This window comes from Emys orbicularis, chromosome 19 (assembly GCF_028017835.1).
Source record: "Emys orbicularis isolate rEmyOrb1 chromosome 19, rEmyOrb1.hap1, whole genome shotgun sequence".
Taxonomy (NCBI): Eukaryota; Metazoa; Chordata; order Testudines; family Emydidae; genus Emys; species Emys orbicularis.
The window spans coordinates 20,576,218-20,648,306 of NC_088701.1; the positions used below are offsets into that span (position 1 = coordinate 20,576,218).

The 72,089-nt window shown below is 45.5% G+C and overlaps 1 protein-coding gene across 1 annotated transcript; it reads right to left on the minus strand.

The window, feature by feature from the left end:
• Positions 1 to 6,900: 6,900 nt before the first annotated feature.
• Positions 6,901 to 59,506, minus strand: SLC4A8 (solute carrier family 4 member 8). Its single transcript, XM_065419429.1, has 23 exons — positions 59,437 to 59,506; positions 47,583 to 47,720; positions 45,061 to 45,196; positions 43,860 to 44,020; positions 40,609 to 40,797; positions 39,339 to 39,430; positions 37,737 to 37,894; positions 36,967 to 37,054; positions 35,715 to 35,861; positions 32,902 to 32,993; positions 30,604 to 30,778; positions 28,935 to 29,068; positions 27,604 to 27,849; positions 24,607 to 24,712; positions 19,344 to 19,505; positions 17,362 to 17,475; positions 16,429 to 16,590; positions 15,018 to 15,269; positions 13,220 to 13,288; positions 12,563 to 12,736; positions 11,148 to 11,285; positions 9,349 to 9,449; positions 6,901 to 6,988 (listed from the first exon to the last, which is right to left on the minus strand). Exons 2-23 carry the CDS (start codon positions 47,689 to 47,691, stop codon positions 6,901 to 6,903), a joined length of 3,093 nt encoding a protein of 1,030 aa, XP_065275501.1. The 5' UTR covers positions 47,692 to 47,720; positions 59,437 to 59,506.
• Positions 59,507 to 72,089: the final 12,583 nt, after the last annotated feature.

Here is a 72,089-nt window from a genome sequence, read left to right on the forward strand (position 1 = left end):
AAGCACCCGTTGGGTTGGCCATTTAAAATGGGTTTGCAATGTAAAAGGAGGGGCTGCGGTTTCAGGGTTAACATGCAGCACAAACCCATCTAAGTCCCCTCCCCCACACACCCAATTCTCTGGGGTGGTCACTTCACCCCTCCCCCCCACCGCGTGGCTAACAGCGGGGAATATTTCTGTTCAGCAGAGCAGGAACGGGCACCTCTGAATGTCCCCTTAATAAAATTGCCCCATTTCAACCAGGTGACCGTGAATGATATCACTCTCCTGAGGATAACAAAGAGCAATAAGGAATGGATGTTGTCTGCATGCCAGCAAACACCGGAACCATACGCTGCCATGCTTTGTTATGCAATGATTCCAGACTACGTGCTACTGGCCTGGCTTGGTAAAGTGTCCTACCATGGCGGACGGGATAAGGCAGCCCTCCCCAGAAACCTTTTGCAAAGGCTTTGGGAGTACATCCAGGAGAGTTTTCTGGAGATGTCCCTGGAGGATTTCCGCTCCATCCCCATACACGTTAACAGACTTTTCCAGTAGCTGTACTGGCCGCGATTGCCAGGGCAAATTAATCATTAATCATTAAACACGCTTGCTTTTAAACCATGTGTAATATTTACAAAGGTACACTCACCAGAGGTCCCCTGTGTGCCCTCAGGGTCTGGGAGCACGCCTTGGGTGAGTTCGGGGGTTACTGGTTCCAGGTCCAGGGTGATAAACATATCCTGGCTGTTGGGGAAACCAGTTTCTCCGCTTCCTTGCGGCTGTGAGCTATCTACATTTTCTCCATCCTCATCTTCCTCGTACCCCGAACCCGCTTCCCTGTGTGTTTCTCCAGTGAAGGAGTCATTGCACACGTTTGGGGTAGTGGTGGCTGCACCCCCTAGAATGGCATGCAGCTCCGCGTAGAAGCGGCATGTTTGCGGCTCTGCCCCGGACCTTCCGTTTGCTTCTCTGGCTTTGTGGTAGGCTTGCCGTAGCTCCTTAATTTTCACGCGGCACTGCTGTTATGGCCTCTGTCCTTCATGGCCTTGGAGACCTTTTCTAATATTTTGCCATTTCGTTTACTGCTTCGGAGTTCAGCCAGCAGTGATTCGTCTCCCCATATGGCGAGCAGATCCCGTACCTCCCGTTCTGTCCATGCTGGAGCTCTTTTGCGATCCTGGGACTCCATCACGGTTACCTGTGCTGATGAGCTCTGCGTGGTCACCTGTGCTCTCCACACTGAGCAAACAGGAAATGAAATTCAAACGTTCGCGGGGCTTTTCCTGTCTACCTGGCCAGTGCATCTGAGTTGAGAGTGCTGTCCAGAGCGGTCACAATGAAGCACTGTGGGATAGCTCCCGGAGGCCAATAACGTCGAATTCCGTCCACACTACCCCAATTCCGACCCCCTAAGGCCGATTTTATCGCTAATCCCCTCGTCGGAGGTGGAGTAAAGAAACCGGTTTAAAGGGCCCTTTAAGTCGAAAGAAAGGGCTTCGTCGTGTGAACGTGTCCAGGCTTAATTCGATTTAACGCGGCTAAAGTCGACCTAAACTCGTAGTGTAGACCAGGCCTAAAACCCAAGCTGTCTGTTATTATCAGGGAAGCGAAAGCAGAGCTGGAACAAGAGGCCTGACCTTTTCCTTCCTCAAGCTGACACATTTTCAGCTCCCAGGGCTGTTGACCTGAAGGTCCCTCCCCACCAGTGGTCATTAGCAGAGAAGATGACTGGAAATTCCACTATGCTTCAGTGGGCCCTTGGTGGATGACAGGGTCAAGAACCCCACCCCACCCCACCTCTGCATCAGCCTGTGTTATGCAGGTCAGGCTGGGGATCAAAATGGACCCTTCTTCTGGTCTATCAATCTATGGATTCTGGGCTGGGGGAGATTCCCAGCTTTTGACAAGAGGCCTTAGATCTCTCAGACCCTAGTCCTTACTGCGGTAGCCCTATAGTTTGCGGGACTAAGTCAACCCTATTAGCATCTTTATCATTCAACAGCTGAAGGGAGGGTATTATGCAAGTGCACGAGGGAAACCAGGCAGCCCTTGCCGATGGGGGCAGCCGGTAAATATGTGGCCGACATCTTCTTATTGGTCACAGTAGCAAAGGCGGGAGTCACGAAGGGTGTGATGCAGCCACGTTCCCAACGTAGACCCTGGAAGGACCCTGCTTCAGCAGGGGAAAGCAAAGCTGCAACCAGCAGGCCAACTTTTAGATCCTGGCCAGCATGGACTTTCAAGCTGCAGCCAGGCATAAGAGCCATTGCAGGTTCCTAGCTGTAATTGCTATAGGTAGCGTGTGAGAACAGGGATGAGTAAACGGTATTCTAAGTCAGTTTGCCACCCCAGTTCTCAGTTTGCCACCCCAGTTCTCACTCCTGCTCAGGGAACTTCCTTTCCTGCCCAGCCTCCCCCATGCATGTATCACATCTACCATCTGCAGAAGTTTTCTGGGTTCCCTCACCGTCTTTTCTCAAGATCCGTTTGTATTTTCATGCTTCCCCCCTCACCCGCCAAACTTACTGGCTGCAAGGTAGGAACTTTTTTTCAAATTTTTCTATTCGTAGGTCATTGGGCTACTCTGAATTGATCATGCAAGCCTTGGAGAAAATCAATTTTCGCAGAAACAGTAGTCCTAGAAAAAAGTCCTTTCCAAAACTTTCGCGCTACCAGCTGTGGACAGTCTGATATAAACCAGAGGCGGGTAAAAGACCGTTCTAAAGTTTCCATCTCACAAGGATAGGTGTAAAGATCAAGGGGTTACAACAAAGCTCTACTGTGATGCAAGAAAACAATAGAAAGCGCTGGCCCCAAAATACTACCCAACGTATTCCTCTTCAACCAAATCTGTTGGGGTAGCAAAAATAATTCAATCATTCTCCCCTACCACCCTCCGTTCTTATGTTCAATTTAGAAGGCCTGATTCTGATCTCACTTCCACCATTCAGATGCCAGCATAATGTTGGCATTACACCCAATTTACACCAGTGAGGCTGGAATGAGGCTCGGCCCCTCTGTAACGCTTTCCACAGGCGCTTAGTAATATAGTAAATCAGGCAACTGTATTCAAAGAAGAAACTTCCACTGAGACTATTCCTTTAAGAGAATGAGCGATGTACACTACATAATGGATGCTGAGAAAGCAATTTACAAAGCAAATAAATCAAAGTACATTCATTTTATAATTCGGGCCTCCACATTCAGCCCTCTGGATGATCATAATCAGTCAGATCAATAATTCTGGAAGGAATAAATGAATGCATTTTAAAAGAAAGGAGATCTATGTTTGGAGTGAGTTTCACTGCAGGCATTAGCATTTACAGTAAACATTCAAGTACTGTTCGGGTGAGTAAGTGCTACCATAACACCTATCCACGCTGCAGGACAGTCAGTAAACTTGGAAAGCTCCTGATCGTAGACTAGTCAGATTTGCTTGCCATAAGCATAAAAGATTCCACCCATCGAGAAACCCATGTGCTTTTTAAAAACATAGGCCCTGATCTTGAAAATCTAACCTTTGGGGACTCTCTTCTTGAATTCGATGGGAACTGAGTTTTGGCTGAGTAAGAAAAGCAGAATGAAGCCCTGATTCAGCAAGGTATGTAAGCACCTGATTGAAGGATAAGCATCTGAGTAGGCCCGTGAGCAGGGCCGGCTCCAGGTTTTTTGCCACCCCAAGCATTCCGCCCCTTGAGAAGTGCCGCCCCAAGCACATGCTTGGAACGCTGGTGCCTAGAGCCGGCCCTGCCCGTGAGAGTCAACAGGTGAGATTCTGAGTTGTGCCTCTAAGAGGCACAGCACAGAGGAGGGTGGTGCCTTTCTGATCCCGGGCTGCACCGGGGACTACAGTGGCCCTTGCTGTAATTTAGAAACCCCCGTGGGCCAGTCAAAGTTACAGCAGCCTCCCGGGGCTGACCTATGAGCCACGGCCCTGCCTGGAATCGCTGCACCCTCTGACGCAGCTTTCCCAGCTCTGGCATGGCCTCTACCGCAGAGATGTACGGAGGGTTGCTCAGAGGGCAGCCTTATGGCGCTGCTGGTGGAATCCATCCCAACTGGATCGGTGGCTTGTAGAGCCCCTCTACTCCAGCTGACCGGGAGGGAGAGTTCTGCCCCAGACTAGGATGAAGGACTGGATGACCCCTCGAGACCCCTTCCAGCCATCCAACTTTATGATTCCCTTATGCACAGAACTAGATGTATTTAAAGTTACGTGCCTAAGTGCTTTGCTGAACGCGGACCTCAGATGAACACTGATTTCTAAAAGGGATTCGATAGCTGATCTGATTGTGATACTCTGCCAAGCGGAATAACAAAGAGAAAGCCCCCAGACTATGCTACAGCTAGACAATGTGACAGTCGTCTGACAGCTCTTGTTTTCAGATGACGTATTAATTAGTTTTGCCTCTTTCCGCCCAAGAAGCGAGCACCACGAGGTTGCAGTTTTCTCCAAATCGTGCATGGTTAGAACCTATTCGCTGAAGAGCTGGTGTGAATAAATCTTGGGCTGACATTCGCACAGGAGCGCGTCATTGCAGCATCCAAGCTATTCTGATTGGCCTCTGAGGTCGCAACTAATGTTTCTGTCCCATTATGGGATGAGGGTGACTCTTCAGAGCCGGCTTATGCCGTGAATACTCACCATTATGAATCATCTGCAATATTCCCTGTTCTCATGCGCAGCGTGAGTTAACATAGGCCCCGATTCAGCAAAGCACTCAGGCACATGCTCAGGCAAAGCAGGTGAACAAGCAAGAAAGAAGCATTGTCTAATGGACAGAACACAGGACTGGGCCATAGGTCCGGCCGTCCTTTCCAATCTGGGAGGGGAAAGAAAGGTACTTTGGAGTAGGGGGGAAGGAGACACCCAAAGCCCCTGACATGGAGCAGGAAGAATGGGGGACCCTGGCATAGGGGGAGGGAAAAAGGGGGGTACACAGAGCCCCAGGCATAGAGGAGAGGAGGAAATGGGGGTACACAGAGCGCCAGGCATAGGGGGTTTAATGGAGGACCCTGGTCTGGAGGGGGAAGGGGCTATGTGGGTACACAAAACTCCTAGCATGAGGGAGGTGGGGGTTCCAGGGACTCCCTAAAACAGAGAGGGTTGGGAGGGGGTACTCAGGGAGCTTGTGGGGGAGGAATGGAGAGATGCAAGGAGCCCGGGTGTGCGCATGGAGCTCGGCCGACAGAAGCAACAATGTCTGCATGACCCTCCTGTCTAGACAGTCTGCAAGCTCTTTGGGACAGGGACACACTTTCAGCACAATGGAGCCCCGATCTTAGTCAGCGCCACTTAGGGGCTACCATAACACACAGGATTAATTTACATAATCAGCAGAGCTTTTCATTTTAAGCAAGTTTCATTAACTTCAGCGGGACTTGGAATCATAGAATATCAGGGTTGGAAGAGACCTCAGGAGGTCATCTAGTCCCTGCTCAAAGCAGGACCAACACCAACTCAATCAAGAATGTGCTTAAGGCCCAGATTTTTAAAGGTATTTAGAGACGTTGCTGTGCTCAGCCGTGCAATGCCAAACTGATTTAGAAGCTTAAGTATCATTGCCAAAAGGGATTTAGGCACTTAGAAACCTCAATCCCGCCGACTGTCCACCCTAAATTAGGCACTGCACGGCTGAGCACAGACGGTCCAGGCCTCAGGTGCCAGAATGTGTGCAAAATTGCAAAAACTAGAATGAGCGTGTACTGAAAAGCCAGTTTGCAGCTTTGGTCCAGATCTGCTGAAGATATTCCCATTACACTGGCCCGCCGTGGACTGTCGCTAGATGGACCTGTGACAACTATTAAAATACACGCAAAATCACTGCAGAAACTTAACTGAGAACCCAACCAACCCAATAGCCAGCTAGGGAAGAACAGTAAACGGACAGTGGCCCAGAAAGACCAGAAAAATGAATTTTGTACATTCAGAGTTTACATTTTTAAAAGAAAATCAGATGGAAAATCTATCCCGCTCAATGGCTGTGCGGTAGCAATCTCTCTACCACGAAGAGAACAGAACACACGCACGCACACACGGAGAGAGGCTTAATAACACTGAATTGTCATCGATTGCAATGGCCACCTCAGCTTGCTGGTCTGAAGAGAATAAACGCCCACCGAAGCACACCAAAGATCATTGAAAATGTCTGAATGGCTTTAATGTGAATCCAGTTACTTGAATGAAAAAAGTACCAGAGGAGAGCGGTGGGTTTTTCCCCCCCCTTTCTCCGTTTTTAAGAGTATTTTCTCCCCGTGTCTGTACATCTTGGCTCATCCCTGAGTCATCTTCAGGGTCTCCTCCCCCGCCGCCAAAGTCAAGGTCCCTAAATGGAAAAACTAAGCATAGAGAGACAGCCTCATTGGCAAGAGAAGGTAACATCTGCTGTCGGATGCTGAATCAGTCCTGCCCATAGGAAAACCACAGGGGCAGGGGGTGGATTTCTGCCAGGGGCGACTTGTGGGAGGGGCACAAAGGGTCGTGACCCTCGCCAGGGTGAAGTGCCCCCAGCAGCCAGCCTGGGCGGGGAGAGGAAGGGGGGGGCAGAGATGGAAGGGAAGGGGCAGAGCCAGAACCTCTCCTGGGACACTGCCCGGTGCAGTGAAGCAGCTGCCTGGGATAGCACCGGACTGCAGTAGGCTGCCCCCAACCCAGGCTCAGCTTCTTGGGACAGTGGCCGAGCGAGCCGGAGCCGCCCCCCCTCCCCGTAGGCTCAGAGTTGGCTCCTGTCTCCAGAAGCTGAGCCTGGGCAGATCAGGTCTCAGCGAGAACCCCCAAGCTAGCTCTGTGTCTGACACACACACACACACACACACACACACGCATCCAGCTCGCATGCACACGGACACGTGCAGAGGAGGACCGTGGCTCAGTTAACTCAGATCATGCCACGGTTTTACCTCTTCTCCTGGGATTTAGAGATTTTCTGTATTCATGCTGAGAGCTTTCCATACAGTCGTCTTAGGCATTTCGTCTGAGATGTTTATCTCTGAAGGATCATCCCTGCAACAAATATTATAGGTGTTGATTGGCTCTGGTCCAGCAAAGCACTTAAGCACGTGCTTATCTTTAAGCAGGTGAAGAGTCTGAAGTCAACGAGACTGCCCGTGTGGTTAAAGTGAACCTTGGGCTTAATGCCTTGCTGGATCATTGACCTTAGGAACCAACCCACACAAGTGCTGAGCATCTACTGGGTGCACTGGGAGTTGCAAGCTCCTAAACCATTCGTGGTGATAAAAACACTTCTGCAAATCCTTCTAAATGGGCTGGTGTCAATATGCCAGAACTGCAGCCAGCTGTTGGCTGAGAAAGCTTCTGTGCAAAAACGTGCGGTCCCGCACACTGTTTGCTCACAGTTTCGTTGCCCATTTAGCTAACTTGGGAGTCCTCAACACAAAGGACAAATGGATTGCTTCTTCGGACTGCGTTTGTCTGATAGTCCCAGTCTGGGAGCACCAGAGAGAGGGCTGGTCTCGACAGTGTTTGAAACAGCCTCTTAAAACCAGCACGAAGGAATGTCGGTTACGCTCGGAAGAAGCCGAGTCTGGAGTTTTGAATCCCATATAATGAGTTTCCAGTAAGTGGTGAAGTGATGGCAACATCCTTTAAAGCAGAGGACCATGTCTTGGCTGCTGATGCTGCTAGTGCTGTTCATAACACCTGGGCTGACAGAGCCCAGGGGAGTAGTAGGTAGGAGCCACAATAACGTTACCTAGCTCACACATCACGCTTTCCCTCTGCAGATCTCCCAGCACTTGACAAAAGGAGATCATCACCATTACCCCATTTCCCAGATGGGGAATGGAATCAGTTGACCCAAGGTCAACCAGCAGGCCACTGGCAGAGCCAGGCGTAGAATTCAGGGCTCCCACATCCCAGTTCAGTGCCCTAACCATGGGCAGCACTTCCTCACAAAATGTAAAGGTACCGTAGTTTTCACATCCACCACCAGGTCTTGGCTTCCATAGGTTTTCCCATGAGGAAGGGGCAGGAGCGGTGCCAGGGTTTTTGGCGCCCTAGGTGGGGGTCCTTCCGCACTCCCGGTCGTCGTTGGCAATTCTGCGGCGCGGGGGTCCTTCCGCGCTCCCGGTCTTCGGGGCACTTCGGCGGCGGGTCCCGGAGCAAGTGAAGGACCCACCACAGAATTGCCGCCGAAGACCCGGAGCGCAGAAGGACCCCCCCGCCGCCGAATTGCCGCCAAGGGCAGCAAAATGCCCCCCCCCCAAATCCTTGCACCCTAGGCAACTGCCTAGGTCGCCTAAATGGAAGCACCGGCCTTGGGAAGGGGTGAGACACCTCACCTCACTTTCATTTCAGGACATGTCAGCCACTTGATTCTGCCTAACGGGGGTTGCCAACAAGGAGCAATGGGAAGTCTGGCTATTAAGACTCATGAAAATCCCCTTTCACACCCTTATCATTCTCCTTATGAATAGAGCTGGTCGGAAAAAAGTCGGCAACACAGTTTTCTGTCGGAAAATGCCGTTTCGGCGAAACTGAACTTTTTCGCAAAATCGTATAGATTTTTAGGGGGGGAAAAGCGGGTTGGAAATGTTGAAAGTTCCCATTTTGACATTTTCAGAACACAAAGTTGCCATTTTCATTTCAAAATTACTTTTTGTTTTGAAATTGACTTTATTTTAAAAACCTTTTAAAAAATAAAAAGCATCAAAATTGAAACAAAACATTTTGACTGATCCAACACTATTATTTTTAAATTTTCATTTCACAAGTTTGGCATTTCGTCCCAATAAGGGCTGAAAAAAAATGTGAAATCTTGAAATTTTTCACAGGATGAAAAATCTGTTTTCCAACCAACTCTATTTTATTAACACATCGCTCTCATGAGCGGTTATGAGGGAAGGGAGTGGAATCAGTTCATGTTAGGAACACCACCACAGATGTCTGGAGATTTCTCTTTACACGCTCGATCTGCCTGGGGAGCGCAAAGCTGTGTAACAGCCTTTGTATTTATTGGAATATGAAGGACATTTAAATATGTGGCTGTAGTGGGGCGGCTGCCCCACTCCCTGAGATTATGGGCTGTGGCAGGCCAGTGGGCCTGCGCAGACGCACAGCCAATCAGAGAAGGGCTTACTAGGAGCCAATCAGTGGCATTAGAAGAAAGTCAACCTATTTTTTTTTTTAGTTTAGATTATAATGACTAGGGCTTGGATGTTCAAAGTGCCCAAATCTCATTGAAATTCAACTCCCTTAGCCTGCTGTGAAAATGCCAGCCTAGATCACTAATGCTGAGAAAAGCCTGGGTTGATGGAAATACAGCACATCCATGAAGATACTAGTGGAGCAAAGAATGTGGCAACAAAATATTCATGCTGGGGGATTTCCTTAGTGAATTGTACCTGAAATTGTTATTTCGTCCTGGAACAGTCAAATATTTCGTTTTCCCCAATGGTAACTGCATGACAGTTGCTTCAGCAGCTTCAATCATTTTCTGAGACTCCTGTTTTAAAAAAAAAAAAACAAGTTCTCTCTCTGTTGAGGAAGAAATTAAGGGCGGTCTCACTTGGTTATTTCTGCTGGCCAGGGTACAGATGAAGTAGAACTGTGAGAGCAAAAGCTGTTGGATCTTCCGCTCCAAGTGCAAGTGGCTGTTTTTTACCTTGCCTTCTCTGACATAAATAAATAGCAACATGTATATTTTAAAAAAAACAACCCTACCCAAACAAAACACTCCACGGAACACACAGGATGAGAGAATGAACCACACGTTGTTATGTAAAGCCTCCGTTCAATCTAGTAGAATGCGATTGTAAGATTTGTAACTTTTCAGTCATTGCTAGTATGATCATTAAGTTCTGTAACCTTTTGCAAACTTTGTAACTTTAGTTATTGTTAGCATAGCCTTTTAAGTTCTGTAACTTTTGCAAGCTTTGTAACCTTTTCAGTTACCACTTGTATAAACCTCCAAGCTTTGCAATATTCCATCATGCAATCAGAGAGTGTGAACAAGGGAGTGTGTGTGGGAGATAAGGGAGTGTGAACAAAGGAGTGTATGTGAGTCTGGGCGGAGAGGAACTGCAAGGAAAATAGAGACAGGAGACAGGAGACAAGTGTGTCTGATGTAATCTGCTCTGAGAAGGCAATCATGGGGTGCTGTAAAGAGAAGAAGAACTTGGTATGCATGAAAGGAAGGAGGGCTGGAAATACTTCTCAGGGATGGACACAGAAGGGAAACTCAGTGTACGTGACAGGAGCCGCCCAGTTCCATAAAAGGAAAAAGGCATGCACACAAGCCCGCTGCTTCTTGACCTGCTCGCCGGCCCGGATCCGTGACCGCAGGCAGACACACCAGATCTACTATGCTTCGGCTTCTTGGCTTCCTCTGCTGTCTCCGGTAACTCTCCGGCTGTGTGAGTGTGTGGGTGCATGAGGGTATGAATGTGATGAATGTGTGCATGCATGAATAAGCCCCATCCCTTTTCTGTTTGATCCAACAGCGGCATTTAATAAAAACAATGTAACCCTGGGTTGGTTTCTAGGGAAACTGAGGTAACACATGTGCCCAGATGTTAGCCACATCGCTTAATGCCCGACTGGAAGGCACTGAGATACGACAGTGATGTGTGTGGTATAAGAACTCGTATAGTTTAGTACAGTCATACTCAGACTGAGATTCAGGAGACGCAAGTAGCTCTTCATTGTGTCTCCTGCGGCTCTTTGCAGCACATGATATTAAAACACGGCGTGATTTAACTATTATCCAATCTAAGTTATTCAAGAATCAGGATCCTTTTGCTAGGTCATTAACCAATTGTACTTGGTCAGTCATTTTGCTGATATATATGAATTCATACTACTGTGGCTCTTCTGGGTAATGTTGATCATTAATTTGTGTTCCTGAACCCCTGAGGTCTGGCTATAACTGCTATAGTATATAGTATAGCATAGTTCTGGCCCACCTAGTGTGTTGTATATCCTGCAAAACATTTCAATTTCAATGTAACTGCATTTTCCAAAGGAAAACTGTTCCATTGAAAATTACCAGCCCCTAACCCTCCTGCTTCCAAATACATTACATTGCTCTTTATTTATGATCCTCCAGCCAGGTTTCAATCCATAAACAAAGGGTTATACTGGCAAGTGGAAGTGTTATGAATTCACAGGCGCTGTCTAGCCCGGGACACTCAATGGATATTACCTCTTCTTCCTTGGCTTTATTTTTGGCATCATCCAGTTTTTTCTTCTTGCTTTCTGGCATGAGGTCATCGAGCCAACTGAGCTCCCGCTTCGAGAAGCAGAAATCCATGACTTGCCGGACAAAGACCAGAGCCAAGACCTACATGGATACAAATGAACAGCTAATCAGTTCAAAGAGCCACTTTTCATACTAGAGTTCACCAGTGAAGTCGATTCGGGTATAAACGGGTGAAATGGACCAAGTTGATTATGGTTTCACTCAATTTTCAGATTCAGAACATCTTTTGTTTTCAGGTATTATTGTATCAACCAGGCAAGGTACTAACAAGCTTCAACAGGACTTTATTTTTACAGTGGAAACCTCTTTACCAAGCTGCAGCTGCACCCTCTGTAACTCTCACTCAGCCTCCTCAACTCCTCCCCCCTCCTTCCTGTTTCCTGTCCTTTCAGATTCCCAACAGCCAGTGCTCCCAGTTCTAATAATTACAGCAGCATCTAAACATCACAGGTCTGCATTAATCAACATTCTGCAAACACATTGGGCCCGATCCTCATGTAAAGTGAGGCCCCTTAACAGTGCTCAGGTGATGCACAGGGGCCTTGTCTTCATTAGGGAAAGGTGTGTTTTTAAAATGTGGTGAAATCCTAGTGTAGACAAGGCAAACGATCATTTTAGCAGGCGTTAGCTGGTCGAGTTCAACCCTGGACTCCTGCTCTGGGTTGTCCTCAATCAGCTAACTACAACTGCCTCGTCTACACGGGGATTTTGACATGGTTAGTTCACACGTGTTAAAAAATACATCTTTTTTCCCAGTTTGGACATGGACCCGGAAGCAGGCCCAATACCTGTCCAGTTAACCTAGCAAGCATAACAAAAATGCTGCCCCAGCTCATTCCTAATGGCAGGCGTCAATGAGACCGCTCATGTGAGCAGGGGCGGCTCCAGCACCAGCACACGAAGCGCATGCCTGGGGCGGCAAGCCGCAGGGGGCAGCCTTCAGCGGCATGCCTGCAGGAGGTCCGCCGGTCCCGTGGCTTTGGCGGCAATTCGGCGGTGGGTACCTCCCGCAGGCATGCCGCCGAATCCGCGTTACCAGCGGACCTCCCGCAGGCATGCCGCCGAAGGATGCCTGGCTGCCGTGCTTGGGGCGGCAAAAAACATAGAGCCGCCCCTGCGTGTGAGTAAGGGATATAGACGAGGCCTTTAGGGATCTCTTCTCGTTTGCACCGCACAAAAGAGCCTGAATAGGGAATTATATTGACACTCATTTTACTTTGGCATTGGAGGCCGTAGGGGAAATGAGACTCAGTAAGACCCTTACTAATTCTTGAACAAAACCGCCAATCACACCCTAAAGCAGACGACTGGTGTCTATCGATACAAACCATCCAGCTAGAAAAGAGCAAGAGCTTTACCATCATGGGAAAGACGATGGCAGCAGGAGAAACTTTGATGGCCCAGAGTGAAACGAGGCACGTCAGCTGGATCACGGTGAAGAGATGTACTTTTCGCAAGGGGACGTGCCGTAAGTAGATAAAGTCGGGCTGGTGTTTTGCCGGCATTCCAAACAGCTTCAGGCGATCGAAGAACTGAAAAGACCATGTACAGAAGAGGTTCTGATTACACAGAATTTCAAATGCTGGCCGAGATTTGCATTCAGTAGTTTAAGTTATTAACAGGAAGAGAAATAAAAGAGTCTCCTTTAAAATAACAATCTAGTAGGATGTTGAAAATTACCATATGCAAACCAGCGTGAGTCTTTGTCCCCCCCCAGTGGCTAGATCACGTGTAGAGGTTTGTGATTCTACTACTGCCTGTAAGCTAATGGACGAGGTCCTTTAGCTCAAGGAGTAATAACACCACCATATAACTCTTATACAGCACTTTCCATCAGCAGATCTCAGAACACTTTACACATGGGGAAACTGAGGCACGGGGTGGGCAATGGCTTGCCTAACATCATCCAGAAGGCCAGCGCCAGGAATAGAACCTAGGTCTTGGGAGTCCTAATTCAGTGCGCTATCCACTGCCACACTATCTGGCACACAGCCTTGCGTTACAAAATTACATACCTGAATTCCTCTGAGTGAAGAAACGCCCATGTAAAGGAACACACCATAAAGCACTGGCATCGGGATAAACTGCAAAGAGAACGTAAGTATTGAATATAAACCCGTCTACAGTCAATAACAGCCATTTATCTAAGGCTCGCCCATCATTAAGGCTGACATTTTCCATGCTTCAGCTCTGTTTCGGAATGACTTTTTGGGGAAAGTTACATCAAAAACGATTCGGTCGTTTCTGAGAACGAGGTTAGAGAAAAGTAGGTTCTTTCGCCAATGTTCAAAAGTACTTATCTCAACGCTGCTGAACTCCGTGACATTAAAGAAAAGCCATCCCCATAGTTCACTGTGACTAGCATGCTTCATCTTAGCCCACCGATGACGTTTTGAGGTGAAAACTTGTAAGAAAGTCTGTGCAGCCACTATGGAAGGGTTAGCCTTTATGAAAGCAGTGCATTCTGGGAACCACAGTCAATTGTAACTGGAAGACCAGCAACTGGATGTGGTACTGGTCTGAATATGCTTGATTTCATCCAGTTTTAAAAATTAAAAAAGGGATGAGCCTGGCCCTGGCTGGAAGAAAAAAGGAGTTTGTGGCACATGCTCATGTGCTCCAGGATGATGGCCTAGACATGACCCGAGTCCAGACTCTGGCTCCATGTCTTCATTCAGTTTTAAATCAGTTCCACAGAGGGGAATCCATCCAGGCAGGCTTTCCCCTCCTCAGCACTCTGGGTCTTATGGCTTGCACACACATCCCCATCATCGACACATGCAAATGAGAGGGCTCCTGTGTGCAAAACCCACAGCCAGGCACATGAATCATAGAATCATAGAATAGCAGGCTTGGAAGGGACATCAGGAGGTCATCTAGTCCAAGCCCCTGCTCAAAGCAGGACCAATCCCCAGACAAATAAATTCACATTCACATGGCGCAGGCATGAAAAACACAGGCATAGAAATATACACGCACAAACAGAAGGCCCATTTGGACAACCTGGCTGTATGGGTCTGCCACTTTGTCCATTAACCCTCTTTAAGGGCATGTTTTCACTGCATAAAGCGATGTGTTCTTAACTCGGGTTAAAGGGTAAAGGTTCTTAACTCGGGCTCGCTCAGGTTAAAATAGCAGCGAAGACGCAGCAACTCGGCTTTTAACTCAGGTTAGTAGCTCGAGATAAAGTCTATGGGGAGACTGAGGTTGAACACAAGCTGCTAACGTGAATGAACAGCTGAGTAGACATGTCTTCACTGCTGTTTTAACCAGGGTTAGCTAACCTGAAAACATACCTTTTTTTTTTTTTGCTTCAGTGAAGACATACTCTAAGATGGAAGCCAGTTCTGAGGAAGTGAGTAGGGTGAGCTGCCACTTCTTATGGTAATGCTCCTTGTAATATTTCTTATCACATTATCCCTGGAAATAGGAACCTGGGAGTTGCCAGACTAAATCAGACCTGAGGTCCATCTAATCGGTACCAGATGCACCAGAGGAAGTGCAAGAACCCAGCAATAGGCAAATGTGGGATAATCTGCCCTTCCCTGAAGTCTCACCTTAATAATTAATAGTTAGAGATTGGCTTAAACCCTGCAGCACAAGATTCTTTATCTCTTTTTTCCCTTGAATTATCTGTTATAACTATGGATATTATTGTTATCCATATAAATGTCCAATCCCGCTTTGAATCTTATTAAATTCTTGACCTCAGCAACATCATGTGGCAGTGAGTTCCACAGTCCAATCACAAACACAATATTTCTCCATATATTTATTGTCCCAATGAACTTTGGGTACTTTGTGTCCTGTTACCTTTAACACAGCAGTCATGAAGACGGAACAGCCCATAAGCACAAAGATCATGAGGCCAGTGACCCTTTGCTCTCGTATCCCGAGAAATTTCGGTTGTTCTCCCGGAGCTGAGCAGCCAGACTCTAGTTTAAGGCTGTTCACATGGGTGATGGATAGAACAGTCGCAGCGACAAACCAGGGCAGCCCCATCACGGAGCACACCCCAAGCATTATTGCCACCATCAGAAGGTCCAGGTGGTAGCCACATCCTTTCTGCAAGAAAACAGAATCCAGTGAGACAGGACACAAGCTTCACCCAAAGGGATGATCTTTGAAAACAGATTCATGGGTTGAAATCCTGGTTCACGTTAATGGCCGTTTTGCCATTGACTTCAATAGAGCCAGGATTTCACCCAAAGATATTAAGGCCGGAAGTGACTGTTATGATTAGCTAGTGTAATCTCCTGCACAACACAGGCCATTCACAGAATTTCACTCAGTTATTCCATATCTTGAAGTTGAGCTGGAGCACAGTTTTCAGAAATACAAACTAAACCTTGATGTACGATGCACAAGTTATGTTTTGTAATTAAATGCCATGTAACGATCTGAAAAACACCAATATTAATACAAGAAATAAAGAAGCGCTGAGTTATTTGTGCTCATAAGAATTCTTTCAGAAACAGAGAATTCATCATTTTTATCCAGAAAAGTTCCAGCAGGAAGATTTTATGGTTTAATAAAGTGCCTTGGAAAACGAACATCCTTCAAGTCTATAACTGTCCAGTCGTGTAGAAATTAACTTTTAAGTAGAGTTTGGTGGGAAAACATTTTAATTCTTTGATAAAAATGAAAAACACTCAAGTTTGTTGACATTGTTCTTGAAAAATTGTCCAAAAAAATCTCTTTAGCTTTTGGAAACTGAAAACCAATAACAAAAATTAGGCTTTTTTAATATGAAAACCTGGAAATTATCAACAAAACCAGATTTTTTTTTTTGGTAGAAATTTCCATTTAATCAGAAAGCTATTTTTCATCAGAAAAATTTCAACCGGTTTTATTTTTAATCAACTAAGAGAAAGCTATAGTATGAGTTGCTTTGTGGTGTGTCAAACTAATTAATTCCCCAGTCACTGATGGTAATACAAACCTCTCCTCAATATTTTGGTTTTAGGCTAATTTATTTGTTAGGAAGATCATTGGCCGAATTCTCTGTTGCTCTGCTCCATGTGTAGTCATTTAGGGCCTAATTCAGGAAAGCAATTAAGCAATTGTTTAAAGTTAAGCATGTGCTTAAGTCAGGGCCTTGCAAAGTGAGTGCAAAGCTCCGATGTGGAAGCATGTCACGCTCACTTTGCACAGGGGGTAAATGACGCAAGGTTCAGAGTAATGGAGAATCAGGTCTCTTCATCCACTCCTAAAACACTGTTACCTTGAGTTTATGCTCCTTTCTGTTTATGATAACAGCAGTGATTTGCTGGTCCATGAATATCAAGATGGTGCAGAGGAGAGCTGGGATGAGAGCTGCTAACACCGTCCACCAGGGATTGGGTCCTATCGGGCTAATAATCCACCCACGGTCATCTCTTGTCGGCTACGGCAAAATACACACACACAGCATAATAAAAGCCATTTATTGAAGCAATTGTACCATCCATTCTCAGTCATCTTTCTATCTATGTACTTATCTGGCTCCCATCTCCACAGTACCTGAGGGCCTCAGTCTTGAATGTATTTATCCTCACAACACCCCTGCAAGTTAGGGCAGTGCTACTGTCCTCATTTTACAGATGAGGAACATGTTACTAAAGAGAACATTTTCTAAAGCTTCCAAAGGATTTAGGAGCCTATGTCCCATTTTTTCCCAAAGTAAAATATCCCATTGATTTAGGCTCCTAAGATCCTTGAAGGGGTATGCCTTACTCTCATTGATTTCAATGGGAGTTAAGTGCTTAAGTATCTTTAAGGATCTAGGCCTAAGTGCCTAAGTCACTTCTAAAAACAGAACAACCCCCAAGCCACTCGGGGGCTTTTGAAAATTCCACCCTGAGAGTTGAAGAGGCTTTCCAAGGTCACCCAGGGATACAGTGACAAAATCAGGACAGAGCTCGCATCTCCTGAGTCCCACTCCTCACTGTTCCAAGCACGAGATCCCACAGCTAGGAATTGGATCCAGGAGTCCTGTCTCTCGCTGCTTTAATCACTAATCCACACTCCCCATCCAGAAATGGGAATAGAACCCAGGAGTCCTGACTTCTAGTCTGCCATCCTCCATCCACTAAAGCATGCTGCCTTTCACAACATACAATGTCATTACAAATGTGGATTGTTCAGTGAACCCAAATCTGTTACACCATTTGCTTACCTTGAAGACACCGGGAACCTGTAGCTTTGGTGATGGGACTCCAATTAAGAAATCAAAAGTCACCATAGTGACGATAGTTAAGAAAACAGCAAAGTCACTTATCATGGCTCGTACCTGGTATGAGAAATTAAAGAAGCATTTGGCATTAGTAAGGCTGCGAGTTTGTCACAGAGGTCATGGAAATCCGATTCCGTGACATTCTGGGACCTCCGTGGCTGCTGCTGGGGTAGAATCATAGAGTCATCGAATATCAGGGTTGGAAGGGACCTCAGGAGGTCATCTAGTCCAACCCCCTACTCAAAGGTAGTCTCGGACCACAGGCCCCCCCAGCAGCAGCAGGAGTTTGGGTGCATGTGGGAGGGGGCTAAGGGTTGGGGCACAGGACGGGGTGAGGGCTCTGGGCGGCACTTACCTTGGGGGGCTCTCCAGAAGCGGCGACATGTCCCTCCCTCAGCTCCTACCTCCACGTGCTGCCTCTGCCCACAGGCAGTGCCCCCACAGCTCCCATTGGCTGTGGTTCCTGGCCAATGGGAGCTGCGGAGCCAGCACTAGGGGCAGTGCGCGGAGCTAGGAACTGAGGGAAGGACATGTCACCACTTCCGAGGAGCCGGGTGGGAAGCCTAGGGTGACCAGATGAGAGGAAGAAAATATCGGGACACATGGGGGGCGGGGAAGGGTCGGCAGCGGAGCAAAAAAAAGCATGAAGCGGAGTGCTGCGAAATATTGGGACAGAGACGCGGGACAAACGCCTAAATATCGGGACAGTCCCGATTTTATCGGGACGTCTGGTCACCCTAGGGAAGCCTGCCAGCCCTGCCAACCCCCAGCCCAGCTCCAGTGGGGGTCCTGGGCTGCTCTCCCCCGAGCACCTGTGGCGCCCCCGGGCCGACCCCCCATTAAGATTTAGTCAGGGGTATACAGTACAAGTCATGGACAGGTCATGGGCTGTGAATTTTTGTTTACTGCCCATGACCAGTTCATTACTTTTACTAAAAATACCCATGACTAAAATGTAGCCTTAGGCATTAGTAAACTGTCAAAACAAAACAATGGACAGTCCAGTCAAAGGCAAATGATCTTCCCATTGAAATTCTTTCCCTTTTTATTGTTCAACGTAATGTTAATTTTTAGCAAACAGCCAGATTCAAACATACTTTTTCATACAAGATTCTACCATTCAGAATTGTTTTTAAATCCCTGGATTCTTCCCTTTAGAAACATATCAATATCTACAGTCAATTCCAATAGTTCTATTACTTTATCCATATTACTGCATTCTCAATTTAGCAATATTGGTATTAGTCCAAATTGTTCAGGTGCCTGGGAGTGCATGCAATGGGGTTTGTGGGCACTGGCTAGATTCCACATTGTGGGCACTGGCTAGATCTCATTAGACAAGGATCATTATAAATATATCACATATATATCCTGATATGCCGGAATCATGCCATGACATCTGCTTCAGTACATGGAGAATTTGATGAGATTTCCACTACAGCTGTTTAAAAAATGTTTCCGCCCCCCTCCCCCGGGGAAAATGTTGGTGGTCAGACAAAATATTTCAGGCAAAATCCAAAATATTTGAATTTTGAAATGCTGCCATGATGCTTCATGGGAGATGTAGTTCAGGTGCCTCAAGCTCTCATTCTCCTCTATAGTCTGGGCTCCCACCTCAAACTACATCTCCCAGGATGCACTCTGATCTTCCCTCTTGTAAGGGGAGGCAGTGTATCATGGGAGTCCTTGGCCGTGGTGCATCATGGGTGATGTAGCCTACCTGGGAAACCCAGACCATAGTGGAGGATGGGGACATGAGAGCAATGAACTATAGTTCTCATGAAGGACCATGGCAAAATTTCTGACCAGTCCTAATTTCCTCTCAGCCTTGGAATTTATAGCAATATACACTAATAAGAGCTACCATGAAATACTGGTCTTTCAGGAAAGAGAGGGTTGGCAGTTAGCCACCATCTTCTACCTACTTTTGTTGGGAAATAGTGGCTGGTTTTAAACATCTTCAGTGCGCCAGACATGATGAAGGTGGTGAAGAAGAGAATGCAAGACCAGAAGAGGACATCTGGCGTGTAGGGGCCATGGTGCCCACAGGCGGGTCCAGTAAATTCTCCATGCATTTTCCGACATTCCTGGAGAAACAGGTAATCAAGACACCACCATAAACACACACAATGCCCGTGATACACCACAAATGTGATGTGACATCTCAAAAAAGAGGCTCTTTAAAGGCCTTAGTATCTGCATAGTCTGAAGACAGCATTCAGAGCTAAATCCTGCTATTCTTACATAGGCCAAACTCCCACTGACTACGATGCGCCTTTGGCTGACAGCGTATGGCTTTAATATGCATTAGGTAGCAACGTGTAGGAATGATCAGAAGGGCTGTGATGATTCATGGATATTAACACCCTCTTGTTACAAGTGTTGGTTGCTAACTTTTTTCATTCATAGATTTGAAGCCCTGAAGGGACATTTAGATCATCTAGTAAGACCTCTGATCCTCTAACTCTGAACTTGACAGGAGTAAACTATTAGTTACTTAAACTGCAATCACTTAACAGATGAGAGTCGTCGCTTGGGGTCATGTTTTCAAAAGTGTTCATTACGCTACGGTTCCTGTCATGACACGTAGGCAGGGCCGGTGCAAGGAAGTTTCGCGCCCTAGGCGAAACTTCCACCTTGCGCCCCCCCAGCCCTGCGGCAGCTCCCTGCCCCCCCCCTCCGCCCTGAGGCACCCCCCCCAGGGAGCCGTGCAGCAGCTCCCCACCCCAGCTCACCTCTGCTCCGCCTCCTCCCCGAGCACACCGCCCCCGCTCTAATTCTCCTCCCAGGCTTGCGGCCCAACAGCTGATTGGCGCTGCAAGCCTGGGAGGTGGGAGAAGTGGAGCTGCGACCGCGCGCTCAGGGAGGAACGCTGTAAAAAAAAAATTGGGGGCACCGCTTTTTGGCGCCCCCAAATCTTGGCGCCCTAGGCAACCGCCTAGTTCACCTTAATGGTAGCACCGGCCCTGCACGTAGGGCCAGATTTTCAAAACAGCTCAGCACCCAATCTGCTGACTAAAGCTGGTCAGAAAATAGATTTTCTGTCCTGTGAAACATTTTTGAATGTTGAAAAAAAAAATTGTTCCAAATCATGACAAGAAGCCAAAAATTTCAAAATTTTTGGCAAAAGGAGATTCTTAAAAAAAATTATTTTGTGGGGGGTCATTCGAAACGTTCAATAAATTTGAAATGTTTTGTTTCGATTTTGAGCACTTTTTAAAATGTATTTTTATTTTTTATACAAAATAAAGTATGTTTCAAAATGAAAAATAAATTTGAAACAAACAAACAAAAAAACCTTTTTGTTCCAAATATATCAAAATGGGACATTTCAATGTGTTCTAAATGTTTTTTTCTTTTTTCTTTTTAAGTGAAATTTTACTGCCAATATAATTTCGCAGAAAATTTAAGTTGCATCAAAGTGGAATTTTCAGATAGAAAACTGTTTGGACAAAATTTTTCCGACCAGCTGTAGTGTTCACCTCTTTTGACAATCTCTTCCTAATCATTGGCATGCTTATGCTTTGTCACTTATTAACATTGGGTAACCAAGAACTCATCTAACACGACACTTACCTGAATCGTTGCACTAATGACATAATTTGTGCAAACATTGTAAGACAAGCTGTTTACTAATGGAAAAACAGTAATGGAAATGTAATGGAAAAACAGCTGAGAGCATTACAGCCCTGCCAACGTGCATGTGATCTTAACAGAGTGGAAACGACACCGGCTTTATTTAAAAACTACCCCCTACCAAAAAATGCACTAATGCTTTACATCACAAATGGCTAGCAGAATACGGGCTATATTGTGGTCGCCCTATAGGGTGCGCTAGAGTGCTGAAAGGGCAGGGAGCGCTCACGCACAAAGCAGCTGCAATCTGTCAACTACTGCTTCAAGGAAATTGGGAGTAGGCAAAAAGGCACAACATTGCTCCAGGTCCCACAGGAAGCTAGCTAGGAATCATCCCCTGCTAGCAGCAGCAGGCTACCGAGCCAACATTAGAGAAAGTGCAGGCTGTATAGCTACAGAACAGGTGCAATCCCTGCTGCTCCTGAGTGTGTTGCAGTGGTTTGAGTATTGGCCTGCTAAACCCAGGGTTGTGAGTTCAATCCTTGAGGAGACCACTTAGGGATCTGGGGCAAAAATCAGTATGTGGTCCTGCTAGTGAAGACAGGGGCTGGACTGGATGACCTTCCAGCTCTATGAGATAGGTATATCTCCATATATATTATTGCAAGTCTTGTGATTTTTTTTGCTCACGGTTTTTAAGCCTAACTCATGATTTCAGGGGGCTGGACTCACAATTGCTCACCATTTGGGGTTGGCTGTACGGGCACTATCCCTCCTGATACATTGTGCCTGCCCAGGGCAGTCATACTCTTCAGATTCGCTTGCTCAGACAGGGCTCCTCCCACCTCCTCTCCCAGCTCTGACCTGGCTCACAGAGGTGCGGGCTTAGACATTCCTAGTAAAATGCATTTAAACTGGCAGCTACCAATGGAGATGCCTGTTCGCTGCACAGTGGCCGTCGAACAAGCATGGGGTGATGTGACGGGGCAGCCCCACCCCGCACTGGCCCCAGCGACGTCAGACCAGTAGCTCTGACAGAGGAAGTCCCGCCCCGTTCGTACTGGGCATGCTCCAGATGCTCACTGAGTATAAAAGGAGGGAACTCAGCTCAGTCGGGGCTGGTGGCCGCAGGGGAAGGACCCAACTGGGAAGCTCCTGCAGAGGACCAGCCGACGCTCTTGAAGCTGCCAGGAACAGAGGCTTTTATAGGCCGGCACGAACCCCTACTGCGGGAGGAACCAGAGGAGGCGACGGATCCGGAGACTCACGGAGAACCCTGGGATCCGTGGGAGACCCCAACTCCCCAGCCGGTAGGGAGCGACCCGGGGGAGGTGACGGACTGGTACCTTGACCCAGGTAAGCCTCAGCGTGTTTCGGTAGGACCCCCCCGCTGAGCCAGTAGTAAGGTCCTACGGCCCTGCAACCAGGGGCGCTTACGTGGACTTTGGCCATTCGGCCGTGCTGCCCTGCAACCAGGGGCGCTTATATGGACTCTGGCCACTAGGCCATGCTACCCTGCAACCAGGGGCGCTTATATGGACTTTGGCCATTAGGCCGTGCTACCCTGCGACAAGGGTTGATCCTATGGACTCTGGCCACTAGGCCGTGCTGCCCTGTAAGGAGGGGCGTGGACCTCACAGGTGAGTTAGGGTGCATTAAGGAGGGAATAGGCAGCAGGTTTAAAACAAACAAAAGGAAGTATTACTTTACACAATGCACAGTCAACCTGTGCAACTCGCTGCCAGGGGATGTTGTGAAGGCCAAAAGTATAACAGGGCTAAAAACAGAATTAGATAATTAGATAAATTCATGAAGGATAGGTCCATCAATGGCTATTAGCCAAGATGGTCAGGGATGCAATCCCTAGCCTTTGACTGCCAGAATCTGGGACTGGACAATAAATATGACTCACTCAATGACTGCCTGTTCTGGTCATTCCCTCTGGGGCACCTGGCATTGGCCACTGTCGGAAGCCGGGATACAGGGCTAGAGGGACCACTGCTCTCACCCAGCATGGCCATTCTTATGAATAGAGAACAAAACCCAACGTCACGCTGAACTGTAAATCAACAGCACATCCTCAGCTTAAACTGTGAGTGCTGCTTTCATCTCGAGAAACCGCACAGAAAAAGGAAGCGTTCAGGGAAGGCGAGAGAGGTATGGAAAGGAGGGTTAACTCAATGATAATGATGGAAGGAGAGGTAAGTTCTCATGGAAAAACCCACAGGAAGTGATCGGGAGATTTTGGGAAAAGACCTCTTTATGTTCCACACAGGGTCCCCGATTCCATTAAAGGACTTAAGCACACACCTAGCTTTAAGCAGTTCCCCACCTCAAATGCTTAAAGTTAGGCACATGCTTAAGCACATTACTGAATCAGAGTCCTGGGCTTGGAGAAATTAGGCCCCAAATCAGGAAAACACTTGTACACGTTCTTAACTTTAAGCATGCGCTTATGTCCCATTGACTTCAACGAGACATAAGTGTGGACTTAGAGACGAGCACAGGATTGCTTTCCTGAACAGAGATGCTTTCCTAAACCAGGGGCATAGGCAGGCTGCATTTACTACTTGGGTCTTTGCACCTCCCCGGGCCAAGAGAATGCTGGTCCCAAGCATTTAAACTAGAGCTGGTAAGGAAATTTTTGACAAAGTGTTTTTCCATCAGAAAATGCCAACTCGTCAAAACTGTCATTTTTGGTAGGAAGGGGTTAGTTTTGGCAACATTTTCACAGAACCTGGATGGGATGTCCGGGGAGTGACCTCTGAATAGCCAATAGACTAGGGCACTCAGCTGAGGGATAGACAGAGCAAGGACTTGAACCTGTGCCAGGTAAACAGCCTAACCACCAGGCTAGAGTCAGTCTCCCTCTGCCCCGCTATTTTCTGGTGGAATGTTTTATTTATACAAAGTGCAGCAGCCCCAACAGGAGAGATTCTGACAATATATTCCAGCTGTTATGACACTCCCCTGGAGACCCAGGTTCAAGTCTCTCCTCCATATCAGATAGAACAGGGCTCCGGTAGGCCAGGTGAGTGCTCTAACCACCAAGCTATTCAGGGCAGGCCTTAGACTCTGACACACACACACTCTCTCTCTCTCTCTCTCTCTCTCTTTCTCTCTCTCTCTCTCTCTCTCTCTCTCCTCTTGTATTCACAGGAAATGGTGAAAGGTTTCCGTTTCATTGCACATTGCGGTGAAAACAAATGCTGAAACTTTGACATTTTTTGCAAAACAGAATTCCTGTTTGCCAGCCAGCCCTAATTTTAAACTCACACGAATCTGAACTGTATTATTTCTATTACAGTAGTTCTAGTACAGTTGGAGGCCTGGGATAACTTAGGGGCCTTAGGTAACAATTAGCAGCATGAAAAGGCAGAGCTAACATTAGCAGGAGTGTGACACGATGGTTATTTGGACCATGATGCTCTTCCGCTCCATTTTGATCTATATAGGGTGACCACACTGCAAGTGTGAAAAATCCGGACAGAGGGTGATGGGTAATAGGCACCTATAGAAGGCAAAGCCCCAAATATCAGGATTGTCTGGACATCTGGTCACCCAAGATCTGTAATATACCACAGCTAAGAGCACAGGGGCCCATGCACTTACACTGACAGAGAGGTTCGCCCACTCAATCACAGAAGGGACAATCTTCTTGTCGCTCCAGAACTGTAGGGTTTGATTGCTGGGATTGTCAGGAGCGGCACACTTACAGCTAAGAGCAAAGAAAACATATTAGGGTTAAAGTACCAAAAGAGGGGAACTCCTCAGCGATAACAGAACCTCGTTGCGCAATAATTATACTTGGCTTTTCATTTGGGGGGAGGATATGCTGTATTCTTCAGGATTAAGCACAAAAAGGTTTAAGAGCAAAACTGAGCTCAGGCCGAGTTACAGAGGCACACCCAGCACCTCCAAAGCGAAATATGTACCGTTATCCACACTGTGCAGATGGGGAAACTGAGGCAGAGAGCGGGGCAGGGACTTGTTCAAGGGCTCCTGAACGCAGGTGTCCTGACTCCCTGCTCAGTGCCCGAACCACTAGATCATTAAAATGCTCTCAAAGTACATAGCAAAATGCCAGTGGTTTCTAGGTGCTGGTGGATTCCCTGTTCAAAAGTTCCCAAATCTTTGTGGCACATCTCTGCGCTTTACCACTGAACAGTCACACATTATGTTAGCTGGAGTTCAAGAAGTCCCTGCATTAAGACCCGATTCAGCAAAGTACTTAAGCATGTGCTTAAATTCGACTCCTGACACGTCTATGGCCTTCACCATCATATCTGAGCATCCTACAATCATGGTGGATTTGATCCTCCCAACTCCCCCGCGGACAGAAAAGAATTCTTACAGGCACATTAAGTGATTTGCCCAGGGCCACACAGAAAGCCTGATGCAGAGGGCTTGTCGACAGCTATTCCAGAAAAAGGCAGGATGTGTCTTCAAAGCAGAATAGCTATTCCTGAATAACACCATGTATGGACACTTGTTCTGGATTTTTCTTAATCCACTTCCGAAGTGGATTCTGGAATAAGAATGTCCACACAGGGAGCTATTCAGGAGTAGCTGGCAACTGAAGTTGGGTCTCATGAACCCCAGCCCATTGTTCTATCCACTAGATCCTAATTTTTACTAAACAGTAATAAGTCACCAGGACCAGATGGGATTCACCCAAGAGTTCTGAAGGAACTCAAATGTGAAATTGCAGAACTACTAACTGTCGTTTGTAACCTATCATTTAAATCAGCTTCTGTACCAAATGACTGGAGGATAGCTAATGTGACGCTAATTTTTAAAAAGAGCTCCAGAGGTGACCCTGGCAATTACAGGCCAATAAGCCTGACTGCAGTACCGGGCAAACTGGTTGAAACTATAGTAAAGAACAAAATTGTCAGACACATAGATGAACATAATTTGTTGGGGAATAGTCAACATGGTTTTTCAAAGGGAAATCATGCCTCGCCAATCTACTAGAATTCTTTGAGTGGGTCAATAAGCATGTGGACAAGGGGGATCCAGTGGATATAGTGCATTTAGATTTTCAGAAAGCCTTTGACAAGGTCCCTCACCAAAGGCTCTTAAGCAAAGTAAGCAGTCATGGGATAAAAGGGAAGGTCCTCTCATGGACTGGTAATTGGTTAAAAGATAGGAAACAAAGGGTAGGAATAAATGGTCAGTTTTCAGAATAGAGAGAGATAAACAGTGGTCTGTACTGGGCCCAGTCCTATTTAACATATTCATAAATGATCTGGAGAAAGGGGTAAACAGTGAGGTGGCAAAATTTGCAGATGATATAAAAGTACTCTGAAACCTGTCAAGATAGTTAAGTCCCAGGCAGACTGCGAAGAACTACAAAAGGATCTCTCAAAACTGGGTGACTGGGCAACAAAATAGCAGATGAAATTCAGTGGTGATAAATGCAAAGTAATGGGATTATGTTTTCCAATGTGCAACTATACATATAAAATGATGGGGTCTAAATTAGCTGTTACCACTCAAGAAAGAGATCTTGGAATCATTGAGGATAGTTCTCTGAAATCATCCACTCAGTGTGCAGCGGCAGTCAAAAAAGCGAACAGAATGTTGGGAATCAATGTTGGGATAAATAATAAGACAAAAAATATCATATTGCCTCTATATAAATCCGTGGTATGCCCACATCTTGAATACTGCGTGCAGATGTGGTAGCCCCATCTCAAAAAAGATATATTGGAATTGGAAAATGTTCAGAAAGGGGCAAAAAAATATAATTAGGGGTATGGAACGACTTCCATATGAGGAGAGATTAATAAGACTGGGACTTTTCAGCTTGGAAAAGAGACGACTAAGGGGGGATATGATAGAGGTCTATAAAATCATAACTGGTGTGGAGAAAGTAAATAATGAAGTGCTATTTACTCCTTCTCATAACACAAGAACTAGGGGACACCAAATGAAATTAATAGGCAGCAGGTTAAAACAAACAAAAGGAAGCATTTTTTCACACAACGCAGAGTCAACCTGTGGAACTCCTTGCCAGAGGATGTTGTGAAGGCCTAGACTATAACAGGGTTCAAAAAAGAACTAGATAAATTCATGGAGAATAGGTCCATCAATAGCTATTAGCCAGGATGGGCAGGGATGGTGTCCCTAGCCTCTGTTTGCCAGAAACTGGGAATGGGCGACAGGGAATGGATCACTTGATGATTACCTGTTCTGTTCGTTCCCTCTGGGGCACCTGGCATTGGCTGCTGATACTGGGCTAGATGGACCTTTGGTCTGACCCAGTATGGCCATTGTTATGGTTCTTATCCATGGACCAGTGCCGGTCCCCGAGATCTCCCTGACAGAACTTAGGAAGGCAACAAGCTGGTCCCTGTTATCAAAAAGGCTGAGAAACACTGCGCTAGATCATCTTCCTCTAAGCACGTGTTTAAATCCATTCTTATTCAGCAAGGTGCTGCAGTCCTGCTGACGTCAAAGGGAATTAAACATGTGCTTAAGTACTTTGCTAAACAGGGATGGGCTTAGGCGCATACTTTGCTGAATCAGCATCTTACTGTCCTGTTTGATGAGAGTAGCTTTAGAAAAGAAAAGGAAAAAAAAAAAAAACCAAGATGAACTCACTAGTAGAAGGTAAGGTGGTCGAGTTGGCTGTGCATGTGGATGGGGTAGGTCACCCCTAGCTTAATCAGTTTCTCTAGCGCTTCGTAGATGAAAATGATACAGATCAGAGAAGCAAATGCTTCTTCAGTAAAGCGAGTGATGTAGCATACTAGGGAGCTGGAGTCTGTTGCCACAAGGACGATGCACAGGAAAGCGGTCCACAGTCCAATGCTCGTTCTCAGGGAAAGGTAGGAGAGTGAGTAGTCTCTGCAAAAAGAAGCCAGGAACAAGGGCCAAAGGTCAGAATAAACAAACAGGTGCACAGTTTTCAGTGAATGGCACAGGAAATTGGGAAGGATTTTATTCATGCATTAAGACTCTTATGAGGACCAATTAAGTGCATCACTGCTCTCCAGGCGAACTACCACCAATCAAGGGTGTAGACCAGGCAGAGAAGAGCTCAAATCTATTATTATTATTATTAATCAACCTAGCAGTGGCCCAATTAAGCCAGGCACTGTACACTTCTATATTAAAATTTCAGTCCTTGCCCTTAAGAGCTCACAGTCTTCAAACACACACATGCATAACATTAAGAATGTATAATCCTTAAATTCGATGGGACTAGTTACTATGGCTGGTAGGAAATTTTCCATCCAAAAAAAAATTTCTAGAGAAACTATCAATAGAAATTGGTTTTTTTTTTGGATGGAAAATTTCCTACCAGCCACAGTAACTAGTCCCATTGAATTTAAGGATTATACATTCGGATTTCCAATTAATTATTTTTTTAATGAAAGTGTCTGCTTTCTGCAGAAAAACTAAATGCTTGGAAACCAAAATATTTCAGCCAAAAATGAAATATTTCACTTTGTGGACAAAGTTTTTCAGTATTCAAATTTCTACCCAAAAATCAGTATTCTCTATGGGGGGGAGGGAACCACTTTTTCCATCAGCTCTATTAGTTATATGCTTAAAGTTAAGCATGTGCATAAGTATTTCCAGGATCCAGACCTAAAAGACAGGACATAAGAAGTGGAAGAGACAAGCATTTGGGGATGGGGGCTAGGAACTTGAGAATGTGCATAACTTTAAGCATATGAGCAACACATTAATGGCTCATGAAAGTCAGTGTATTGTTCACTGTTCCAATTTTTATTAAATCTATTCACACTATTCCAGTCTTACACCATCACTCATGAAAGCAGCAATGTTTTATTTGCAAGGAGGAAATAAAACTGCATCTTACATTTGCTTTTTTTTTTTAATACACATTTTCCCTGCTATTCTTTTAATCTGCCACCTGGCCACACGCATCAATTCTGTACATTCTAAAGAGCACACGGCCTTACTTGCAGAACTTGAACAAAATCTTTTCAAACACCAGCACCGGTCCAGTGCTTCCTAAGATAGTGAGGGGTTGTCCAGCGAACAGAGAGTACACAACTCCAGTCATCGAGGCACCAAATAAGGATTCTATTGCGCTCTGAAGTTAAAAACAAACAAGCAAGCAACAGATAAATGTTCCTCCATCTTTAAGTTTTATACACATTGGGGCTGAATCTCATTTAGGTGGGCGTAAACTATATTCACACCAGTTTAAGCTGAGTATACGCTGCCAGAGCGATGTACAGGACCTTAATGGAGAATTCATGCGATTATTTTCAAAAGAGACTAACACCTGGCCAGATTTTTAATGGGAATCTGGCACCCAAATCCCTTAGTTGATTTGAAAATCCCAATTTGCGTCTCTTTGCTTGCATTTTACGTGACTAAACAGCAATAAGCATATGGATGTAGTACTAAGGGACTTTAGTCAGTGACCGAGGAGATCCTTCCCAGTCCTATATTCCTTTTGATGGAACTAAATACGCTGCCTCAGTTTTCCCATATGTACAATGGAGATAATGAGAACGCCCTCTTTTGTAAAGCACTTTGAGAGCTACTGATGAAAAGTGCCAGATAAGAGCTAGGGATGAGTATTGTTTATGGATTGCAATGTATTGGATTTAGTGAGTAAAATCTGCAAATGCCTCTTCCTTCCTTAAGATTTTATACCATTTTGGGGGTTCTGGACTCCAGCCCACGACTGCAAAATGCTGCCATATAAAAGAACACGTGCACAGTGCTGAATGAAAGTGCCGTGGGCTCATGGCACACTCTTGCCACCTTTACATAAATACACAACCTGTGGGGGTGTGGGGAGATAGTCACACTGGCAAAGACAAGCTGAGGAGTTGTACGGTCTAACGCAGCGCAATGGGAAACCAAATTACTAGAGACTTTGGACTTGTGCTCACAGCGGCTAGCTCCTGCTGCCCCTCCTATTGCAACAGCTACACTCGATTTTAGCACACTAGCTCAATTGGAGCTAGCACGGATATACCTCCTCCAGCTAGAATCTACACCTCCAGCTCCAAATAAGTGTAGATGTACCCTGAGAGTTTTACACAGACACCCATCACCTTCTATCTATGCCTCCCATCCTACCTACGGCAGGATCTTAATTTTAAATAGCAATCACTCCACCAGGTTAGTGTTATTCACCTATCCAAACGGAGCGGGCTGCCCCGTGAAATAACAGCTTTGAAAATGTAACCTTGAAAGCTACACTTTGTTAGCCTGCCCGAAGCATAAGCAGCACACGCCATGGAATGCCATGGGGCAGAGGCTTTGCGGATGTGAATTAATATAGTTCCACGAAATCAGTCAGTGTTGCCAACTCTCATGAGTTTATCACGAGCCTCATGATATTTGGTGGGGTTTCTTAAAGCCCCAGCTCCCGGAGTCAAGTGATTACACCAGAATCTCAGCTTTCATTTAAACAAAAATTAAATTCCTAGACTGCCTGGTTGTGGAGAAAACCTGCCCCTTAAAGGCTCAACTAGCAGAAGGCAAATCAATAGAACTCAAAACATATTAGCAGCAGTGAAATTCAATGCCGATTGCTCTTGGTGTTCTCTGATGTAGCTTGTTCTCCTGGGAATCATACATTATGCATTAGAAAAAAAAAATTCTTACTATTTGTCCATCGGTCGCTTCTCCAAGCAGCCCCCCAAAGGTAATCACGGGGGACATGCAGGCACAGTATAGAAAGAGGAAAGACGCCAAGCACTGCAAGCTCAGAGCGTCCTTGAAGTCACTCCAGAACCAAGGAGCTTTTCGTTTCACATCCATGATCAAACCACCAAAGAGCCTGCAAAAAAGAAAAGAAAATGATATTTTTCCCCCTATTGGAGACAACAATGGCAGATTTTCTTTTTTAAACAAGAGACAAGCAATGCTGTCTTGTAAATTCTCTATGTTGCAAGCCACCCTACACCTTGCTCTGACGCTATTCATAATGAAATGATGCCTCACTCCAATGCTTTCCATCAGATCTTAAAGTGCTTTACACAGGAGGGAAGTGTCAGTAACCTCATTTAAAGATGGGGAAACTGAGGCACAGAGAGGGGAACTGACTTGCCCGAAGTCACCCAACAAGCCAATAATAATGAGGAGTTCCAGTGTTGTTCAAATAATTGTTTTCACCCCACAGCGAGAGAAATCGGGATACAACAACGCCCCTGGTTGTGATTAAACCTAGGATCCCTACATCTTAAAGCATAAGCTGCTACTGCTTGACCTAAAGAACCAGCCGTTAGGATGGAAAGATAGGTAGGTACGATAGCCTGGTGGATAAGCCACTAGTCTAGGGGGAAAGAACCGCACTCGATCCCCAACTCAGCCAGAAAACATCCTGCGTGACGGTGGATAAGTCACCTAAGGTATCCTGCGTCTCATTTCCCCACCTGGAATATGGTGACAGTCCTTCTCTGCCTAGCAGAGATGCTGGGAAGATAAAACCCATTAGTCATTGGGATATACTCTGATACTACACTAAAGGGGGTCATATAAGCACGGAAGCCCAGGGACAGTTGCAGGACCTCTCTACGTGGTCTAGCCACTAGAGGGAAACAAAGAGCCACATCAGGCTAATGCGAGTTGCCCCTAAGTTTTGCTCCTCCTTCCCCCGTGGAAAATTTTGACCAAAAAATGATTTTTTCCCCTTTTTTGATTAAAAAAATTCTGAGAAAAATCTCAGCTTTTCTGTGAAATACTGAAATCCTAAGTATTTTTATTTTAAAAGTGCCTCATGGGCGTTGTAGTTCAGCTACCTTATGTTCTCATTCTCCTATAGAGGCCAGGCACTCTCGCAGGACTGCATCTCCCATGCTACACCACCACCCCGAATTGCTATGATGCAGCCACTCCCCTCAAAAGGGGGAGAAAGTGGTGCATCATGGGAGATGAAGTCCAGCCAGAAAGCTCCAGCCAGAAAGGAGACTGGCAGCATAAGCCACCCAAACTACAACTCCCACGAGGCACCATCTTGAAAGGAAATATTTTGGTTTTCAGGTACAATATTTAGGTTTTCAATTTGGTGCCAAAAAGTCCAAGTTTTCCCTTAAGAAAACCTTCCCATTTTCCAACCAGCTCTATTGTCAAGGTTTATATTCTTCCTTTAATCATTAAAATGCACCCTTGTGGGATCTGACTCAAATTAAGGCTCTTTATCCAAATGTTCCTACCTACAGAGATGCGAGATACGGTGCATTACTGGTCATAAACCACGTTGCCTTGTGCAGGAAACACACTGTCTTTACTAAGCAGTCCTCTTCAGCGATTCTTGTAGTTTGTGCTGTTAAGAGCTCCACTGAGTTACACAACAAGCTTGATTGGTCCTACAAAATCCAGGAACTACTCTACTTAGACTGGAGCATCATCCTATACACCTTATCTATTAACCAATTGATAACTAATTAACTAATTAGTTGATAGCTAATTGATAACTATATAAACTAATATACTACACCTCTCAATTTTAGAGTGGTCTCAGGACAAGCATTGACCCACATCGATCCATTTTTTCCCCCCATAAGCCCATTTCCGAAACAAAATATTTTCATTTTTCAATTGAAAAGGACTTTTTGTTTAGAAATTTCCTTTACTTTTATTTTTAAGACATTCACACGTGTGAAAAAAATTGCTTCAAGTTAAACAAAACACTTCATTCAACCCAAAATTAATGTTCTAGACTTTTCGATTTGCCAAAAAAAAAAATTGTGCCAACATGAAACCTTTTTAGCCCTGACTTTAAAAAAAAATTATTATTTATTTGTATTATCTTAGCATGTCAGACCCCCTGTTGCGCAAGGTGCTGTACAAACACAACAAAAAGACAGGTGACAGCCAACCAAAAAAAAAATCCATTATTCGCAAAGCTCTAGGGTGAACTTTAAGGAGAGGCAGATGAACGTTAAATCTTGCCGCACTAACCTTCCCGTTCGTTCAAGTTCGGGTCCACTGTGCTGTTCTGGCTCAGTATGACAAGCAGTGCCATTAGGGACACCTGGCATCTTCCTCTTGTCCTGTTAAAACAGAAACACAAGAGCGAGATCTTCGTGGTGTTCGCCTCTAGATCCCAGGCATCTGATTGTAAGACACTCTTCCGTGCTTAGTGGAGTGTGCAGGAACTGGGTCGTATTCCCTAGGTACATATATATACTGCTGCTCTGGTAGGTTCTGGTGGCTTCTGCCATAACAGAAAGGCCCACTAGAGAGCTACCAAACTATTTAAAGGGGTACTACCCAATTCCTATACACTACACTAAGGCCTTGGTCTTACAAACACTGATGCATGCTGTTAATTTTATGCTGTCAATGGCGCTACACACACAAGTAAAGTGATACTCATGCGTAAGCAGTGGCGGATTAGCCACGGGCCCAGGGACCCCAGCCAATCGGGGGACCCTGGAAAAATGGGTACCCCCATGCCCCGACCCCACTCCCGCCACCCGCCCGGCACTCCTATGGGGAGCGGGGTTGGGGCGTGGTGGCTTGCCCTGCTCTGCCCGCCCAGCGCTCCTGCCAGGGAGCTGGGGAAGCCCCTGCGTCCTGATCCCGCTCCCCAGCAGGAGTGCTGGGTGGGCAGGGGAAGCCCCCGCGCCCCGACCCCATTTCTTCGGCAGGAGAAGCTCTCCTGCCGACATACCGCTGTGCGCACGAGCGGTTATGTCAGTGTAACTTACATCGCTCAGGGGAGTAGCTTATTCACACTGTTTCTTTCACATTCCATTTTACCCAGGGTGATCAGCCGTCCTGATATTAGGGGCTTTGTCTGTGCCCTGGTCTACACTGGGGGGGCGGGGAGAGGGGGATCGATCTAAGTTATGCAACTTCAGCTACGTGAATAAAGTAGCTGAAGTCGACGTACTTAGATCGACTTACTGTGGTGTCTTCACTGCGATGAGTCGACTGCTGCTGCTCCCCCATCGACTCTGCTTGCGCCTCTCACAGCGCTGGAGTACAGGAGTCGACGGGACAGGGCTCGGGGGCCGATTTATAATCAATCCCTGCTGGATCGATCGCTGCCCGCCAATCCGGCGGGTAGTGTAGACATACCCTTAGATATGCAACTAAACCTTCATTCCCCGAAAATAAAAGTGTCCCAATTTTTTGCACTTGTTATCTGGTCACCCTAATTGTATCCAGGGCAGCATTCGGACCTTGCCAATCACATCTCTACATTGAAACATCCAGCCTCATTAAGAAACTCTGCTGCAATTACTTATTGGTTTCTGTTCTTTTCTTCTGACTTGCATACAGTGCTCTGACATCAATTACACAACCAGAAATAGAATTAAACAGCCCCAAACTCCCGCTGCACAAATGAACCCCTACCTGACTTTGTACTAACAGATACACTTTGCACCAGGCATAAAAGATGAACACAACCAGTTTATTTTGGACTGGATGGACACAGCTAGATCCAGAGCTGAGGGTCTCTCATACAGAACAGTGTTCCACCAGCCCCTCTCTTTGAAATCCAGCCTGGCCTTTCTGCTATCTAAGTACTTATATGGCCAACATTACTGTAGTAGAGACAACTCATGGTGTCTGACACCATCAGGTGGTCGAGAGACATTTATACGGAACACATCCCAGGACACCGTCAAAACCACATTGAGTAATCAAGACCGCCGACCAGGGAAATAACCCACTTCCTTCCCTGACAAACCAAGGGACGCACCCCACCCATGTACTTATCCGCTACACCGATACTGACTTGGACTCTTTATACGTTCCATGGGTGGCGTACCCGAGCCCACTTATCCACTGACACTCTAAAAACTCCCGCACCCCAATCTGGGTCTATGCTGGTTATGTGAAATGTATGTATCTCTTCATCCTTGTAACCGATACCTGTAATCCCTCACAACTCAAGCCTGACCCCAGATGTACAGTACCTTCCCTCTTAACTTCTGTATATTTAATTTCAAACATTAACTTTAATAAAAATTTTAAATCTGCATGTCTCGCAATCTTTCATGTATTTATCCTCACAACCCCTCTGTGAGCTAATGAAGTGCTCTGATTAGGGCTTGGTGTTTGTCACGGAAGTTGCGGAAGTCACGGATTCCGTGACTTCCTGTGACCTCCGTGACTTCTGCAGCAGCCAGTGTGGCTGACCCCAGGGCTGCCCAAGCAGCTGGCCCCAGGGACCACCCGAGCAACAGCCAATGCAGCTGGCCCTGGAGACCGCCTGAGCAGTGGTCCCGGGGGCAGCCAGAGCAGCTGCTGGGTCCCCCGGGGGGCTCCCTCCATGGTGGTGACCAGAGCAGCCGCTGGCTACCCCCTGGCCGCGGGCCCCCGGGGACTCCCCCGTGCAGCTGGTGCAATGGGCCCCCAGGGCTCTCCTCGCAGCAGCTGGTGCTGTGTGCTTCCCCCTGGCAGCGACGCCCCCAAGATTCAATCAGGGGTATTTATGGTATAAGTCATGGACAGGTCACAGGCTGTGATTGTTTGTTTCTCGTCCATGACTTTTACTAAAAATACCCATGATTAAGTCGTAGCCTTAGCTATGATCCCCATTTTAGAGACGGGGAAACTGAGGCAGAGAGAGGGGAAGTGACTTGCCCCAAGCGTGGGTGACAGTTGCAGAGCCATGAATAAAACCCAGGTCCCATCCTGTGCTCTGTCCAGTATGACATGCTGCTTCACAGGGATCTCATTTGTACAGTTCCTGCTCATACATCCCCGTCAGCCATTCTAGTCTCTCTCTCATTCTGGAAGTGAAAAATATTACCTACCTGGGAAGGTACATTTTTCGGTGGTTCAATTCTAATCGATGGATCCCATTCTCCAGGAGGCAATACCGTCACCTGATCCAGGAATTCATCAATACCAGCTACAAGGTCAGCACGGTCTTTGGCTTTATAAGCAACGTCATGGAAAATCTACAAATAAGAGAGTAAGGTTTAGGCATGCTTAGTTTAGGAAGGGGAAACTGAGGCACAGAAAGATGGCGTGGCCTGCCTTTGGGGGGTTAGACTAGATGACCCTTGCAGTCCCTTCTAACCCTATGATTCCATGTTGCACAGCAGGTCAGAGACAGAGCAGGGAACTAAAAACTGTTCTCCTGAATCCCAGTCGAGTGCTTTATCCACTAGATCGCACTGCCTTGCTTGAGTAATAACAAAAAGATAATAATAATGGGCAGATTGTCAAGTGCTAGTTGACTAGAGCTGGTCAGAGAATGAGGTTTATTCCCAGAGAAAATTTCAAGAGCTCAGTGAAAAAAAAAATATTTTGATTCTGAAATGCCACTGATTTGCCTCATGGGAATTGTAGTGTGGTTACCTCATGCTCCCATTGTCCTGTAAAAGCCAGGTTCTCTGGTCAGACTACGTCTCCCATGATGCACCATGGCCTCCCCTCTTGGACAGTCACTGGCCGTGGTGCATCATGGGAGGTGTAGTCTGCCTGGGGAACTCAGCACATAGAGGAGAATGGGAGCCTGAGGTGCTTGAACTACAAGTCCCATGAGGCATTGCGGTGGCATTTCAGAGTCAAAATATTTCAGAATTTGGCTGTTATATTTCAGCTTTTAACTAAAATATTTCAACTTTCAGACATTTAGTTTTTCAACGAAATCTCAGAATTTTCCACAGAACACACTTTTTGCAAAACATTTTGTTTCGTTGAAATTACACTCAACCTTCCATCAAAAAACAGTTCCAATGGAAAATTTTCAGACAGCCTATTCGTCACCCACAATCAGGGCCATTATGCAGAGTTGTTGAAAAGCCAGATGCTTATTTTGATGCCTAAATGGGGGCTGAGCTATTTTGCAAATGTGGATTTTGGCTGCTGCTGGGGAAGAGAACAAACTTCCCTAGTGTTACACACCCATCCTGATCTAATTCTTCATCTTATCAGTCTGGAAACAGACAGTACATGCCCTTAAATCCTGGGCTGAAAGAGAGAATGATTTAGAAGAGGGCAGAAAACAAGGAAACGCAAAGGAGAAGAGCTGAAATTGTCACTTGTGCCATACCGTACCTCATCTGTCATGAGGGTGGCCATTGACCTGCCAATCTCATGGTACTGATGTGCTTTCCCTTCTGGTCCCAACAAGATAAATAAGAACCTGGCCACAGAAAACAGAAAAAAAAATGCCTTTATTAAATGGTGGTAAAGAGCAAAAAGAAACCGTCTGAAGTTTCCAAAGGGATCCGCACAGTAAATCAGCTTCAATGGGAGTTAGCACACAATGCTCATGGACTTGCAATGGGAGTTAGGGCTGGTCTACACTAGGGGGGGATCGATCTAAGATACGCAACTTCAGCTACGCAAGTATCTTAGTTCGATTTACCTGTCCATCCTCACGGCGGCAAGTCGACTGCCGCAGCTCCCCCGTCGACTCCGCTTACTCCTCCTGCTGAGGTGGACTATGGGCGTCGATTCGGGGATTGATTTATCGCGTCTAGACGAGAGGCGATAAATCGATCCCCGATAGATCGATTACTACCCGCCAATCCGGCGGGTAGTGTAGACGTGGTCTTAGGCACATTAATTCCTCTGAAAAGCTCTCCCTTTAAGTGTATTGCTTCTGTAAAAACTTCACTTCACCCACTGGGTGGAGTTCATTCGGAACCCGTACCTGTGCACTGAGCTAATAAAAGGCATAAGAGTAAAGCTGGCCTCAGTGTACTGGGACTTTCCATAGAATTTTTTTTATCTGATTTGAATATATATACATAATTTAATTTAATTTTTTTAATATTTTTTAATTTAAAAAAAAAAGGTAAAGTGTTTTTTAACATCCTTACCTCGTTGGGATCGGGACTTCCGTCATGCCTGAGAGAAGGACGGCTGACGTCAGACGCACAAACGCCACCACGGGACGAAGGAGGAAATCCAACTCTCCCACTAGAACGTTGGAAGCTTCTGCTCCGGTAGGAATTTTCTTCATGAAATGAAGCTCCGCCTAGTTATGAAGAAATAATTTTCAGACAATTAGGAGTCACTCCTCCAGATCAACAACTGCACCTTCGAGGCCTGCTCTCTACACAGGTGTTATATCGGTTTAATTATTCGGGTTGGAGGGGGTGCTTTTCTACTGAAATCGTTAAATCGATACAACCGTAGCGCGGATGCAGTTGTACTGTTATAAAGGTGCCTTAGGACTTGTTTACATGGGAAAGTTTTTTCTGTATAATCTAAGGAGAAGAGATGAGCTAATATTTGATATTATGTTCGGGGTGAGGAGGGGAGGCAAACCAAAAAAATCTGAAACAAAATTCAGTTCAGTTCCAATCAAAAACTAAACGTTTTTTATATTTTTTAATGAAACGAAGAAAAAAAACAGAAGAAAAAAATTCATTTCGGTCAAAGAAAACGTTTTGGTTGATTTGAAACTAATGGTTTCATTTCATTTTGGGTCAACCAAAAATGTTTTGTTCAACCCACAATGAAATGTCTTTGGGGGTACTTTTGTTTTGGGACATTTTGGGGTATTTTGACTTTTTTGAAAAAAAAATGTTTTTGTTTCTGTTGAAACTATTTGCTAAATTCAACCCAAATTTGTGAAGAGCGTCACCACCTGGAAAAATGTATTTTTTTGGCAAATTTACTATTTTTCAAAAAACCTTCACCTGGCTCTAACAACGAGTGAATTTAAATCTATATAGTTATTCCAGTATAACCTCCCATGTGGAATAAGCATCACACGTCAATGGTTGATCTCAGTGGACAAATGGTTAAGGCAATATGGCCCAACCCAAGGGCCAAACCAAGTTGTAAGAACTCATGAACAGATTGTCAAGTTCTCAGAACCCACAATTAGGATCTGATTTTCAAAAAAGCTCAGCTCCCATTTAGGCATCTAAATAAGGATGTCTGTCAAAGCACTGAGCACTAGACCTGTGCAAATAATCAATTTTTTGGTTTGCTGGCCAAACCAGAAAAAATTGGGAGCAAATAATTGTTTCGGGTCACATGAAATATTTTGTTCAACCTGAAAGAAACTTTTTGTTTCATTTTTTGGGGGAGGGTATTTTTTTTTAATGGAACTGAGGTAAAATTCAAAAGGAAAAGTTGTTTCCAATCAAAATGAATCAGTCAGAAAATGTCAAAACCAAAAAATTTGATTTTTTTTCCACCATTTTTTCCCCAACAGAAACATTTCAGCAAATTCAATACAAATACACAAAAGGTTTCAGACAACCCAAATCTGTATTTTTTTAGCCAAAAAAAGTTTTGGCTAAAAAATGTCACCAATCTCTACTTCGCCCCCATTATGAAATTTATGACCAGTTTTTTCAAGCGGGCTCCTCACCCAGCATGCTGAGCTCTCGAAACATCTGGCCCCATCGAATTATGCACATTGCTTGTATTTACCTTGACTGACACAGCCACACGTAGCATCTCACCTTGCTTAAATCCATAGGACTAGTGTCGTGGGTCACTCCGTTTTTAACTTCTAGACTGGTAGTGCCAGGTTGAGGAGACAGCGTGTGCATTGCTAAAAGAAAAAGATAACAGAAAGCCCAAGGAAGCATGTTTCCTCTGTACCATTTGTGACAAACACACACTGTTGCAGGACAGTAGTTAGTACTATGTGATGTACTGATCAGCACTGTATTTGCATGAATGCTAAGTAATCACACACTGCTCCCATTAGCTAAAAGGACACTAGAGCAAACATATTAATAGCTTTTAAGCTGCCCAAGACCAGCTCCTTCTCCCAAGGTCCCATAATGAAAAACAAAAATAACTAAAGAGAAATAAAGAAAATAAAACCCTTATAGAAACTTCCTCCCAATTTCCCTGAGTCCCATTACAAGAAGTCTTCTTATTTTGGGGCGTCTTGATAAGTGATAGCTTCATGCGTTTTACAGAATCACCTCTTATTTCTAATACATGTTAAAGGCTATAGTTTCACTGCAGGAAAAGGTGTATTTTTTACAAAACCTGGGTAGTTTTGACCTCAGTGAAGTTATTTGAGGTTAACTGTATACCCCTCACCTAAAGTGCATCGTCTCCACTAAGATTTTACATTGATACTTATCAAAGGGGTAGCCGTGTTAGTCTGTATCCACAAAAACAACAAGGAGTCCAGTGGCACCGTAAAGACTAACAGATTTATTTGAGCATAAGCTTTTCGTGGGTTGCATCTGAAGAACTGGGTTTTTTACCCATCGATGCTTATGCCCAAATAAATCTGTTAGTCTTTACTGATACTTGTGACACAGCGATCAGCATTGCATGAATGCCAAGGAGTCAAAACTACCATGAAATGCTTGAAATTGAAACAGAGCATTTTGTTTGACCTGAAATAAGGCGGGTTTCATTTTTTACTTTTTTGCTTCGCAAAAATTGCAAAATATTTCATTTTGCAGTAGGGTGACCAGATGTCCCGATTTTATAGGGACAGTCCCGATTTTGGGGTCTTTTTCTTATATAGGCTCGTATTACCCCCCACCCCTGTCCCGATTTTTCACATTTGCTGTCTGGTCACCCTATTTTGCAGTCAACCCACAATGATTTTTTTAATCATGATGTAAAAAACCAACGCCTTTTTTTTCCAGTGAAGTCATAGATAACTCAGCCGGGACTTGTGCTCCTTGGTGATTTAGGCCTTTTGGAAAATCCCACCTCAAAGGGTCAGGCTGTCTGAAGGCGCGACCCAGAAATCCTCACCCGTTTTGTCCAATAAGTGTGGATCCGACTGCTTCTTGCTGACGTCAGTGAAAGAGCGGACAATCGGAAGGAGGTTGTTCCTCTTCTTCTCGTTCTGGTGGTGATGCTTTTTTAAGAGGGCATCCCGGATATTCTCTCTCATTCTTTCATCAAACTCACTGCTTGGTTCTTGCTGATCCAGGATCTTATCTGTGGGGGGGAGGGGAAGCAATTCTCTAGCTTGCAAAAAGTGCAGATTGTGTCCCTGATGAATGTCCATGTGCTAAATGTACAAGCCAATAGGAAGGGTGGAACAGTGATTAGGATGCTATTCTAGGACTGAATTTGTGTCCCTGCTCTGCCACACACTTCCTGTGTGACCTTGGGCAAGTCTCCCTATGCCTCAGTTACACCTGTAAAATGGGCTAATAGCATTACTCTACCTCCCAGGGGGAGTTCTGAGGTGCTCAGAAAACAGCAGTATAAGTACCGTAGACAGAACTAAACATGCCCTCAAACTATTCTTATTTAGCTCTGTGCTTAGAAAGACTTCATGGCCACAGCAATCACTGAATTACACCTCCACAACGTCCCCATATGATGGGGAGGTAGTAGAATCTCCTTCCTTAGAGATTTTTAAGGTCAGGCTTGACAAAGCCCTGGCTGGGATGATTTAGTTGGGAATTGGTCCTGCTTTGAGCAGGGGGTTGGACTAGATACCTCCTGAGGTCCCTTCCATCCCTGATATTCTATGATTCTATGATTTCACACATGGAGAAAACTGAGGTACCACACAGATTAAGTGCCCCCATCAAGCCCTTGCCTGAGCTGAGAATTAAACCTTTCCCCTTTGTTTCCTGGTGAAGATTCCCAAGATCATCCTTCCCCCCTGCAAACCACCCCCTCGTGTTCGTATTGCAGTCGTGCTGACAGCGGGCTCCATGCTTTCCAAACACCGAGGAAGAGAGAGGGTGAGACTGTAACTTCGGTGGAACCCGGACTCACTCCAAGAATCCCTACAGCCCCAGACAGCCAGCAAACAGCGGTGGGACAAAACCCATGATCGTCTCAACCCACGATGAGCCGGGAATAAGCACGCCTCAAAGGAGAGCGTTACTACTGCCAGACGGAAGAGCCAACCAATGCCGACGCGATCTTATTTAGGGAGACATTGTAGCATTGTTAATACGTCTTTGGGTATGCCTGCGCAGCTGCTGGGAATGTATTTCCCAGCATGGATAGACAGACCCACGCTGGTTCTGCTCGAGTTAGCGTGCTAAAAGTAGCAGCGTGGCCATGGTGGCACGCGCAGTGACTCTGGCTAGCCATCCGAGTACATACCCAGGGGATAGGGCTTTTACTCAGACAGCTCACTCAAACAGAGCTAGCACACGTCTGTCTAACCATGCAGAGAAGCACACATATCCTTTGTCTTTCAACGAAGGCAGGGATTTTTCTTTGCTAAAAAGTCCCTGCGAAACGATTATTCCCTGCTTAGCTAATGCAGTTATTATTCCCCATCCTCAGTAATGCAGTTTTCTTTCCTGATTGCATTGCTCTACACATTTAACCAAATTATAACCAGTCTATAACTGGCTTCCCTGAGATTTCTTGGATAATTAACTGTAACTGGCAGTGCTCGGGGAGGAATGTGCTAAGAACGGATCTGACGTCACCAGACCTTGAAAGAGTTTGAATGGAGACCTGCCAGTCAAAAATAATTTCTACAAAGCTGCTTTCTCAATTACCCTCAATTATCTCCTCAACAGAAATGTATTACTTGGCCATCTGCCAAAGGAACCCTGGCTTTGAAAGTTAGGTCTTGTCTACATATTGCAAAATAAAGTAGGGACTGAATATAAAGTGCAATAGCTATTCTATATGGACACGCCTATTCCACAGTAAGGTTTTATCTACATGGGGAGTTATTCCAAACTGACTATTCTGATTTATTCTGAATCGTCTCAATCCACTTTGGAAATGGATTAAGGTAATGCGGAATTAGGATTGGTCCACATATGAAAACCAATCCAAAATAAGATTGGGGCATGAATTTAAAGAGGATTAACTATTCCTGATTATCTTCATGTGTGGATGCTCTTACCCCAGAGTAAGAATGCAATATTCTGAATTATTTATAGTGTACTTATCTTAATCCAAACTATTTGGATTAAACTAATAAAAGTGTCCACTCATGGCATCAATCAGGAATAGTTATTACACTTTAAATTTATACCTTACTTTATTCCGGATTAATTTTCATGTGTACGCAAATGCTAAGAGTGCCTTTTTGCAGTTTAGCTTAATCCATTTTCAAAGAGGATTAAATTAAACCAGATACAAGCACCCTTGGTGTGGAATAAAAGTGTCCACATGGGGAGTTAGAATAGCTAGCCTGCAATAGCTATTCTGGACTGTTTTCCTATGTAGATAAGCCCTTAAAGAACTTGCATAGTTCACACAGATTCCCACGTCTTAAAACGTTTTTTGCCGCCCCAAGCATGGCAGGCAGGCGGCTTTCGGCAGCGCGCCTGCGGGCGGTCCACTGGTCACGTGGATTCGGCGGCATGCCTGCGGGAGGTCCGCCGGTCCCGCGGCTTCGGCGTACCCACCGCCGAATTGCCACCGAAGACACGGGACCAGGACCTCCCGCAGGCGTGCCGCCGAAAGCCGCCTGCCTGCCACCCTCACAGCGACTGGCAGGCTGCCCCCCGCGGCTTGCCGCCCCAGGCACACGCTTGCTGCACTGGTGCCTGGAGCTGCCCCTGCTTAAAACAGAATAAACTTAGGTTAATTATTTGTAACAAATAGTTTATTCAATGAATTTTACCTCTTTTTCTGACCCCAAATGGTCCAGACATACACTTCTAGTACAACAATAGCATGTTAACCTATTAGACTCATTTTTGTTATCTGAAGTTATTCTCCAGATTATTTCTCTGAATAATTGTAGGTCTGTAAAACATGAGAGAATTTGATATTTGAAAGGTGCACTCTTTTGATTGTCACATGGTCTGTTTCTGGACCTTGATTGGATGAATGTAATCAGGATTTCAGGGTGGAAAAATCATGATTCCAAATCTAAAGTTCGGTTTCTGTGCATATTCTAATATATTTGCTTAACATTTGCTGTTTTGATGACATCCCTACCGAGGATTTTGCAGGAACAAACATGGTGCAAAGGGAATTTATTTCATTCAAAAACGCACAAGGATATTCCCCGAAGCTTTTTTCTCTGACATGACGCAGCTGATTGCTCAGTAGAGCAGTACCTGCAATTTCCTCGATGCTGTTGGCGCACATATCCAGAAGGACAGTCCCGTTCATGATGCAACTCCTCAGCTCAAAGAGGCTGTGTAATGAAAGTGTCGCTACATAGGGCTTGCTCCAGCGTTCTCCTCCGTCCTCCACGTCCTCTTCGAACTTCAGCCACCTGGAAGCACGGCAAACCAAACACCAATAAATACCGGCAGCGACCAGTTCCCGTGAAAAGACTCCTAAGCAGGTGTGGCAGAGATACGGAGCTGTGTATGAAATCTACCCCACAGACAACTCAATTAACGGTTCAAAGCTGGAGAAGGGAAGAGGATCAAGTGCACGTTTTGTTTTTTTAAGCAGCTGACGCAAAAATTTCCACCAGCTCTAATAATGTGCTGAAGGGTCTATTTTATATTTATTTTACATAGGGCACATCAGCTGCTGGGATTGGACGACAGGGGATGGGTCACTTGATGGTTGCCCTGTTCTGTTCATTTACTTTGAAGCATCAGGCATTAGCCACTGTCAGATGAAAGGATACTGGGCTAGATGGACCATTGTTCTGATCTAGTCTGGCCATTCTCATCTTCTTAGTATAGTGCACAAACGCCTCAATCTTTAAAGCATTTGTCCTCACAACATCCATGCCTTTCTATCTTATATGGTGCCCATTATCCTAGTACATAAGCATCTCTCAGTCTTTAATGTATTTAGCCTCCCAAGCCCCTGTGATGCAGGGCATCGCTACCGTCCCCATTTTACAGATGGGAAACTGAGGCAGAAAGAGATTAAGTGGCTTGCCCAAGGTCACACAGCAAGCCTGTCTCAGAGCAGGGATATGAACCCGGGTCTCCCATGTGCCCGGGCTAACACACTGATCACTGGACCATCCTGCCTCCCCACGTCTGCACATCAACATGCCTGCCTTTGATTCTTCCACATGCTGTTATTACATAGGAGGTGCATGAAAAAGCAGAGGTGCTGTGCTATATACAAGGGATCTGCATCATATCTTCCTCCCCCACCTCTTTACCAAGTCACACTCTGGAAGTGACAGACTATGAAAGCCCCGTCTAGCAGCAGCATCTCTTCTTCCAGCAGGTGGTATCATTGGGCAGCACTTCAAGGAAATGGTCCCAAAAACACAGCCTGATGGGAGGTCATGAAAACACATTCAGTTTCATTGAGCCGGTGGGGTATATAGCTTTGTGTCACCTGGCCGTTTCCTTCCATTCGGCATCTTCTCCTTCTTTCACACAGATTTCATCCAGCTCTGTGAACAAATCATGGGGAACGTGCTCCTCGTCCTCCTCCATACCAAGGATAAACTGAACTCGCTGAGACGGGGTGTCTAATTAACAAACAGTTAAAGAGGCATCTGCTGTGACCAGGTTTCGCCATTAAAGAAATGCCACATTTAAGAGGAAAAGGTTGCTCATGGTTATATGTATCGAATAGAAACATCACGCCAAAGATGCTTGGTTTCAAACCGACCCACATGTCAGAAGCCAAATATAAAATTCATAGCCACCGACTCTGTGGGTGCTCCATGGCTGGAGCACCCACAGAAAAAAAAAATAGTGGGTGCTCAGGACCCACTGGTGGCCCAGCCAATCAGCTCCTCTCCCTCCCCCCGCAGCGCCTCCAGCCTGCTGCGGATCAGCTATTCAGCGGTGCGCAGGAGGCACTGGGGGGAGAAGGGGTGGGGCGAGGCGCTTGGGGGAGGGGGCAGAACGGGGAGGGAAAGGGCAGGGTCGGCCCTTGGGGGACTGGGTGGAGTGGGGGCAGGGCCTGGGGCAGAGCGTGAGTCAAGCACCCCCCGGGAAATTAGAAAGTCGGCGCCTGTGATAAAATTTGTATTAGATTTGTAAAAAATTGCATTATTTGGAACATGAGCTCTTTGGGGCAGAGATTCTTGTTCTATGTTTGTACAGCACTAGCACAACAGGGTTCTAGCTCACGACTGGAACTTCCAGACGCTACCGGCATAGCAAAATAATTAATAATAATAAAAGGAGAAGAAGTAGAAGGAAAAATTCAAAACATTTGATTTACAGGCATTTTAAAGAAATGCAGGTGCCGAGCAAGTACAAATCTGGGACTAAGATATGATCACATCTCCAAAAAGAGGGCCCATGTTTACATGATGTTGTTTGCATGAGACATTACAGCAAATAGATTTACATAAAACACAATGGAATAAAACCCCGGTGTTTAGTATTGTCATGGCAACACCTCAAATTCCCTATTGAGTTTGGTCCTAAATACATCATAATGTTAATGACCTTTCAGTTAATGCCTCTGTCTTTTCCACTAATTCATACGTCCCCATCTCACCTCACCCCTACTCCTGGAGTATCATATGAAAGATACTGGAAGTAATTGGCCCGCGCTATTCAGCACTGGCAAGGCCTCAGCGGGAGTATTGCGTCCAGTTCTGGGCGCCGCACTTTAAGGAAAATGTGGACAAATTGGAAAGAGCCCAGAGAAGAGCAACGAAAATGATAAAAGATTTAGAAAACGTGACGTATGAGGAAAGGTTAAAAAAAACGGCTACGTTTAGTCTTGAGAAAAGAAGACTGGTTGGGAGCGGGGACATGATAGCGGTTTTCAAATATGTTAAGGGTTGTTAGAAAGAGGACAGCAATCAATTGTTCTCCACATCCACTGAAGGTAGAACAAGAAGTAATTGGCTTAATCTGCAGCAAAGGAAATGTAGGTTAGATATTAGGAAAAACTTTCTAACTATTCAAGGAGGGTAGTTACGTACGGGAATAGATTTCCAAGGCAGGTTGTGGAATCCCAGTTATTGGAGGGTTTTTAAGAACAGGTTAGACAAACACCTGACAGGGTATATGTGATCCTGCCTCAGTATGAGGGCCTGGACTTCATGACCTCTCAAGGTCCCTTCTAGTCCTACCTTTCTGTGAGTCTATTATTATAAATGTATTTTGCAGATTAAAAATCCCCCAAAGAAAAGAACAGAGCCAAAAACAAATCATGAAATAACACGACCGTTCCGAGCTTTCGCTTGGATAACTTTGCTTGTATGCTGCATGTTTCTCTTCCACCTTTCCTCTGCCTTGTCTATTTCAACCGAAAGCTCCTTTATGACAGGGATCGCTGCTTGCTATGTGTCTGTATCACACCTAGCATAATGGGGCCCCAATCCTAGTAGGGGTCCTCTGGGTGCTTCCCCTACAAATAATAAATGCTGATCATAAACTGAATTACTAGGAGTAAATTCTTGGCCCTCGTGAAGCGAACGGCAAAAGCTCCCACTCACTTCAGTGGAGCCAGGATCTCCCCTCTTAATTTCGTACACGCTAACTCGCACAAGTTTGGCTCTAACTATTTTAGAGCGAATAAAAAATTCAGATGTTGCTTTCACTGGGGTGAGATTGGGCAATGAACTTTCAATGCCAGTGCTCCATGTTAGCCCAAGAAGAGCAACGCCAGGCAATTTACCAACTCTTGTGGTGCATACTCCATCCTGGATAACTCTTAAATCAAGACTCTGGGTTTTTCTAACTAATCTGCTCTAAGAATTCTTTTGGGGAAGATCTCTCGCCTGTGTTAGACAGGAGGTCATGCTAGATGATCATCATGGTCCCTTCTGGCATCGGAATCGATGGATCTACTAAAAAATATTTATTCCCATTACTTACATAAGTTATGCTTCCATCATTAAACGCATGCTATGTTCCCATCATACGTTAGCCTGAGGTTTTATTTACCATGAGATTCCTGCTCTTCTTCTTGAATGGCTCCCTTCGCCCGGTCTCGTTTCCTATGTTTTTGGCCATGATTCCTGTGATGTCTGTGGCTTTGTCTCACCAAAGGCATCCGTACCCCAACATACAGCGTTCTGTGCCCTGCGACAAAGCGGAAGCATATTAGTCTGTGTCACTCTTAGCCCCACAGTGCCTGACAAGAGGAATGGTGCTCATGGTATAACATTGCTGTTCATGTAGCTGCGCTTCATAACTTATAATGTTCAAAATCAGTAAAAAAAAAAAATCACTTAAGTCAGCATTTCTCAAACTGGGGTCCTCAAGGGTACTCCAGGGGGTCTGCGGGCCCCGCTGATCAACTCCTCCCCCTCCCTCCCAGAGCCTCCTGCATGCTCGGGAACAGGCCCTGCTGATCAACAGCTGTTCAGCGGCATGCAGGAGGCGCTGGGAAGGAGGGGGAGGAGTGGGGACCGGGCCCGCTCAGGGGAGGGGGTGGAAAGAGGAGGGGAGGAGGAGGGGCCAGGGTGGAGTGGGGCTGGGAAGAGGTGAGGCAGCGGTGGGGACTTGGGGGAAGAGGTGGAGTGGGGGCAGGGTCTGTGGCTGAGCGGGGGGCTTGAGGCGCCACAAAAAAAATTTAAATCAAAATGGGGATCCTCGGGTTACTAAAGTGTGAGAACCGCTGACTTAGGTCATACAATGGTAGAGTTGAGCAAAAAAAAATCAGAATTTCATTCCAGTGGGAAATTCCAATATTTCAGCTTCTGTTTTCATCATGAATCGGGAAAGAAAAGGTGAAATATCAAAAGTTTTCATGGACCAAAACTTTCAGGAACATTTTGATTTGGAAACACCCGTTCCAAGTCGGTTCAGCATTCGACACTGATAGAGTTGGCAGACGACCCAAAAACTGGCAGGCTGGTAACACTGCTCTACAGCCAAAATGCTTCTGAAATAAATGTAGTCAAACTTTACTAATTCTGGGTCACTGAGAACGAAAATGATGCTTAAAATTGTTGATTGGCTCTAGTTTTCAAGATATGCTACTGGGTCAGTATATACGACCCTTGACTTGGGAATGGCGGAGGATAAGTGAGTTATAAAGGGAAGGGATCTCAATTTAAACCAGAAATGACTAAAATACATCTTTGACTGGATCTATGAATAAATCTGTGACTGGGTTTGGGCAGTACTTGCTTTTTAGGCAAAACAATGAATGATGCAATCTGAAGCTGGTATTGCGTCATACATGATATGAATTGCATCATGTTATTCCTAGAAGTCATGGATGATGCAATCATAACGAAGCTTACATCACTCTGCTGAACAAATTGCCCTATATCAGCTCTAGAAATCATACAGTGTCGTGCTCTCTTATTTGTCAGTGTTTGATTTTGCAAAGGGACACATTTCTGTTTAGCCAAAGTGAGCAGAGATGCCTCGTATTTGTGTGAACAGTGCAGATAACTTCTGCTACTTTTGTAGTGAAGTGACTTTTGCATCACAAAAGCGCAGTATAACCACTATGGTTAAGAAAGCCTATCACCTTTATTTTGGCTGCAAAATTGGAGATCAGGACAAGAGGTGGGCCCCACACATATGCTGCAACACTTGTGCAACAAATCTTCGCCAGTGGTTGAACAGGAAAAGGAAATCTATGCCTTTTGCAGTGCCAATGATTTGGAGAGAGCCAACAGATCATACCAGCAATTGTTACTTCTGCATGGTGCCTCCAGTTGGGAAAGGTGTGTCAAAGAAGAAAAAGTGGACTGTGCATTATCCAAACATTCCATCAGCTATACGCCCAGTACCCCACGGAGAAGGACTGCCGGTTCCTGATGCACCAGAATCATTCTCACTTGAGTCAGACGAGGAAGAGGAAGAGGATGAAACTTCTGGTCCTGAACCATCAATGTCACAGGACCCACATTTTCTCCCATCCTCCTCCTCTGAACCACACCTCATAACACAAGGTGAACTGAATGACCTTGTCAGGGATTTGGAACTACCCAAGAGTAAGGCAGAGCTGTTGGGCTCCAGACTACAGCAGTGGAATCTCCTGGCAGGTGATGTTAGGGTTTCCATGTTCCGTGACCGTCAAAAGGATCTTGTCCCATTCTTCTTCATGGAAGGTGATCTTGTAGCCTGCAACAACATCGATGGTGTGATGGCAGCCCTCAACATCGTTCACCATCCAGACGAGTGGAGACTGTTCATTGATTCATTGAAGACGAGTCGTAAAGCTGTTTTACTGCATAATGGCAATGTTTTGCCATCAATTCCAGTTGGTCATGCAGTCCATATGAAGGAAACCTATGACAACATGAAACAACTTTTGAGGTGCATAAACTATGACCAACATCAGTGGCAGCTTTGTGGCGATTTGAAGGTTGTTGCTCTCTTGCTTGGTCTGCAGACTGGATACACACAGTACTGCTGTTTTCTCTGCGAATGGGATAGTCGTGCAAGAGATTCCCACTACATCAGGAAAGATTGGCCACTCCGACAGTCATTGGAGCCTGGGAGGAAAAGTGTTCAGCATCCACCACTTGTTGAATCAAGGAAGATTTTGTTACCACCCTTACACATCAAGCTGGGTCTGATGAAGAACTTTGTCAAGGCCATTGACAAAACACAAGCAGCTTTCAAGTACCTCCGTGGAAAATTTCCAAGGTTAAGTGAAGCTAAGATAAAGGAAGGTGTCTTTGTTGGTCCTCAGATTCGTGAACTTCTTCGAGATCATGCATTTGACCATGCACTGCGTGGCAAGGAAAAGACGGCATGGAAAGCTTTCCAGTTAGTGGCAATAAATTTTCTCGGAAACAACAAGGCAGACAACTACAGGTTGTTGGTGGAAAACCTCCTCAAGGCATACAAAAGCCTTGGTTCCAACATGTCACTAAAGATACATTTTTTGCACTCTCATCTAGATTTTTTTCCACCGAACTGTGGAGCAGTGAGCGACGAGCACGGCGAGCGATTTCACCAGGACATTGCAACAATGGAGAAACGCTATCAGGGCAAATGGAGCCCATCAGTGCTTGCAGACTATTGCTGGACAGTGACAAGAGATGCTCCATTTAATGAATACAAGAGACAAGCCAAGAAGCGCCGAGTAGACACTGAATGGGACTAAACTATGTACATAATAGTTTTTTGCCTTTTGTTTCATAATAAATTTTACTTATATAACCCTTTTGCTGATTTTTAAAGTGTTACATAAACAGGACAGGTGAAATATTATCATGTAAAGCAACCATAAACACATGAAAAGACCTAGGTTTACAATTTATGATTAAAACTCTACTATCTACACAATATACATAGACATAAAATGTAAAAACTTAAATATCTTAGAAACAGTAGCCAATCAGTTGTTTTAATTGTCATATTTGAATTCAGCACATCAAAATACATAATAAATAGCACATTTTATCTCTGAAGCAGACGACTTCTCAAAAATTGTAGACCAGTGTAATTAATGAAGAGAACAGGCCACTGATTCAAAGAGATTGCGTGGTGAACTGCATTTTCACACCGCTACATGCACATTTATACACCTGGGGACAAAGAACGCAGGCCATGCTTACAGGATGGGGGGCTCTATCCTGGGAAGCGGGGACTCTGAAAAAGATTTTTGAGTCGTGGTGGAGAATCAGCTGCACATGGGCTCCCAGTGTGACTCTGTGCCCAGAAGAGCTAATGCAAACTTGGGACGCATAAACAGGGGATTCTCAAGTCGGCGGAGAGAGGTTATTTTACCTCTGTATTTGGCAGTGGTGCCAGCCATGAGCCCCCCAAACCTGGAGCACCCTCCTGCACCCCAAATCCCTCATCCCCAGGCCCACCTCAGAGCCTGCACCCCCAGCTGGAGCCCTCACCCCCCCACACACACCCCAACCCCCAACCCAGAGTCTCTTCCCACACCCTGAACCCCTCATCCCTGACCCCACCCCAGAGCCTGCACACACCCCCAGCCCAGAGCCCATACCCCCTCCTGCACCCCAACCCCCTACCTCAACCTGCAGCCCCCTCATGCACACCAAACCCCTCATCCCCGGCCCCACCCCAGAGCCCGCATCCCCAGCCCAGAGCCCTACCCCTCCCTCAACCCGCAGCCCCCTCCTGCACTCCGAATCCCTCAGCCCCATCCCCCAGCCTGGAGCCCCCTCCTGAACCCTAAACCCCTCATCCCCAGCCCCACTCCAGAGCCTGCACCCCCGGCTGGAGCCCACACCCCCTCCCGCACCCCAACCCCTACCCCAGCCCAGTGAAAGTGAGTGAGAGTGGGGGAGAGTGAGCCACCGAGGGAGGGGGAATTAGTGAGCAGGGGCGGGGCCTCAATAAGGGGCGGGGCAGGGGGAGGGGCCTCAGGGAAGGGCTTTCGGTTTTGTGCATCACAGGTCTCTGGCCTGTGTTACACAGGACGTCAGACAACATGATCACAACAGACCCTTCTGGCCTCAGAATCTATGAATCTATAAACTGCATCTCCCTGTGGGGCCCCAATGGGAGACATCGTTCAGTTACCGGCTCCCCAATCTGACTACATCTCCCATGATGCACTTACACTATGCAGCTTGGTCAGAGGGCAGACCACTGTGCATCATGGGAGATGGAGTCTGGCAAGTTGACAGGGTAGAATGGGGGCACGAGGCACCAAAACCACACCTCCCAGAAGGCACAGGGGTGCCAAAGTTTAAAGTCGAACTGACTCAAAACTAAACATTTTGATTCAATTCAACAAGCTGAAATGATCTGATTCAGGTAGAACTGATCTGAAACACAATGCTTCATTTAGATGAACCCAACAGAAAATCAGAAAACATTAGCAAAATTCAAATTCTGATTGTGCAGAAAATTCCCAACCAGGTCTATGATAGGAAAGTTTGTGTATGAATCAAGAGTGTCAAACATACAAATCTAGCCTCCTAATTCTTTAGTCTGGACTGACAAGGTGTTGTTTGCCTTTAAACTAGGTTTATTTTGGTTTGTCTTAGGCCAACTGGAAACAGATTAAAGCTAAACAGAAATAAGCAGCTCTTAAATCAAAATAATTATGTCCACATAGAGGTTTGCATTGGGTTAACTACACTGGTTTAAAAACTGATTTAAGTAAAACCAGTGCAACTTTCTCATGTAGACAAGAACTCAGTCTATATTCTCAGGGCCGGCCCACAACATTTTGGTACCTGAGGCAGGGAGCTCAAATGACGCCCCCAAGTCCCCTCGCTTGGGCCAAAACTTTGAAAGGTCTCAATTCTGCCTTCTTCCTGTTCTACTCCTCTCATGGTACTGCTCTGCTACCTACCCCAATAAAGGAGAACTAACAACTTAAAATGCCTTGTTCAAAAATTTTAAGTAACAACTTTCAAACACCCGAACAGCAAATGTAACTTTTCTTGTCTGCATAGTAAACACTGGCATTTTTATCTGTTTGAATAATCAAAGTGGTGCTTTCTGTGCCTTCTTGGTTGCAAAGATTTGAACTGCTTCCTGAAGGTCCACAGTCTGGGCCAGCTCATGCTCTATTGATATGGTTGCAAGGCCGACCAGCCTCTCCTGTGTCATTGTGGAGAGTAGATGTGTTTTTATTAACTTCAGCTTGGAGAAGCTGCATTCTCCACTGGCAACTGTTACAGGAAGTGTTAGAAGTATGCGCAGAGCAACAAAAGCATTTGGAAAGACGGTGGTCATCTTATTTGTGCACATATATTCCAGAACAGCCTTTGGAGTTGATCCTGCTGAAATGTACCTTGAAAGGGCTTTCAGTTTATCACCTAAATCACGCGCATCAATATCGCGCATGTCATCATGTGTCAACGCTGTCTCTAGTGCCCTACATTGCTGGTGTAGGACGTCTTCAGGTATAGTGAGGAGTTTTGGAATATCATACAACATCCCAAATATACTGCTGTGTTCCTTGAGCTGCATGAAACGTTCTTCAACTGACTGTATTGCATAATCTAGCACTGGGTTAAAGAATTCAACTTTGAATTGTTGTTTGGGGTCTCTTATGGGATTATACCGTGCCTCGTAATTAAAATGTCTTCTTCTTTGGCAGGGCCGGCTCCAGGCACCAGCCCACCAAGCATGTGCTTGGGGCGGCACCTGGAGGGGGGCGGCGCGGCGCTCCGGCCCGAGAGCAGGGCCGCAGCGGGCTCGCCGCCCTCCCCCCGGCACTCTGGCCGCCGGGGAGAGCGGAGCCCCGGCCGGGCTCGCCACCCTCCCCCCTGCGCTCTGGCCGCCGGGGAGAGCGGAGCCCCGGACGGGCTCGCCGCCCTCCCCCCTGCGCTCTGGCCGCCGGGGAGAGCGGAGCCCCGGCCGGGCTCGCCGCCCTCCCCCCTGCGCTCTGGCCGCCGGGGAGAGCGGAGCCGCGGCAGGCTCGCCGCCCTCCTCCTGGCGCTCTGGCCGCCGGGGAGAGCGGAGCCCCGGCCGGGCTCTCCGCCCTCCTCCCGGCGCTCTGGCCGCCGGGGAGAGCGGAGCCGCGGCAGGCTCGCCGCCCTCCCCCCGGCGCTCTGTCCGCCGGGGAGAGCGGAGCCCCGGCCGGGCTCTCCGCCCTCTTCCCGGTGCTCTGGCCGCCGGGGAGAGCGGAGCCCCGGCCGGGCTCTCCGCCCTCCTCCCGGTGCTCTGGCCGGTCGGGGAGAGCGGGGCCACAGCCGGGCTCTCCACCCTCCTCCCGGCGCTCCGGCCACCGGGGAGAGCAGAGCCGCGGCGGGCTCGCCGCCCTCCCCCCGGCGCTCCGGCTGGTCGGGGAGAGCGGGCCCGCGGCCGGGCTCGGCGCCCTCCCCTGCCGCACTCCCCGCCAGGGGCGGGGGGCGGCGGGAGACTTTTTTGCCTGGGGCGGCAAAAAAGCCAGAGCCGGCCCTGTTCTTCGGTGACTCTTGTATTCTTGAATGGGTGGGAAAATAGCTTCAGTGTGAAGTTCCTCTGCCAACTTCTGTGCACTCTTCAGAATGTTTTGAAATCCCTCATCTGACCGGTAAGACTGTAGGTATGACTTTGCTTTGTCCAGTTGTTCCATTGCTCCAGATATATCAAGGTCAACACCTTGGAGTCTCTTGCTTACAACATTTATTTCAAACAGTATGTCATGCCACAACACTACGCCACACAGAAATTTGAAGTTATGTATGTTTCTGGTGATTCCATTTCCTTCTGCCAGTGTTCTCCCACGAACAGTTCCTGTCCTAGCATTATCCTCCATAATGGCAACTATGGCTTCATCTATCTTCCCAATTTGGTGTTTGATAGGCTTTATCGCCTCCACTCGACTTTCCCATTGTGTGGCACTCAGTGGTTTCAGTGTCAGAGAGGATGTTCCCAGATGTTGCTTCAAAATTTGCCATCAATGAGTTGATGCAGAGAAAAATACATAGATGCTTTGAATTACATTAAAAAATTCAGCAGCCTCATTAAAAGCTGATGCTGCATCACTGACCACCAAGTTCAATGAATGAGAACTGCATGGGACAAAAAAAGCTCAAGGGTTTAACTCTCGGATCCGTGTCTGCACTCCTCTGTTCTTTCCTCTCATGTTGGCACCATTATCGTAGCCCTGACCTCTCATGTCAGCTATCGCAATTCCCGTATCTTCCAGCTTTTTAAGAAGCACATTTGTCATACCAGCTCCTGTAGTATCATCGATGTCAATAAATTCTAGAAATCATCAGCTCCACAATTTTAAGGAAGTTTCCATTGTTTGGCACATACAGCTGATCTGAAGTGCCACGCAGTGCTAGGTTTTGGGTAGCAAGCATTCTCACAATGGCAATGAGCCTTTTCAGAACATTTTGCCAGTAAAGAGACTCTGATGCAATCTTCTCTTGATGCTGATCATCTATGGTGACCTTTAACCTTAGTCTCATCTCAAGCTCTTTCCACCTATGGAATGCTCTCTGGTAATTTGCTGCCTTCTCATGGCATGCCAGATTTCTAGCCAGATTTTTCCAGTCCTTTGTTCCTGTAGAACCCAATTGTGGCTGGAACATTAGACTGGAAAAGTTTGCAACAAAAACAGTATGTAGCATTCTGGGTTTTTGAGTACATAAGCCATGGCCTCTCCACTTTGTGACCATTGGGGATTTCACGCCAGTAATGTGTTGGATGGAAACTTCTATTTTCATTGTCTTTGGGGAACATGAAGTTTTTCACTTGCTCATGCAGTAGAAGGAAGTCCCTCAGGCTATTGCTCAAGTGGGTCCACAGACCTGGATCATCTAGACTTAGCAGCAGTCTAGACTTAGCAGCAACTAAACTCAGCAGCAGCTGTTTCTTGCGCCTCCACCACACTCTTCTCTGATCTACACTTTTCTTCAAGAATGTGCACGGTTACATCCATTTGAGATGGAGATATGGATGCTGCAGTAGCTGCCAGGTCACCTGAACTCTGACTAAGTGGAAGATCAGGCATCTCCTCACCACTCACATCCTCACTGGGGCCAGAAGGCTCACCGTGAACATTTGTGTCTATGTATCTCAGAAGAGCTCCTTCCACTGCCCCAGAGGAGCGTTTTCTTCTTTCACTCAGGACTGCTGTTCTGTGCCAGCTATAGTGGCTCTCAACACTCAACTGAAGGGGACAAATAAGCAGGCTGGTAGCAGGGCCTGAGTGAGGGAAGATATCAGCGTCTTAAGGGCCTAATTGGCTCCTACTACTTCAGTTGACTGCCTGTTCTCCTCAAGTGGGTTCAGGGAAGCATCAGGAAACAGGAAGCTCTCTGAGAAGCTGGTGTTAATCAGTCCAGGCTCCTGGGGTGCTAGACAGGTACATAAGAGGCTCCTCCTCCTCTCTCTCTCTGCAGCTCCTGCTGCTTTCTGTTATTCCCTCTCACCTTTTCTCCTGCCTGCCTGTTATGTCTCTTGTGCCCTCCTTCCTCCAGCACAGCACTCCACCATCTCTGTGCAGCTAGAGCAGAGAGAATACATATGCACCAGCAGCAGACACAATTTTCTACACTCTGGGTCCTAGTGGCGCCCCCCCCCACACACACACACAGTCTGGCACCTGAGGCAGCCGCCTCAGTTCACCTCATGGTAAGGCCAGTCCTGTATTCTCTCAACTGTCAGATATCTACAAAGGAGCCATTTTCACAGGGCCTCTTAAAGGTCATGGACTTGTTCTATTTTAGGTCTGACATATCTGGTTTATTTTATTATTATAAAGTTTCAAAAACAAGGCGGCAGCTTGATTTAAAAAGCCCTTATGAAGGAAACAAACCTCTTTGCAATTTACAACTTTAATAGGACAACGTTCCCGACAGCTCATTAAGCAGAGGCAGAAGGAAATTATTTTCAAAGCTTGCACGAGGCATAGCACGAGAGGAGATCAAGCCAATCTCCTGATAACAAACTATTAGACAAATCATAGCGAGACACCTTAAGCATTCAAATTATTCCAGTGGCCTATCAAAGCTGGGTTTTTCTACCTGCTGGACTGAGAAAATATGCTGATGAGTCATCCCACCCGTCTCCTATATCTAATGTTGTTTCCTCTGGAGTTTTTTTGTTCCTTTATTTATAATTTTTTTTTAAATATGAAAAATGTCTGCTGCCTCTCTTCTTACTAATTTAAGCCAGAATTGAACCTGAAATTTAATGAGATTCTCTGGCCTCTGTTATGCAGGCCGTCAGATTTGGTCATCATAGTGGTCCCTCTTCTGGCTTTGAAATCTGTGAAAGCGGGGACAGGGGATGAAGCAAGAATCAGAAGGTCGGGTTATATGTTGCCCTGTATTTTGTGTCATCACCGGCACCAGTGCAAGGCAAGTGCAAAAATCTTTAGGCCAGGTGTGTTGAAGACACAGCCTGTATGGTGATCTCCTTGGCCTGAACAATGCAGGCAGAATCAGCAGAACCTAAGTGCTCTCTCTCTTCTTTTCTAAATATGTTCTGAGCCCTCACGAGGGTTGGTCTTTACTCAAAACACTAGGTTGTGTTAGGACACGGCCTGGAGGCAGCGCAGTACACGTCTCTGCAGCAGGGGCCCACAAGCAATGACGTCGGAGCTTTATCCACTTTATCAGCTGGATATTCATAGAATCATAGAATATCAGGGTTGGAAGGGACCTCAGGAGGTCATCTAGTCCAACCCCCTGCTCAAAGCGGGACCAAACCCCAACTAAATCATCCCAGCCATGGCTTTGTCAAGCCTGACCTTAAAAACCTCTAAGGAAGGAGATTCCACCACCTCCCTAGGTAACCCATTCCAGTGCTTCACCACCCTCCTAGTGAAAAAGTTTTTCCTAATATCCAACCTAAACCTCTCCCAGTGCAACTTGAGACCACTGCTCCTTGTTCTGTCATCTGCCACCACTGAGGACAGTCTAGATCCATCCTCTTTGGAATCCCCTTTCAGGTAGTTGAAAACAGCTATCAAATCCCCCCTCACTCTTCTCTTTTGCAGACTAAACAATCCCAGTTCCCTCAGCCTCTCCTCGTAAGTCATGTGCTCCAGCCCCCTAACTATTTTTGTTGCCCTTCTCTCCCTTTGGCTGCTTGCTCCACATTCTTGGCAGTTTTTCCCCACATTCTTTCTCCCTTCCCTCTTCCACCCGGACCTATTCCCCTCTGCATCCCCTCTCCCTTCCTTTGTCTCTCTATTAGGTAATCCCCTCCAAAAAACTGCCTACCCCCAAAAAATCAAAATTGATGGTATTAACATGCCATTGGCAACCCATCACCACGATCCCTCCCGCCAGGCCTACCCTATAAACGTACATCATATAACTACTTTGCTCAGGGGTGTGAAAAATCCACACCCCTGAACAATGCAGTTGTACCGACCTAACCCCCAGTGTAGACAGAGCCATGTCACAAAGATGGACTAGCTACGCTGACAGGAGAAGCTCTCCCATCTGCATAATAGCGTTTTCACTGATGCAGTGTTTTAAGTGTAGATCTGCCCTTATACCCTTTTCTCCTCTCCTTAGCCGGTCTCTGCACCTCCGTCCATTGCTCTAGCACGTAACACAATGGGCCCGCATGCTTGGTTGATCTCTGCGCATGACCAAAATAATCATCACAATTAAAAACTCACAACAATTGACAGAATGTCCAATACAATGTGGCATTCCGTGCAAATAGGAACTCTCCTGCTTAGCACTGGGTCAGCTAATTCTTGGGTAAACTAACTGGGTTCCTATTTGTTGCTTTCCTTTGGGAGCTTCTCAGCAGAAGGCTCCCCAGACAGGGTTTGCACAGCGTGGCTGAACAGGTTGTGAGAAGGAACACATTTTACTGATGGATAACTGACAAGCAGAAACAGGGCTCAGTTTGTCACATGACAAATCACAGACTACCCACATATTGCCCAGATCCGCTCTCAAGTCCCACTGCGACTCTTTAGCATAAGACCAGTTAATGGGCCAGAGTCTCATGTGCACTGCCAGACAGATGGGAATGAGACTCTTTTGCAGCCCAGGCAATGGCTCTTTGTGCATTTTGTCTTCCAACTCGTACAAAAATGTAACGCTGCTGAATTAGCCATGCAAAGTTCAACTGTGTCCAAAGGGCCTGATTCTCTGTTGTTCTGTCCTCGTGCTGCCATTTACGGCAGTGGGCGTAAGATGCTGCCAAGCCCGAATGGTGACAATTTGCACCTCACTTTGCCCTGGTGTAAACGACTGCACAATGGAACACCAGGCCTCGGGTGTGTAAATAAAAGTAACTCACGGCGCTAATGGGTGGGCAATCCAATCGCAAAGAGACTGACGGAAGTTGAGTTATGGCCAATCATTTATCTCATCTGGAACTTTATTAGCCAAGAAGTACATTTACTCCAGGTTCCATCTAGCTAGATGTTAATGATGTACTAGAAAAACTGAAAAATATAGTTATCAGCTGCAGCCTTGGACCTTACCTTCCAGCTCTTCTTTCTCATAATGAATATTAACGACATTACTGGTCCCACCTTGATCCACCACTGCCTCTTCGTCGACTCTCTGTTTAAAAACAAAACAAAAATGTGCAACTAGATAGAAGCAATTTCCTATTTTACTCACTGTGCACAAGATTTTCAAAGTGACTTAGGAGGAGAGTGGGGTGCTATTTATCAACCAAAATTCCTTGTGGGAGAAAAAATACAGATTTGGTGGCACCAAAACATTTCATGACTACGTGGCAATTCTGCCCAAAAAAATGTCAGTCGAAAACTAAAAAAAAAATTTTAAAAAAAATCGGTGTCTTTCCATTTTAAAATATCCTTTCCTTTATTTTTTTTTACAATTGAAACATTTCAAAAAGGCTCAAATTAGAAATGAAACATTTTGTTCCATCCAAAATGATTTTTCAACTTTTCAACTCACCCAACATTTTGTTTTCAGTTCAACCCCAAATCTTTTTTTTTTTTTTTTAATTTTTCAGAATTGCCAATGCATCAAAAGATCCACTATTGGCACAGATCTACTTAGGAGCACAGCAGGGGATTCTCAAAAGCAGCGTTGGCCTAACTCTGCTCCCACTGGTAAAACTTCAACTATGTGTTTGTACAGCACCTAACACAATGCAACCCCAATCCCGACTGGGACCAGCAGAACTCTTGAAGAAGCAAGGAGCTCAGTGAAAGGCTATTATTTAAATACACCTCTACCCCGATATAACGCGACCCGATATAACACGAATTCGGATATAACGCGGTAAAGCAGTGCTCCAGGGGGTCGGGGCTGCTCACTCCGGCAGATCAAAGCAAGTTCGATATAATGCGGTTTCACCTATAATGCGGTAAGATTTTTTGGCTCCCAAGGACAGCGTTATATCGGGGTAGAGGTGTATCAACAACGTAATGGATCGCAGTATTGCCAACTCTCATGATTTTTTTGCGAGTCTTGAGATATTTGGTAGTTTTCTTAAAGCCCTAGCGACTGGAGTCATGAGATTCCCATGCAATCACAGCTTTCTTTTTTTAAAAGCCCTCATAATTACAGAGAAAAGCTCAAAAATGGGAGGCAATTGTACCCTAAAAGTTAAGAAAAACACAAGATAAATAAATTGATCCCAATCATTTGGAAGGGAAGGGGTAAAGCTCATGATTTTTAACCCAACCTCAAGCCTTGTCTATACACAAAAGTTGTACCACTTTAACTATACCAGTATAGTTAAAGCGATAAAGCTCCTCTAGTGTGGAAGCAGGTATACCCGTATCAGTGAGCTTATACCGGTATAGTTTATTCCCACATGGGAAGGGGAATAAGTTATGCTGGTATAAGGCATCTCTAAATTGGTATAACTATGTCCACACTAGGACTATATTGGTAAAAAAAAAACACACACACACACACACATAGAAGGGGACACAACACACACTGACCAGCGGGTTACACATGCAGCAATTCCCAAAATGATTCAGGCCAGAGAAAATGTTCATATCTCAAAATCACAGGAGACAAGCTACAGAACTGAAGCTTAGTAGCAACCAATGAGTACACACAAGAGTCCTTCTTGCTTCTCCCTGTCATCAGTGTTGTGGAAAGGGGTTACCCCCTTCTGACCAAAGGAGCAAAGACCGCCTGCATTTCAGACCTTTGCTGCAGTTGTGGCTTAATACCAGCGCCTTCTGGAAAAACTTGATAATATTTTGTCCCTCTCTTCATGTTACATTTCTGCTATTAATTGTTAAGACTCTTTCAACAGGGGAAAAATACACTACAGTATCCTTATTTTTTCTCTCTAGGAAGGTCAGTTGTGCAAACGAATGGAGTAAAAATCCGCTGTAAACAGAATTTCCCAGAAGAAAAGCAAAACCTTTTCACCTGTAAAGAGCAAAGAAGGACTCTGTGATGCAATAGTGTTCACTCTTTATTTTGCATTTGTTTCAGAATTTATCTTATTCCCTTAGCTCATATAAGACATTGGGGATCTTTTATATTTGCCTTCTGGTGTTCTTGAGTTTTTAGGGTTATGTTTGCAAGTTCTTCGCTTTAATCACAATGACTAGAAACTTGATTTTTAAAAAAAAGAGCTGAGATTTTCACATAATCACGTGGCTCCAGGAGCTGAAGCTTTAAGAAAAAAACATTGAAAATCAATACAATTGCAAGAGTTGGCAATGCTGCTTTATGGAAGCAGGAAAACTACAATGAACGTTGCTTATACATATTAATTGGCTCGAATCAAACAAAAACACTGAGCTTGATTTAAAAGTATATGTTATGTCAACATCCATAGTGCACTACCTTGTAAATGGAGAAGTAATTAACACCTCCATCTGCTTCAGAAGGGATACACAGAAGCAGCTCCTTTCTTTTTCACCCACTCCCACCACACTCCTCCACTCTTTTATCCCTGAATTGGAATTTTTTTCCTGCATGCCTTTCTGGGTGGCTAGCCCTTTAAATCTGGTAGCGGCAAACAAATCACTCAGCTCTGAACCAGCCATTCTGGCTGATGTTTGCTGCATCTCATTCTCTATTAGAGGATAGGGTAGCACATTCTCCCAGTCCAGTCTGGACATGCAGGTGCCGCGCACTGGGCATCCATGGATTTTGTTACAAAATACACTCTATAATTGGGACCCTTGGAAAGAACAAAGATTAGAGACTTCTGCAACTTGTGAGGGGTGCCCCAAACAGATTTGCAACATCTAACAGGGGACAGGCAGCTGGAACAAGTCAACTTTTAAAAATAAAAATCCTCACCATGAGCTTGTTCCAGTTCCTTAGACCACAAGCTCTTTGGGGCAGGGATGGACTAGCACAATGGGGCCTAGATCTTGGTTAGGGCCTCTGGATGCAACCGTATTAACAAGAAGGAGAATAGCGGAGGATTGAGGGATCCAAAAGCAAACAGCTGAACAGAAGTGGTGCAGGGGGGGGAGGGATAGCTCAGTGGTTTGAGCATTGGCCTGCTAAACCCAGGGTTGTGAGTTCAATTCTTGAGGGGGGTCATTTAGGGATCTGGGGCAGGGCTGGCCCCAGCCCAGCAAGCAGTTGCTTGGGGTGGCCAAGGGGAAGGGGCAGCTCTTTGGCAGCAGGTCCCTCTCAGAGGGAAGGACCTGCCACCAAAGAAGAAAGCAGCACAGTGGAGCTGCCACCAATCATGGCTTCCCCCCCCCCCCCCACCACCGCTTGGGGCGGCAAAAACCCTGGAGCCAGCCCTGCTGCCTAGTGAAGGCAGGGGACTGGACTTGATGACCTTTCAACGTCCCTTCCAGCTCTATGAGATAGGTATATCTCCAGATTATAAGGTAAGCAGGAGTTGAACTGGAATTGTGCTGTCTGGGGCATTACCTGAGAACAGAGGAGCTATTGAAACCCAGTGGTGATCATGTGTTACAGGCTCCCTTCTGTGTCTGATCCACAGAGCATATAAGAATGCAATAGCCCTAGCTTTAGCTCGTTATAATAGCTGATGCTTTTTTAGCTCTGGAGGTCTCCAGTTCAAACCTGGCCAAAAATGGAGGCTAACACGCTATGCTTAAATTTAGCATATTTACGACAGATCCGAGTCATGTTGATGTTTTGAACATGCTGGAGTTTCGTTAAAAAGAGAATTAGAACTCCACAGAAAAAGACCTTACATTGGAATTGTCAGCATGGGTGGTATTGGGGGTTTGTTTGTTTCTCTTTTGCATTATTATTTCAAAAAAGCAACATCACTTGTAAATAAGCAACATTAATTCCTAGGAGAATCCTAACGATGGCGACTAAAAATAACAGGAAACAGCTGAAATACCAGAGGTGGTTCCAGTCGGAGAACGAGAATTAATGCTTAGTAGCCCCACACGTTCCAATTTCACAGTAAACTTGTTACTACTTTGTTGCAAGAAAGCAAATTGGTCCTATTCTGCAGAATGAATTCACGTTACCTAGCAGCAGGCTTATTATTACAAGACCTGTTGGCTTTCCATTTCCTAATTACTCCTGTAACTATCTCTGCCTCTGTCTGTCCCTTCTTAGCAACAGTCACCCAGATCGCTTCTGGCAAGGTTTCAGACAGGCATGGAACCACCTCAGACAGTAAGCGGCTTCATTTCTGAGACATCATACAGATCCTGATTAGCATTTGTTTTATTTGGCCCCTCTTAAAGGCAGCGTATAAAAGCAGTAGCCCCGCACCACTGCTGAAAAACTATATGTAATGCAAATGTAAACTCTTCAGCACAGGTTGTTTTTCAAAGAAGGCCTTTCGGTGGTATTGCCTGCCCTTTGTATTCCTGCCTGGGCTAGCATTTGGAAAGATGCAAGGTGGGAGAGGTTTACTGTGCTCAAGACCGTGGATATCACGTTTATGTAGCCCATTCCCAGACTTGTTGTTCAGTTACATCACCCACATATTCAAGTATCAGGGGGGTAACCGTGTTAGTCTGTATCCACAAAAACACATATTCAAGGATGTCTATTGCATGCTGACCAAAACATGCCAGCTTCAAAAGCATAGAGTGGATGAAATAATCCACGTGACATACACTACACGTCAGCTGATCATGGAAATACTACAGTGACCTGCACACCACACCTCAATGCATTGCACCCTTTTATGAATCCAGTGCAACTTAACTAATGAAGCAGATACAGTGCAACAGCCATTAAGCTGCTAAAATAGTCTGCATTAACACTGCATCTGCATTAACATTAACATCATGTGGCTTCGACGAACCCTTTGCCCTATATTTGCTAATGAAAAAAAATCACTATTTCTGGGAGTTAAAAACAACAGTGGTTGCCATTTAAAAATCAATATTTGCCACCTGATACCACAGGGTCAATATATTTATTTACTTTCTTAGTTCTAAGAGGAAACTGTAGTAATGTAGGATACTACAGTCTGGTAGCTGTTGGCAAATATTGACTTGGGGCCAACTCAGAGGTGAGTCAAAGGGAATCTAACTGGATATAATTCGCACCTTTTTCCAACCCCTTCCTTGTGTAACTTAGATCAGTTTGGACCCCCTTACACTGAGGTAGACTAAATGTGTGAAATTCAGAGGTGATGTGTAAAACATTGGTAAGTGGGTGTGAATCTAAAGCCAGATCTACACTAGAAATTTTCGCTGGTAAAGTAATGTCTACAGGGATGTGATTTGTGGGTGGGTAGCTTTTTTGGTTCGGGGGGGTGGGGGAGGTTGCAGCATTTCTATACCAGCAAAAGCCCTACTGTAGATGCAGTCATACCAGCATAAAAGTGCTTTGGTCCATACAGCCTATTTTGTTCAGGGACCCAGTACAAACTACACAAGCAAAATAATTTTTTTGCCAGAATTATTATTATTGTTTAATATCTGTATTACTGTAGCACCTATGAGCCCGAGTCATGAACCAGGACCCCACCGTGCTAGGTCCTGTACGAACACCAAACAAAAACATGGTCCCTGTCTCAAACAGCTTACAATCTAAGGCCTGGTCTATACCAGCGGGGGAGATCGATCTAAGTTACGCAACTTCAGCTACGTGAATAACGTAGCTGAAGTCAACGTACTTAGATCTACTTACCACGGTGTCTTCACTGCGGTAAGTCGACAGCTGACGCTCTCCCATCGACTCCGCCTACGCCTCTCGCCCTGGTGGAGTACCGGAGTCGATGGGAGAGTGCTCGGCGGTCGATTTATCGCGTCTAGACTAGACGCGATAAATCGACCCCTGCTGGATCGATCGTTGGCTACAGACAGAGGGGAGAGAACACGGAAACAATGAGACCCTATTGGTCAGCATGATAGGCAGTGGTGTCAGCACACCACCAGTCTAACTATTGTCAGGTGTTTTTGTGGATATCACGGCAGAGGAGAGCTAAGTTAGGTCTCCACTAGCAGGCTTTGCTGGTATAGCTAAGCCGACAAAGCTTTTCTAGCATGGACCTGGGCTAAGTAACAAAAACGATCAGCCTGAGTTTAAATTCTGCAACAGCTCGCAGAGAGAGACAGAAAGTTGCAGAGCATAAGTGCTTTGGCTGCAATTTTGTCATTTCTTTTCCACCCTACTGAATGATGAGTCGTAGTTGAGAAAACAGAACAGTGATAAAAATATAAACTCTCCAGGGATTCTTCGAGACGCAGTGAGAACTTCCCACGAGCAATAACAGCAGAGTGTCTGTTCACAAGGCGCTGCTTGGATTTCTCCGACACCGTAGATCAGGCGCTAGGTCTCTGCGATTATTGTTTTAAGATCTAGTACATGAGGAACAGATCAAACGGGAAACCCAGACTTGAGCTTAGCACAAAGCGAGTCAGGAGCTGTCATTTTGAGGCCCCCTAATGCTTATACCCCGGGGATGGCTGCAGTATAAACAACCTGATCCTGTTCCAAACTTTGGGCCAGATTCTACCATTAAGGCCCAGACTTGAGTAAGGGGGAGACCAGCTGTTGTGCACACCATCCCCACCGCATAACATGGTTCATCTTCTGCTCCACTCTGCAGCCCAACCAGCTCCATCAGATGGCACCCGGCTCTATCTCCTCCCTGCTCCTTTTAGGGTCTGATCCTACTGCACCACTGAAGTCAACGGGAGCTTCTCAGCTGATTCCAATGGGCACAGTTTAGACTCCTGAGAGGGGCCCTAGCCCTGAAAAGCCCTTGTGACTGGAAGAATATAAGCACCCAGTTGGATAAGCAGAGACATTTCATCCAGCAGGGCTGTCACTCCTGGCTCCTTTCACCAGCACTTCGGCCCAGATCTGTAACCGATTTCTATGGCAGTTAAAGAGCCTAAATATCTTTAAATCCCTATAAAGAGAAAAATTCCAAGAGCTCAAACCACTGGGAGGTAAATCCCATTTGGAGAAGTTACCAGCCCTAACAGGCGGCTATTGCCGAAATACGATAGCCAATATTCCTGATCAGTCAAGGACAATCTTGAAGGGTAGAGTCATAGCTAGAGGGGAGAAAGTTACCTACAGCGCAGGAATAACCGTCATGAGCAGGGGAGTGTTTTTGTAGCCCCCGACCCGCTCTGAGAAGTGGTGGCAGCACATTTCAGAAGCGAGAACAGGAGTTCTGAATTCCCACGGGGCAGCAGAGGAAAGCTGAGGCACATGTAACATTTCTCCAGCAGTAACAAAGGGCCTAATCACCTGCTTCCCCGGACAAATCCCAGGGAATGGCAGGAAACCTACACAGTTCTTTCCATAGTCTCCTACTAAGCATGCCCTAAAGGGGGAAGTTTGGCCAGGACTCTACACCTTTTCTAGGTGACAAAGCCTCTCAACTGCAACGGACGTTTGTGGACACTGAATCCTATCATATGAGAGTTATGAAGGTGCATAACCCTGACCTGAATCAGAGACTGGGACCTGGAAATGTCAGAACCCCCATATAAATGTACCCCCTTTATTATTCTCAGCGAGCCTCTGCTTTGTAGCAGCTGTCAGACACATATCTATCTAGTACATCCTCTATTCAGGATATTCATATTCAGGATTCTAGCCGCATGAACTAACTGCATACTTTCATTGGTCCTTATTCCTTCAACATCCCCTTTGCTGTACTAAACTGCAGCGCCCTTTCCTTCTTCTATTCTCCTAACACCCACTCCTGTCTATATCCCTTTGAAATGTTCTCAGACATTTTGCTTCCAATGCAACACCTCTCTCTTTCTTCCCCACTCCTGGTGAGAAGCTAGCGCATTTCACTTCCGAAAGTGATAATGAGGTTTGCCACTGGTTTTTTATATTTTATTATTATCAGTATTCTTTTTAAAATCCCCATTCTTTTTAGCAGCAGCCCAAACATCTATTACCTGCAGTTTCTCCGATGTCATGGTGGTTTTCAAGTCGGCCACAAGGCTGCGAAGTTAGTCAATACCTTTCTTATTTAATCCAGTGTCCAGATCAGACCTAGGACCAAATTCACCACAGATATCGCTGAATTCAGCCCCTAGTTTGCTGCATGCTCCATTCGAGCCACAGGGATAGAGAGAAACTTTACAGCAATAGCTTTTGATTAAGAAAGAAAAATAAGCCAACTTAAAACTTGATTAGCCCTGAAATACTTCAATCCTAGTCTTTGAGCCAAAGGGTGGGGAAAACAATGGTCACTTAAATACCACTCTAGTTAGTCCACCTGGTAACCCCTAAGAGGCATATGACTCTCAGCTCTGCTGACAAATGGGACAGCGCGGCACACAGCAAACAGCAAGTGGGGGTTGATTCTACTGGCTTCTGAAAATACGCATCACAGGCAGAAAGGTTCTATGCCGTTTTTAAAAGATATTGCACCTGAATCAGAGAGATCTGTGGAATGGGTCCATCCCAGCTGGCATTTACAGAGCAAGCAGGGCCATCGCCACTACAAAATTCAAGAGAGTTTTTCTTTCCATTTAGTTTAAAAGCTCTTTGATAAATAGGCTTCTTGAACTTTGTTCCCATGACATGAGCTTTTGCGTAGGGTCAGCCTGTAAAAAGGCGTCTGGGCTAAGGGCTAGTCTTGATTGAAAGTTTTCAATCAAACGTAAGACTGAAAAATAAAGCCACAAACTTGTGGACCTACCAAAGAACTTGCGTAGCATGCAGGGAGGAAGATGTTGGGGGCGTGGCCAGAGCGTATAGCACTCCACCCATCCTGAACTGGTATAGATTAGAGCAACCCCCAGGCTGCTCTAATTATCCTGGAGGCACAGATCTGTTCTAAAAACCAGGGAGCCATAAATGGTACTATCCACTACTGCACATAGCAGAAAGTTCAGGAATAAGTGTTAAAGGCCCCAGCATGCCAAGGGTAAGAGGCACATTCAGCACAGATACATTTAAAGCTAGAGGTGGTCAAAAAAAATGCGGACAGAATAGTTTTCTGTCGGAAAGTGCTGATCTGACGAAAATCAAAATGTTTTGCATGAACATCTCGATTTCGTCAACATTTTCAAGAAAAAATGATCAAACCGTTCTGTTTCAATAAGGTTGAAGTGGTTCATTTTGATACAGTGTCTCCACTAACCGGTGTGCCAGGCTGCCTGGCCCCTCTGGGTTGTCGCACTCACAACATTTCTTTTCCCCATGTGGATCTTTAATCTTTAGATTCTCAGCATCGCAGAACACAGTACAGGCATGTGTCAAGAGAAGCCTTCCACCCAACTTTCTCTACCACATCTAGCTCTTTCTCTACTCTCCACCCTTACTTCCTGTTCCTGCCAATTATATAGCTTCCCTTATTGAGCTAATTACCCATGAGCCCAATCATTGCCCCCCAAGTATCAACAATCTCCACATAACAGGTTAATTGTCCGCAATCATCTCTGTTAGCAACTACCTAAGTGACTAGGGTACTACAGCTACCATTCTGTCACATACAGTCAAAGTATTTCATTTTGTACATCATATTACATATAATATTTCATTTATTGTATATGATATGAGATTGAATTGATAAAGTCAAAATGAAACACTTCGCCCTTTATCTAAATGAAATGTTCCAAGAAGGTTGTTTCAATACTTCCAAAATGACATTTCAATTTTTTTGATTCAGGACAAAAAGGAAAATTTCTAAATGTCAGAATTTCCCATGGAACAGAAATTCTGAGTTTCAACCATCTCTATTTCAAATCCATCATTTCTTTTCAGATTTCCTGAAGTCAGAATGATGGTTCCTACTTCACTGAATTTCCCAGCATGCCCTGTGCTGGTGATGCAATAACTTCCACAGAACCCCAGTGGAATATGAACCTGGCATACATAGGGATAATCCAATCACTTATTTATACGGTGCTCATCACCTGTCTCTCACAAGTGATAAATTACTTTTTTTTTAAGCGTGGCTAATTAGTTATATGCTGCAAATTCACTTCTTGTAATGGGCTGAATTACTCCTACTCAGGACCAAGATTAACTGCCCAGCTTTAAAGGAAATGTGACACCTGGTGTAAAATGACCTGGTACATGAAAACGACACCAAGGTCTAATCAATTCAAATCAGGTCGCGATTCAGTCTCAGAACCCGGCCGCCTTTTTATTATTTAACAGTAAAACCTCAAAAGCAAACAACTGAAGAAACGGAGGAGGCAATCTGCAAGAAGTAATAAAGAGAGATAAAGTATTACGATCAACTGTTATGTTTCACAGCATACACACAAAGAAGTTAGATAAAAATATGAAATATTCTTGTTGGAAGGTTGCAACATAACACGACTTTCTTCCTTAGAATTCAGACTGATAACACACAAGAACCCACAAACATAGACCAGGCAGGCTGCTCCCCACAAGAGAGAGACACAACTCAACACACCTTACTCTAGCTAGACTCTGCAGAACTGACTCTGATGCATGCTTGCTTCCCTGCAGAGCCCCTCACCATGCAAGCAGGATCAGGAAAGCCCTTACACATTAAAGTGACAGCCTACAATTCCAGCAACGTTTTCAAATATACCACACCCCAACTTTTTCAAATTTAGGAGCCTAAACGTAATCACGTAGGGCCCCACAATTGGAGCTAGATTTCCAAAAGAACACAAATCCCCTCTAGGCAGCTAAATTAAGCTATTCATTGTATGAAAAATTCTAATATTATGACTTTTTGCCCTGGTTTGGGATGAAAACAAATTTTGAAATACCAGAATTTCCCATGAGACAGAAATTCTGATATTGGATCAGCTCTCTTATAAACAGAAAGGGAAACAGGCCCCTTTACACTCATTATTCACGCCGGGCAAAACGTTCTAGCATCATAAATGCTGAACAATTGCAATAAGATGGTTAAAATAATTTAACAATAAATTAAGGCAAGATTACTAGGGCTGGTTGAAAATTTTCCATCGACTTTTTTTGATGGGAAATTGGGTTTTCAACTAAACAAACAGTTTTGCATAAAGTGTCTGCTTTCCTCAAAAAAATTCAGTTTTTCATTGGGACACTGGCCATTTTGACAAGTATCAGGGGAGAGCTGTGTTAGTCTGTAACCACAAAAACAACGAGGAGTCCGGTGGCACCTTAAAGACTAACAGATTTATTTGGGCATAAGCTTTCGTGGGTAAAAAACCCACTTCTTCAGATGCATTCAGATGGCCATTTTGAAACATTTGGGGGGTTGGGTTGGTTTCAACAAAAAGTCATAATTTTCTGCCAAAAGTTCTGACGACACATTTTTTGCTTTGAATCAAAATTTTCAAGGGCAGCGGGAGGGGAAACATTTTCCAATCAGTTCTAATCATTAGTAAGACCTGGAAATAATTATTTTAATGTAAGATTTTAATCCTGACTTTAAAATGAAAAACAGGTTGTGGTGATGCTCAGTTGCATAAAATTTGCAATGAAAGACGGCTGCCGTTTGGAACAATTTCCCTCTCCTACTATAAATACTTTCCTATGAGCTAGAGCTTTTAAAAAGCAATGCAATCGCTTTCACAAAGTGCCTGGAGGTACAATAGGCAATTCTCAGAAAGAATCCTGGCTGGTGAAGGGAAATGTTTATGCATTATTCCAGATACAAAAAAGCTGGTCTAAACAGGGACTTTCTCCTGAGTGACCTCAGACTTTCCCAGATCTGAGAGGAACTCAATAAATCATCCTCTTTATCAATAGGAAGCTAATAAAAGAGGACTGAATCAAAACTGGATGCAAGCAGCGTGTGAGGATAAATACATTAAAGATTGTGACATGCTCAGATACTACAGTAATGGAGGCCAGATAAGTACATTAGATTCCTTGGTCACTGTCAGTCTGGTTTTAGATCTGGAAATCTAAGTTCTAGGTTCCCAGTCACCTTAGTATGTAGTACTGGGTGTCTGATACAGAGAAGACACTGGCTAGTGATTTATTCTTAGCAACGTACCAGAATCAGAGATCCACACTGATGTTTCTTTAAAGACTTAGCAGCCGCCTTGGCTACTATTGGACATAAGGTGGCATAGATTCAACTGCAAACTCTGGAAGGTATAGATGGGACTCCGCTTGTCTCCTAGAGAAATCCCAGGGAGCAGCAATGGGCATTTTTTCATCCACCTTGAAGGGTCTCTTGTCCCAGCATTTCACAATGTTCTATTGTCACTTGTCACTATGCAGTTCTCTGTCCCTCATCTAACCTTGACAATGTCCCACCCATGCTACCCTCGTGTCTTGTTGAGACAGGTATCTGGCTTAGTCCAGATTAAGATGGAGGTGATATTAGTTAAGGGAAGCAACCACAGAATATGGCAGGATTAGAGCCCACTTCCATGACTGAAGGGTGTGGCCATAATTTGCCAAAAAAAGGGTCACACTCTTGGAGGAGGAGGGTGGATTAGAGAGTCAAGGTGGTCCATTGGACAGTGCACTGGACTGGGAGCCAGGAGATGTGGACTCTGTTCCGAACTCGGCTGATGACCTGCTGTGTGATGTTGGGGAAGTCACCCCCTGTTTCTCCTCCCACCCTTTGTCTGTCTTGTCTAAGTTCTGCAGGAAAAGGATAGTCTCTTGCTATGTGGATATATAGTGCTTCGTATAATAGGATTCTGATCTCAGGGCTTCCAGGTGCTACTCTAATACAAACAATAAATAATATTAAGTGACCGCATGCATCAAACTTAGAGGCCGTTAAAAAAAAACATAGCCCTAAAAGTGGATGCACTCTCTCCTGAGCAGACTTTTGAATAGGTTATGAATGGTTATTATATTGAGGAAT

Coding starts and splice junctions, on each gene's coding strand:
- SLC4A8 (XM_065419429.1), bottom strand. CDS start 47,691: ATGCCTTTGGTGAGACAAAGCCACAGACATCACAGGAATCATGGCCAA. Junction 39,431..40,608: donor ACACTTATTGGACAAAACGG/GTGAGGATTTCT, acceptor TTTTTCTTTTAG/CAATGCACACGCTGTCTCCT. Junction 32,994..35,714: donor CGAAAAATGTACCTTCCCAG/GTAGGTAATATT, acceptor CTGTTTTAACAG/GACAAGAGGAAGATGCCAGG.